Source organism: Homalodisca vitripennis, unplaced genomic scaffold (assembly GCF_021130785.1).
Source record: "Homalodisca vitripennis isolate AUS2020 unplaced genomic scaffold, UT_GWSS_2.1 ScUCBcl_348;HRSCAF=2147, whole genome shotgun sequence".
NCBI lineage: Eukaryota > Metazoa > Arthropoda > Insecta > Hemiptera > Cicadellidae > Homalodisca > Homalodisca vitripennis.
The window spans coordinates 29731-101819 of NW_025776468.1; the positions used below are offsets into that span (position 1 = coordinate 29731).

Below are 72089 nucleotides of genomic sequence, written 5' to 3' on the forward strand. Positions count from 1 at the left end.
AATAATTAATTGAAGCAAAAAAAAAGGAATAAATTGTTGGTAAAATAAAGGTTTTAATTTTTAAATAATTAAAATAAAATTTATATTAAAAAACATAATTTTAATTTGATTTTTATTTAAAAGTTAAAATTTTTGTATTTAAATTATAGTTTTTTAAAAAAAAATAAATTTTAAAAAAAATTTTTTTTTTTTTAAAATATTAAAATTTAGTTAATAACATTTGCCATTTCATATTTTTATTGAAAAAAAAAAAATTTTTGGTTAAAGGGAAAAAACCTTTAAAAAAAATATTTTTGTTATTTTGTTAAAAAAATTTTTTTGTTTTTTCATTGAAGCGAAAGGGAAATTTTAATTCCGTAAAAATGGAAAGAAATTAAAAGGTTTTGGGGTTTTCAATAAAAATTATTTAACCAAAAATTCCCATGCTGCTTGTGGGAAAATTATTCCCTTTGGAAAGAATTTTTTATTTAAAAAATCTTGTTGAAAAGGGTAATTATTTTTTCAAAAGAATAAAATTATTTTTAATTATTTTTAAAAAATTAATGTCCCTTTAATTTAAAGGAAAGCAAGATTATTTTTAAAAAAAAAATAACAGAGTTTAAATTTACGTGGGAATTTTGTCTTTAAACCAAAAAATTTAAAATAAAAATTTTTTTGTAATGAATTTTTTATGAAGAAGGTTTTTACTGCTGAAACGGATAAATAATATTTTAACAAAAATAAAATTTTAAAAAAATAGTAAAAGGTGGGAAATAAGTTTTCAAAATGAAATTTTTATAAAAATTATAATTTTTTTGCTTAAAGGCAAGAAGTAACTTATAATTTTTAAAATGTTATTACTCAAATAAAACTTTTTTGTCCCAAAAAGTGTTTAAAAGATTAAAAATTTTAAACTTTACCTTTTCATTTGAAATTCAAAATGAAAATCTACCTTTCTACCACCTAAAAAATGGATAGTTTTAAAATTTTAAAAATTTGGGTGTTTTTTATAAAAATAATAAACCATTCTTTAAACTTCCCTACACTACCCCCAAGGGGTTTTTTTTTTAAAAAAATAAAAATAACTGAAGTAAAATTAGAAAAAAGGGCACTTTTAATTCTTTCTTAAAAATAAAAACCTGACAGAGTAATTATTTTCACCCCTTCCTATCGGGAACAAAGCCGTCTAAAATTAAAAAAGATAGGGATATTCCAAGATTTTTTCCCCTTTTTAAAAAAAATACCTTTTGTTTTAATGGTGGACATTTTAAACTGGGTTTTTGGGGACGTTTAAACTATCAATTTCCCTCTAAAAATATCAAAAATTTATTATTAGTCCTAAGTTTTAAAACCCTATTAAAAAATACAGAAACCAAAAATTTTTTTTAATCTGAAGACTGGGTAAATCAAAAATTTATTAATTAAAACAAAAATAAGGAAAAAAAACAGGTAAAAGAATCTAAAATATGTTTTTTTAAATTCTTAACCAAAAATGGGAATTGTTGAGTTAAAAAATTAACGGTTTGTTTAAGGCGGGGATTAAAGAAAAACAGAACGATAAAAGAGCTTTAAATGGATTTTAAACCACAGGGTTTCAAAAAATTTATGTTGTTTGGACCCATTTTAAAACATAAACCCCTTGGGCCGGATTTAAAAATTTTATACTTAGGTTAACTTGGTAAAATAATATTGGATTAAAAATAAATCAATTGCAGGAGTTCCCATACATTATTCGGGAAAAGCCTTTAAGAAATATTTTTCTTTTTTATCTTTTGTATATCATTGAAAAATGGGCTTTTATTAATAATTTTTTGTTTTAAACGTTAGATGGGAAGTTTCGAATTTTACAAAGGAAAATTCCTGTGCATTATGGGGTAAAAAAAATAGGCCGAAGAAAAAAAATTGAAAATTTACCCCAAAAGTTTTTTTTTAGTACTTAAATATTCAACAAATTTTGTTAAAAGAAAAAGGTTTAGGCGGGTTTTTTTTTTAAATTTTAAATAAAGTCCTTTTTTCCCAAAAAAAGAAACGTTAAAAGGTATTCTACAAAATTTTCCCCAATATTAAAACCAAAATACCAATTTCAAATTTAAAAAAATTGCTAATTAAATTAAAAAGGCTTTATGCCTTAAAATAAAAGAAAAACAATATGGGACCTCCATCCCTGTAGAAAACTCTCCCCATTTTCTTTAGAATTAATTCGAAGAAAATAACCATATTCTAGGGAAATTTGAAACCCATTCATTGAAAAAATAAAAAATGTTTTTCTTTTTAAGTAAATTGTTAATTTAAAAAACAATATTTAAATTTTAAAGTAAAAAAAATAATAGGTTATAAATTTTTCTACGTTTTTTTTTTTTAACCTAGATTCAAACCTTACAACAAAGCTTATAGAATTTTAATCCCAGAAGGGGGGTTGTAAAATTTTAAAGGGAATATTAAAACATTTTAAAAAATTTTATAGTCTGTTCTCTGTTTTTTGCTTTTGGGGTTTTTTAAATTTTTCAAAGTTATTAATTTATTGCCTTTTTGTTCGTAAAATAAAAAAATCGTGATTTGGGAAAATCATAAAAAGGTTCATTTTTAAAAAAATTCGAAAAAGAAATTTTTTGATAAAAAAAGGGGCAATTTTATCGGGGAACGGGTTTTTTAATTAAAAATTATTTTTATTCTAACAGTAAAATTTATTTTTAACAAGTAATTTTAAAAAAATTTTTCTTTTTTAAATAAAAAATTTTAGGTAATCATTATGCAAATTTTTTTAATCTTATTTGAAGGTTTATTATAAAAAAAAGTTTTTTAAAACAAACACAGAAAGTGGGAGGGGAAAACCTAAAAGGGGTAAGAGTGGGAATTAAGAAAAAATTATTCTTTTTTTTTTATTTCAGAAAGTTTGATTTTGTAATATTTTGAATGTCCCTAAAAGCATGTAAACAAAAGAAAAAGTAATAATAATACCACAAAATATTTTTATAAAAAATTTAACGAAAAAATTTTTTATTTTGAGTTTTTTTGGTTTACAAAAAAAATTTAAAAATTGCCCCTTTGTTAGAAAGCTATAAATTTTTTTTAGCATAAAAATGATACTTTCACAAAATTATAAATCAAAAAAAAGGAAAATTTTAAAATTTGTACCCTTTTAATTAATGAAAAATGGAAATGGCAAATTGATTTTTATTAAATAAATACTTAAAAACATACAGTTTTTTTTTGATAAAATATGTACAGAAATATAAAAAAAAAATTCTTTACAAATTTTTTATTAGTTTTTGTTTCAGGTTTCCCCTTCAGTTTTTTTAAAAAATTTTTAAAGCAATATTTATAGCAGATGTAATTCTAGTTTGAAATAATTGTTATTAAAAAATACTTAACAAAAAAATAAAAAAAAAAAAGCTTCAATAAAAGGATTTTTGTAAAAAAAAATGTTTAGATTTTAACAAATAAACTTTTTAAGAACCACGGGGTTTTTTTAAAAAAAAAAAAAAAATAATAAAATTTTTGCTTTTTGAATAAATTAAAAACGGGAAAAAAATTTCCATAAAAAATTCAAAAAAAAAATGTGAAAAAATTAAAAAAAAAGATCATTTTCATTAAAGAACTATAAAAATTTAAAAAAAGGCAATGAAAAAAACTGGACCAGTTCTTTATTGGGAAATTCAAAATAAAAAACTTTTTAATTAATTGCCAAAAATATTCCTAACAATTTGAATCTTTATGATTTTTTTTGATGTTTTAAAATTTCTAGCAAGAACTTTAAAATCTCAATATAACACTTGCAAATCTGGTACAACGTCTGGAATGGAGAAATTTTTTGGGGTTTTTAAAACCCTTTTAACCTTTCATAAAAAATCTTTTTCCTGTAAAAAGACTAGCATTAGTTAATAAAAAATTTTTATTGGAAAATAAATCGCATTTAAAATTTTAAAAACCTTTCGCAGTTCGCGTTTAACAAACGTCGGGGCTCAATTAAATTTTAAAAAAGCAGAATTGGTCGTTTTTTAAACCCCTTTTTTTAACCAAAATATTTTTAGATTTTCCCGATTTTGGTGACCTATCCCAAAAAAAAATAAGAACAATTTCAAAATGTTTTAAAATCTTTCTTTTACGTTTAAAAAAGTGATTTTTAAAAAGAGGTAAATGCAAAAGGGAATTAATTTCATACGCTATAATGGAGGAAAAATTTATACAACTGATTTACAAAAAGCACCAAAATCTAAACTCTCGAAGAGATTGATATTAAAACAACTTAAAATTTGTTTCCTTTAAATAACACAAAAAAATGGAAAAAACGAGGTAAAGGCTTTGCTTTAAAAAATGTTTTTTTTTTTTAATTCTGGAAACCAGAAAGTTAACAATTTTATGGAAAAAAAGTTGAGTTTAAAAATTAAAAGTGGTTTTCCTTGAGCAGGGATGATGGGAAGTAAACAGAAGAATTGAAGTTTAAAAAATTTATTTTTAAAAGTTTTAGGCAAAAATTTACCTTGGTTGGTTTTTTTCTTTCAGAGAAATCATTTTGTCCTTTTTCGCAAAAAATTTAAATTTAAGTTAAAATGGTTTTTGGATTAAAATTAAAAATCTCTTTTTTAAATGTAAAATTTGAGGTTTCCCCTGTTTACTACTAAATCCCTTAAAAAATTTGGTTAAAACAACTGTGTTTCCCAATAAATATTTCTTACTCTCTCTATCTTTGAAAAGTGACCCAAATTTTAAAAAACCCTTTTTGGGAAAAATGTTTTGGAAAGGTTTCTTCGTGCCCCGTTTTATTTGGTTTGGGGATCAACGTTCGAATAAAAAAAGGGAAGGTACCCCAAGTTTTCCAAGGAAAAATTTGTTTGGGGGCCAAACTTTTCAAAAAATTAAAATTTCTTTTCAAAAAGAAAGGGAAACCTTTGTAATAGATTCCCGAATTTGGGAAAACGAGGGGTTTTTACTGGGGGGGGGAAATTTTGGTTTTTTAAACTTGTTTTTGTTCGTAGTTTTTTTTAGTGAAAAGTTTTTTTTAAATATTTACCTTTTAAAATTTCTTTTTTTCCCCAAAAAGATTGTTTAAAAAAATAATTATCAATAAAATAAACATATATTTTATTCTCCAAATTTTTTCTAAAAAAAACTTAATTTTATTACAAAGAGGGAAACCCTGTTTTTTAAATAAATAGTCATTATAAGGGGCTCCCAGTTTCAGCTGAATTTGGAAAAAAAAAAATTATTTTTAAAGGCTGGCCGAAAAAAAATAAAAAATTCCACCTAAATTCTAAAGGTGAAAATTTTAAAAAAAAGAAAAAACTCTTTTGGTCTTAAAATTTACTTTTAAAAGTGTTATTTAAATGCTTTAAAATAAATTTATAAAGAAAAAAAAAAATTAAAGAATTTGATAAATTTGGCTTAAAACGTTCACCCTCCCCCCCCCCCCCCCGCAAGCCGAACGTGATAAAGCCTGGCCGGGAGGGGGGGTCGCCAAAATAGATTAATTGGGAATAAAAATCAAAACCTAAAAATTTTATTTTCTTCGGTTTGTGGTGGTTGTTGTTTTAAAGATTTATGGTTTTTTAAAATTTATTTCCTTGTTTTTCTGGGTTAAAAAATTTTTGTTAATTGGAATACCTATAGAGGATGCTAATTAAAATTAACCTTTAAGAAATTTACTGGTACAAAACACGGTTTGATTCAGATTTTGGGTTTATCAATTTTGGGGGCCGGGGGGCCGGGAAAAAACGGTTTTTTTTTTATTGGAAAGTCCCCTTCAACAAAAAAGTTAATTTATGGGGGGGAATGAAATAACGAAGTTTAAAAAAGAAAAATTAAATAATTTTAGATTCCTCCTGTTTAATCCACGTTAGCCCAGTACTTTTTGTGGCAAATGATTTTGAACCCGTGATGAGAGGTTTTTGCCGCCATTTTTTTGGGGAAATTAAATGAAAAATTCGAAAGGGAGGTTTTGATAAAAAAAAAGTTTTTTTAATTTAGGAAAAAAAATTGAGTGCCGGGTGTTCAAAAAAAAAAACCTCCCTGAGATAGTATTCGAAAATTAAAATTAGGGCTGACAAAAATAAAAAAATGAATGCAAACAAAATGAAAAGGTTAAAAAACTAAATAAAACATGAAAAAATAAAAATTATAAGTTCAAAGAAACATAATTAGTTTTGTTCATACAGCTGGACAGCAGAAAAAAAATCGTTATCCCAAACGAAAAGTTTTTTTAAAAACAAATACCGCAACAAAAAACACTCTTTTTTTTAAATTCCATGCAATAAAAAAAGATAATTTCTTTTTTTTAAAATAAAATCTTTAATTAAATAAACAAAAAACTGGGTTTTAACTATATGGTTATTCATCTTTTAAAACGACTATAATGATAAAAATATTTTTAGAATGATATGGGGAATAGATAAACAGGGGAAAACAGGTGCTTTTCAGTCCCCCCGAAAAAATTTTAATAAAAGTTATCCCAAAAGACAAAAACTGAAAATTTAAAAAATTAGCTTAAAAATTTAATTCCCCTTTAAATCTGTTTTTTTGTCATTTTAACCCCAATAATATATTTTTTTGTTCAGGAGGGTGAGCAGAATTTCGTTGGCCAATCGTGATTTGGCCCCCCGGGGTTTTAAATTTAGGACGTTTTTGAAAAAAATTGCTTACTTTTAAACAAAATTTTCTAAAGTAATTTATAAGTTTCTAAAAGGGGTAAAATGATATAAAGTTTTTCAAAAAGTTTATAAAAATAATTTCTTTTTATAGTTAAATAAAATTTATTTTTTAGGGGTATTTTCCTAACCAATGTAAGCCCCCTAAAAAGCACTGTAACCCCAAAAAAATAGATAATTTTAAAAACTTATCAAAAATTTCCCATAATATTATTTTTTTTTTAAATTTGCAAAGTTTTTTTCCCCCTCCTCTATCAATAAAAATTCAAAAAGGTCACTACCCTGTGATAAGAAATAGCCCTTTATAAAATTTTTCCTTGTTTTTCTAAATTGGTTTTTTTCACCACCCCCCAACAAAAGTTTTTTGAACTTTTATAGGTTATCAGTTATTTTCTGTTTTAATTTTTAATTTTATTTAATTTTTTAAATTTGTCCACAAATATGGTAAAATATTTTTTGCCCCCTTTGTATTCTGTCAATATTTTTTTTATTTATTTTACATTTAACGGACTTCTCCCTTTTCGTTTGAAAAAAATTAAAAGAATCAGGGGGCCTGGCCTATCCTGGTTTGGTATAAGCAAAAAATTTAACAAAAAAACAAAAAAAAAAAAAATAAAAATTTTTCTTTTTTTAAAACCTTACAAATGAGTTTTTTAGTCTTCAATTGATAATAAAAAATTTATAGTAGAAATATTTCCTTCTCCTTTTCTTTTGCTTTTAAAATTTTTTAAATTTTTTATAGCAATATTTTTAAAAGGAGGGTTAGGGGTTCTTCCCCATGGGCATGTCCCTCTAGAATTTGATATTTTACTGATAGGTACTATCTCGAGGGATGTTTTTCTTTCCTTGACATCAGCGCGGAAGGTGCTGCCGAAGCCCGCGCTGATGGCCGGAGGCACTCGTCTCAACTCGATAACAACTAATTAATTTGTAGCTCGAAATTTAAGAAAAACATTGTTCATTTGGATCAAAATTCTGCTCATTTCAGTATTATTTTTCATTTACGTTTGCAAAGATGGCGCCGCATCCGATGACGTCATCACGAGGTTGAATCATGGTCACAAAAGGTCACGTGATGCCCGATGTGGATGTAGAACATGGAAATATTGCTCCGCGCTTGAAAAGTTGTTCCATTTTTGATGTTCTAGAACTTCGTTATTTCTCATTTCCACCCCGTCAAACCTTATATTGTTTTGTTCTGTAGGACTATTCCAATAAGTTAATAACGCGAAACCCGTATTTTGCCGCTCCGGCCGTTAATGTGACAATTACCACGTTTTCTCTAATTGTTTTCAAAAGCTTATTTCTCATCTGAATGTGCCTACAAATATAAGGGGTTATCCATGGTTTTAATCGGACAATCGGCCTATATTTGACTACTTTCTTACTACACGCTATTATACTACTTAGCTTATCATAAAATATATTGAAAGGCATTGTTGCATCTAACGCAACTAACAATTCCTGCCATTGTGCATTGTCAAGTAGACTAAGCAATGTATCGTAATCAGGGGGCGCAACATTGCGCATATCGGGTGATGATGTCTTATCACCACGCAAACAAACCACTGTCATACTATGATCTGTTATATAATTATCAATTATTTACGTTTCAATTTAAATTTTATTTCTATTTTTTAATCTCTACAAAATATGGTTCATGCATGTTTTCGCCATGTTCGTTATTCTAATCGGTGTATTTATAACATATTCCAATACATGTTCCCCCCGTAAAATTTTATATTCATCAATTACATTCCGTTCTTCGAGTAGACTTATATTCAGATATTATATCAAAATTAGATTTATATAGTATATGCAGTATATTTTCTAGGCTACAGCGTAGAAAACACATTTGAGTTTCATGGCGTTCTTTTTACCATGTCCATGGTTTCAACTTAGAAGCAATAATCTTTTCTTTCCCCTTTTAATGACATATATTCCTCTCCGGAACGTACCTTTATACCAACAAAGAAAACTTGATTTAGATTGATTAATATTTATATGACGTAATTCCTTTTTATTTAAACGATTTGATATGATCTTAGCAGTTATTGTAATCGTACTATTAATGATAAAAATAATTTCTATTTTAATGTTTTTATCTTAAAAATTAATTAATTAGTTCCAAAATAATAATTTTACCAAAAACTATAGCCTACATTGTCATGTTTTCTAGCAAGTCACGCCATTTAGTACTTAAAAACAGTTTATAAATAAGACGAGTATGTAAGGACAAGGTTAACCGTTACATTGCATCGCAATAGTTTTACAAATTAAAATGGAATTTGTTACAAATTAGAAGATTGAGTTAACAACTTTCTCCCAACGTATAATACAGTTACAGTATCAAATATTATTGTTGTATATTAAATGAATCTACATACAATGTTGTTTTACGTACATGGCAGCCTGCTTTGAATATACATTTATGTCTATTACACATCTCAGTCAAAATATTTTCGAGTAATAGCTTTAAATAATCACATATTTATGCGCAATTCAAACATGATATATTGTGATCGCTGTAAACTTAGAGAAAATAACTGAAATTAAATACTACATTAAATATTCTTTTCGCCATAAAAATAATAATTCTGAATTAACCTTTTTATTCAGTAGATTAAATATCATTTATTGTGTGAATGGTTAAGTAAAATGTGAAAGGTGTTTCGGTTACGCATTAACTATTGTACGTACTTACAATTTTAGTTATTTCTTTAGCTTGTTTCCCAACTAGTAGAGTTGTATAGAGAATTTGTGTTATAAAAGCCAATTTGTTGGTGACGTAATTTATATTATTATCATTTGAAAACTATGACGAAACTTAACGTTTCATAATATTAATTATCAAGATTTGTCATTACAAAAACACAATGGCTTTCCGATCCAGAGGAGTTTTCCATAAAGGACAGAAAGCGTAGACCCGCTTCACTTTAATCTGATCCAATACAAACTTCTTACCAACTACCAACTTTTCTCTAATGGAAGCATTTACCAACTTTCGGGTCTATCTAAATCAGACTCATAATCAACCACAAGTTTAACTTCAGTTCTTTGAGGAAGTCGCCAAACTTTAATCAGAATATAATATTCGTATCTGTGCACTACTAGACTGCTTATTTTCATCACGATAACAAGCTTTTACCATTAGATCGATCTCCTGGATAATGTTGGAAGATTATGCAAGGGTTATGGTAGGATATGGAGAAAAAAAAGAATGGAGTCTTATTTTAAGTTGAATTCTATAAATGTTATAAATAAACTCCCATGAATTCATTCTTACAATAATATGCGAAGTTATGTAGATTTTACGAATAATGAAAAGAATGTTGTTTAGGCAAACATTTTGTAACTAAAATCTTGCATGGAGTAATATGAATTAATTAAAACAAATATCCTACAATTAGTAACATTTGTAGTTAAAATGACACACTTGTTGAACGTAAAATACCCAACATACCTGAGCTGCCTCGCCGTAGGCCAGTATGTTACCATCTGACTAATGTTAACCTCTATAACATTAAAGCATTAAAATAACCCTAAAAATGATTTTGTATTAAAATTTATTGAATGGGGATAGTGCTTATAAATTCCTTCACATTATAATAAATGCATGACAGTTGTAAATGCTCTTAGTTAAGAATTGTGGTAATGGGTTTTGATTTATCATATTGTTGATGTGTTATTGTATACTTATCTAAACTCTGTATGGTTCCTCACTTTGAAACAGAAACTCTGTATGGTTCCTCACTTTGAAACAGTTAAAGTATTAATGCATGACAGTTGTAAATGATCTTAGTTCAGAATTGTGGTAATGGGTTTCGATCTATCATATTGTTGATGTGTTATTGTATACTTATCTAAACTCTGTATGGTTCCTCACTTTGAAACAGTTGAAGTATTAATGCATGACAGTTGTAAATGCTCTTAGTTAAGAATTGTGGTAATGGGTTTCGATCTATCATATTGTTGATGTGTTATTGTATACTTATTTAAACTCTGTATGGTTCCTCACTTTGAAACAGTTGAAGTATTAATGCATGACAGTTGTAAATGCTCTTAGTTAAGAATTGTGGTAATGGGTTTCGATCTATCATATTGTTAATGTGTTATTGTATACTTATCTAAAATCTGTATGGTTCCTAACTTTGAAACAGTTGAAGTAGGTATTAGAAAATTAGGAAATATACAGGCCTAAGGGTACAAATGTTATAATCTTGCGATTCCTGTTACGTCGGCCAGCGTACGAGTAGGTTATGGCGATAGCATCATACAACTATTGTTTATTCAAAATTGTACAACGACGAAATATTCAAGCTAATAATTTAGACATGCTTCTTAGTTCTTATTATCCTATGAATTTAATGAATCACTGTATAAATAAGTGAAAGTGAACGTTTTTGCAAAATTATTGGACTTGTGTAAATTAAATTCATGATCAGTTTATGTATTTATTTTAAATCATTTTCACACTTTCTGTTCCAACCACTTTCCTGTTGTAACTCCATATTATTATCACACGCTATCGAATAAATATGTAAGAGCAATATAAATGACACGGAGTATTTTCAGTTAGTCCATTTTCAATAGAATTTATAGTGCACTCATGAATTAGAAACATCACAGATTGCTCTTATTCAGATTAGAATCATGGACGATGGATGTCCTTGGTTCTTCAATTATAATTAATACCTTTATTATTTAACATGAAAAACAGTTTTATAAACTTTACCATGGTAAAATTGTGGATCACAGTTTGTCTCATAAATAAAAAAATTGTGTGGCAACAGTATTAAAATAATCGTAGAAGTAAGTAAAACACATTTAAATCAACTGATTTCCACTTGATCATTTATCACTTAACAAGTATTTATTACGGTGTGTGCAGTTAGATCTGAAAGAGTACTTCCTTTATTATCTCATTTAGAAAACGATTTCATAAACTGTACTATGATGAAGTTGAGGCTCACAGATTGTTTTATGAATAATGTAAATAGTGTATCAATAAAATTAAAATTCTTAATAAAATGCCATTAACAAAATACGATAAATATAATATCATGTTGTTTATCCCTCTCATTATCTTTATTTACAACATTTCTACTTAAAAATAACCAAATCTCCACTGTGAAGTTTTAATTTAAAAAGTTCGATTTTATCTATAAATCTAAATTTACAAGGAATATAGGACTATTAGAATTTATAACAACTAGTAAGCGACAATATTTAAAATTGTATTGATTTGAGATATGTGTAACTCAAGTGAAGAAAATTAAAAATATCCTTAATGATTTATAAAAAGACTTAAAACGTTGAATTATTCTTGCGTTTTTTTCTTTATTAATATTTTACAGTAATCATACTTATCAGTTTGTTAAAAGAATTGAATAACTGGTTTTACAAGTAATATTTAAATAAAAAATCATAAATTTGTTACAACATTTAGTTTATAATGTATTATAAATATTAATAGTAATTAAGATGTTTAGTATTTAAGTTTAAATACCGCGTGTTAGTTTAAATACTAATAATTTATTTTATTCTTTAAGAGAATCCCTCCATACTGTTAAATATGGAACCATACTTATGATTCTTGCAAAAAATATTTAATTTTAGATGCTGAAAAAATTGACCACACATATTTTTTACGTTTATTTCATTATATTTTAAATTTAACTTTTTAATGTTATCAGTATGATGATGTTTGAACAGTACTAACAGTACAGCTATGTTTAAATGTCTCTTGTGCGTTCATTTTGTAACAAGAAAGTAATTTTCGTATCAATAACCGTTAAGCCGGCGGCGACAGGATGGAGGTGATAATTCACACAAGAGTGTCAACAACTGTGATAAATCCCTTCCCTTGTGCAAAGAAACCTTCACTCAATATCCTTGTGCTGACTTTAGAGTTGAGTGTTTTTATTCGTTATTAAAAAGTAGGGATATTTAAAGAGAGGTCGTGGTATTCAATGTAATATTTCATTGCGTATACTCATAGACGTTCTCAAGAACCCGCATCCTTTACGAATATCAGAATATTATAACTGATAATTTTATAAAGAAATGTTTTTATACATGTACTTTTTTGGCAGGTAACAGATAAACTCGTTTGCGATATTTAAATTATAATGTCTATTTTATCTCCGACATTTATAAAAAAAAGTAGGAATACACTAATCCATCTTCAACTAATTAAGTCCGAACTAATTTTGTTAATTTAAATTAGGTCCATTAACTTCAAATGCCATGAGAGAAAACATAGGACAATCAATGATTGGTGTGAAATTTAGGCCATTTCACCCAAGAGATGATGAATGAAGAATCAGTATAAGTAATATTTTAGAGTAGCAGGGTTACTGTGTCGTCTTGGTAGTTACAAATACTCGTACTGTTGAGGCCCGAGCTGTTTAAAATATTCATGTATCATTACAGCAGGTGAACTATTATAACTTATCATTAGTGTTAATCTAGACTAAGTAATAACTTTATGTTGATTATGGATCCTTTTTTGTAAAGACATTTAAATGCATGTTTAGATTTGTATTCTGTTTCAGTTATTTCAAATACCTTTGTTTTACCATCGAGATTGTTTTGTTTAGTTATTTTTTTTATAACAGAACATCTGACCGCTTCTTATTTTAATTTAATTTTTAATAAGGAGCCTCGAATCAGGCCCAAGATCTTTTCCAACATGTAAAAAAGTAACGTACACGAATGATTAATGTAAATACTGTACTTTAAATTTTCTTGTTTTGGATATTATTATTATTATAAGGTAAGCTGGATTGTGTGTAGCTGGCACTGGGTATCATAATTGAGACTTGTCACAAGATCCGTCCTGTAATAATAGCACTCAGAGGGCAGACCTGTTAACATTATTCATGTATCATTACAACAGCTCGTGTTACATCCAAACAGATCCGTCTTGTCATATTAGCACTGTTGGGACCGACCTGTTGCACTATTCAGTGTTACATCCACACAGATCCGTCTTGTCATATGAGCACTGTTGGGACCGACCTGTTGCACTATTCATGTATCATTACAACAGGGGAGCTGGCGTGTGCTGTGTATCGTGTTACATCCACACAGATCCGTCTTGTCATAGTAGCACTGTTGGGACCGACCTGTTGCACTATTCATGTATCATTACAACAGGGGAGCTGGCGTGTGCTGTGTATTATAATCGAGTCGTGTTACATCCACACAGATCCGTCTTGTCATAGTAGCACTGTTGGGACCGACCTGTTGCACTATTCATGTATCATTACAACAGGGGAGAAGGCGTGTGCTGTGTATTATAATCGAGTCGTGTTACATCCACACAGATCCGTCTTGTCATAGTAGCACTGTTGGGACCAATATATTTATCGTATTTATGTACCATTACAGTAGGTGAGCTGCTCAACTATATGGTATTATATATAAACACCTAAATAATTCCAGCAATAATTAAAAGAGATTTGTCAGGAGGAGTTTTTAGCCATCTCTGTATACAAGGATACATTTATATTTCAGAACCAATTTCGTCTTAGAGTTTACAGACAAAAGCTTATGACTGTAAAGAAGCTTATCCTTCTACTCTCAATCCTCACTTAAGGAAAGTGAAGCTTTCGGTCTTACCGCGTGCTTCTTTGAGTGATCGTTCCCCTATATGACAGGTTTTTGCCAAAACACCAAGGACATAGGATTTTATATCATGCAGTATTTCCTGCAGGTAATCAATCATATATCATTCTTAAGACGTGGTAATGAATTAATCAGACATGGTTTAAATGTACAACTTCAAAGTTTTAGAAAATTAAAACTAGTTTATATAGGTTGAGAGGCTGCCAAGCATAAATTGAACCCTGCTAAACACTACATGTTGCTGGTCACAACTTGAAATTATATAGTAACCCCAACTCTAGAGTTTAACGTTCCTTGCGTGCTCTTAAAATATAGATTGACTTTATACTTATCAAAAGCGAAAAATAATCATCTGCTCAATGGAATAGGTTGAATTTTGTTAATATGATGAATAATATGATGAATGGATACTATGTAGTCACGTGTATAAATGTTGGAAAAAACACGCAATAAAATTTGGATTATTGTGTGTGTACGTATTCTTTCTCAGAAGGGATTGTAATTATGCGAGATTAAGTTAAACATTTTAAACATATGGCGACAAAAAAGTTTTTCATGAAGTTATACAATACGTCTGAGTGTGTTTTAGTCCATCTGCATGATAAATTTCGAATTAATTAAATTAGATGGTTAAAATTTGACGTGAAACTTGTAACGAAATTTAAAGTTGCTGCTAGCCCGAAGTGCTTGCGGTCTAATACTTACTGTATGCAGTTTTACCCCACTGAGCTGTTTATATTATTCTGTATAAAACAATTTTCTGTTAAACTCGGTTAACAATTCTATGTTTTAAAGCACATATACGTGCTTATAACTTATATAGTCATAAGTATACACTAATTTACTTAAATACTCGATACTGCATATCATATTTACTGACATTTCCCTATGTACTGTTTCAGCAAGGTAGTTAAATTTTTAATTTCTACTAAAATCTAGATAAATGTTTCAATATTTGTCTATCTATGTGTGGTGTTAAATAGAACGAAAATATAATATATAAAAACTGTCTTGTGAACACTCAATATTCCAATTTTGAATCATTATTAGGTTAGCCGATTGACAGGCCTGAGCGATAATTTACATAAGAATATTAGCAACGATGATAAATCTTTTTGTTATAACACAAAATCCCACTAATACTTTTATGCATCAATAATTTTCTAATTCCTAATACAATTTTTAGGTATAATATTATTTTTAAAGCAATAATAATTTTAAAAAACCTTACTCAGTTCTTTGATGTTTTATGTATTTATTTCGGAGAATAAATTAAATTTCAGAGCATCACATGAATCAATAATAACTGTGAAGAATTTTGTGAATTTATTTAACCGTTCAATATTTGCTTTGGTTCCCAAATGCATATAACAGGTCATACTATTTCCTAATAAGTTATATATAAAAAAAATTTCATTTCACTGATTGAAATGAAAAAACAAAGATTATAAGGCTTCTATATATTTCGTGGAATTTGATACCCACATCTTCAGGAAACATAATGTAAATATGAAGAAAACAAGAAACACAACAAATAATATATATATATATATATATATATATATATATATATATATATATATATATATATATATTAATACGAAGACCAATGTAAATGAAATTGGTAAATATATAAAATTATTGGGGATGATAAAATAATCTGAATCAGTAATCCAATGATATTTCTATTCGCCCTTATCATTTACTCAACCAATAATCAAATTCGCTCTTTAAGTGGATGGAACCGTTCAGCTAAACAGCGAGCAATTAGCTTGATTGTACGGCGGTCTATCAGGCATTTGAGGTGTCAAACTGCTCTATAGTTATATATTTAATTATTTTACAGAAGTATTTGATTATATAATGATTGATTACTTTCTCATGAAAAAATTCTCTATTGAGAAAAATAGGTTCTGTTACTGTACAAAGCATGTTAGCTCTTGACTTCAGAATTATAGATAGTTCGTAGTCATCTACCCAGCACTTTCGCATGTATTAGTTAATCTTTTAAATGGTTCGAAACAACGAACAAGGATTTCTAAGGGTATTATTTTAAAGTTTGCCTACATAAAACAAGTAATGTAAAACTAACATGAAAATATTCCGGTTCTCACCGCCTCGAAACATTGCTTATACAACTATTAACTTCTTGAAATATTTCGGTCTCCAAGAATTGTGCAAGCAACATTTCAATACGATGTGAACCGAAAGGCTTTGTTGTTAGTTTTGACACCGGCCGTGTGAGCCTAGGAACTAAGAATGTTGAAAGTTTTTATACGGAAGAGTCCATTGCCAATCACCAGGGCTCTCCGATCGTAGACAAGTGCGAAAAGCGTAGTTCCATTTCAAACTGTAAATAGAAGCAAATTTCTAACTCTATTATTAGGAATGCTAAACTGTCAAAATGTTTTGACTTTTAATGAAACGCTATTCCGTTTCTGATTACCGAAGTGACAACCATAAACATAATTATAGTTTGTAGTACAATACATTAGTATCACGTACTGGCACATTACATTCTAATGTTCAGCTCTATAATAAAACTAATGCGATAAAATTGAAAGGCTTATTTTGTTGTTAAAAATAGTTTAAAAAATGTGCCATAATGGAGTTAACATCTCTTTTTTGAGGGTCAAACACCATCGTAGAACTCTGTACTTGGGCAATCACGCCAGCTACATCTATAAACTACATGCATAATTCTGTATTATTGGTTGTAGTTATAATTATGCACATTAAAATTTACTTGCAAAACATTCTTCTCTATAGCAAATAATTATCAGCAGCATTCAAGAAATCAATTTTGTGACGTTTGTTCTAAAAGGTATCGAATTTATAAAAAAAGATGCAGTTTCGAGTGTGTGATGTAAATGTCTTATATTAGGAACTACTTTCAATTTAAATAACCAAATTAAGGATCACGTGTATGCCACACTTTTTGTAAGGACTATGCAAACTAGTTATCTTGATGTTATAACATGTTTGCTTAGAGCCCATTTCGTATTTCTGTAAGTTGATAGTTGAAATAATCTGTAGGTAAGTTTGTTTTTGAAATATAATGCGGATAGACAAACAGACAGTAAGAAAGGAAACTTTTCAGCTCCACTACAATAGCTCTATATATATATATATATATATATATATATATATATATATATATATATATATATATATATTTAGTAAAAGTGTGGTTAATACAACATACCGAGGTGTCCTGTATAGATAGATACCAGGAAGACAATGTGGGTTAATTTAGAAGTCAAACTCCAAATTGATTAACTTACTGTAAATGTTTAATGATAAGAAGTTTCTGAAGTAAACTTGGCAATCTCAACTCTACTTCAATGGCCCAAGTTTGATTAGAGATAAGGCGCAAGAAACTACATCCATTAAGGTACAGCTAGAATTGATTCAATAATTAATACATTACTACTTGCTACGAATGTGTACATAACATCAGCACGTGGATGAGGTTTTCTCTCCAAATCGAAGCCTGAAACAAAATATCGCTGTTTAGTTTCTTGCGTTTTATATTTAATAAAACAGCTCCAGTTGCAATATTGAGGTAAAGTTCAAATTGCATAATCTTAAGCAAGTAACGTAGCAATAAATTTAACTTTAATCGAATGGATTAAATTTAAAACTATTGGGCAATTGTGTTTTTGATAAAATTGTCTTTCCAATAAGAATAAACCCTTCTTCAATGAAAAGTAACGCCATGTTTCATAAAACCCAAGTCAGTCGGCCATCGTTATTCACAAGGCAGAGCGCCCTTGGGAGCAGATAAATACACTACCACTCTCAACTCGCCGCACCCCTCTGCGTCACCATCCCTCAACAATTACCTTTCAATCAATGTATATTTATGTTCTGTTTGTATCAAGTTGCAAAAATTAAATGTGACTAAGAAATTTAGTATTCTTCAAAATAACTCACGACATTTGGTCTCTTACCGTTAAAACAAAACAGTTAAATAGATATTAAGTAGGTTGGTTTACACAATAAAAAAATTAATTGAATTAAGTTAAACTATTTTATGAAGCGTTTATTTAACTTCATAAGTCTGAGTGTCCTTCTATTGTAGCCATTATTTAACCTTTTACTTGTTATACTTGTTTAATGGTGTTTGATCTGTAGTACTTTATTTTTTTTAACCCAATTCTATTCTGGAATTATCTACAGCTCGCAACACTTTTTCCCAGGTGATTAAATGCATAACATCCTGAAATCGCTGCATCATATAATTTCAAGTGTGGCAATATAAGTATAAAACGCTATTGCAAAATTTAAATAATTTGAAATTTGGTCTGTTCTCGTTACAAACGCTGTTTACGTAGTCATAGGCTATATCCCTGTTTGAAAAAATAAAAATAATTTGTAATAAAAAATAAAACTGATACGCGTAATTATGTTTTACGGGTGATAGTTTTAAACTATAAAATAACGAATAAAATTTCTAATACAAACAATGTTTGTTTTTAAAGTCCTTTGTTTGATATAACATGTATTGTACATTGCTGCTTATGAATTTTAAGTCTTATGTATTTTTCACGTTTGAGCATTTTTAAACTTTGAAAAGGCAATGAAAAGTGCGCCTACCACATTTCCTCTTAAAGAGTAACTTGATAATAAGCTTGGGAAATAATTGGTGCTGTTCCATAATCATGGAACCAATCGGTTAGGCTAATACAGTACTTAATTTTAAAGGCCTGTAAAGGCCTTAATTTTTTTGTTCACTAAAATGTTAAATTTAAAGAGACATGTAAGTTGATGTATCACACAATCAATATTTACATCAGACGAGTCCCCACAAAAACACTCCTACCCCCTAAATTAGACCTTTTTGGAACATTTTGCAATGTTCAAAATAATTTCATTACTCCGAACATTGAGGTCAAATGAAGGGGAAAAGATAACTAAATACCAAACGAGTGGTCTGACTCACCTTGTATATTATAAACTAAAATAAATGTGGTTTTATTGTTTGTGTTTTGACAAAAAATAAAGATATTACAATAGTTTTCATGGTAGGACTTACCGAACATTTCTGTATAACTTTATAAAATGACATTACCCAATGTACCCATTTTATTGAAATCACTGTGAGTTTATAGTTTTAGGTACTTTTCGCTCCAATTAGCTGGATGTATGGAGACCTATAATATTCTTTGTATTTTAATCAATTCATGTAAACGTGTATATAACTGTTAAATATAAATTACATCCAGTTAATTTTCACATTTTACTCATTTAAACGTTATGTTTAGGTATAATAATAGTAAAACTATTATCAAAATGTTTTAACGAACATAGAATAATCATTACTCGGAATTAATTACTGCAATAAAGGAGTCAGTTACACACTGTGTCTGTAAAATGTCACAGCTAGCTTGTTGTCAGTACGTCATAACTGCCGGTTGTTATCAATATCATATACGATATTGGATTACAGCTGATCACAACGTGTTAGTACATAAACCATTGTAATCTCTACATTGTAATCTGGTCTGGCTGGGTATGTTAATGTGTGTTAATGTTACTACGCCAGGGAGTGTAATTATTCCTATATCCGTTACACGGCCGGTATTACATAGGCGGCAATCTTAGTACTATACTGTCTTACTTTATATAATTTTTTTTAAATTTCGCTATAACTTTGTAAAAGTTCATAGGTATTTTACGGTTTACTTTTTCATGATTCTTTCTTACCCTCTTTAGTTTGACTCATCAGTGATGTTTATTTTTTCTTTTGGTTTTATAATTTGGTTCCAAATAGCTTCAAATTTCTAAGATCGGCAACTGAGAACTTTTTCCCCTTATTTTAAAAGATATTTGCTCCAGCGTTAAATGATTACAGAATTAAACGATTCTTACTAAAAGTTACTTAATTAATTATTTTGTTTTCCACGATAGTCAATTATTAAAGTTAATTAATAAAGTTAACTATTAAATCTAATTCATACAACTTACTATAATTCATTCATATGTTTTTCGCCAATAACTTTAATTATATATGCAATTTTTTAAATTGAAGAAAATATTGCGTACAGTCCATATGTTTGTTAAATTCTGTTTGTAACTTTTCACAAGAACATCATAATTCCTGTGATTTTCACGGAGTTTTGATAATCTTGAGTCGAATTCTCAGACTTGAGCGTTACTAGACCAAGCAGTGTAACATCCATTCCCGGGATATGAAGTCAGTAAAACATGTGTATTTGGTTACAACTTACCGCAGTTGAGTAGTACATAAACCGATTGTACTACCAAATCCAATATACCATTATACTACAAAGTCCGGCTTATAATACGACTCCTATTATTGGTGAGTTTATATTCTTTCCTTGCGAGTAGAATGCTGAAATTAGACATGTGTATTAGATACCATAAAACTGCTATTTTCGATTTTTTACAGTACAAACAAATTCTGTATGACATCCAATAATCTTCTTATAACTCTACAGGTTAGGCAATAATTTAGCATACAGAGGTGACTGACACTGTGCACTGGTCACATTAAATGGTTGAAGGTTTTTCGAAAGCGTGATTAAAATTGCTGTAGAGATTAAACAGGAATTTAATATAGTAGTAAATGTTATCAAAACAATAATTTTCTGATATAGTTTATATTTTGGACGAGGCCTTTTATCACCAGGGAGACTTCACGAATGTGACTTTTTATATTTACAGTTAATACTTAAATACCGTATGGTGTAAATATGTTAATAAACATTTTTGGAAATATTTCAGCCAGTATGAAAAATTTGATATGACCACAGTTTAGTTTTTGAATAAATTGAGTTCAGTAAAGTAAAAGTGCAACTTGAAACAACACAAGACAATATTAATGTACTCTTTTGATAATACGATGTCTCGTTGTTTAATTCAAGTGGCTGGGACGAGATGGTCCCACAAAAGAGTTGTCTGTTTCACATTATTGTAAAAAAGAACAGAACAATCAAAACCTCAGCACCATTTACTATCCACACGCCATCATCAGAACAGCGCTTCCGATCCCTTGGGCATTTAATTACCATCATTCCCTTCAAAAAACCGCTCTTCAAACAAAGTAGCCCAATATGGGGTTTATAATGTTTAAAATCTTTGATAGGTGTGATGTGTTGTGAGATTTCATTAGTTCATAAGTCTTAGTTTTATGTCACCCAATATAATATCTGACCAAAATTATTTTCTTATTTATATTCATAAACAATTACAAACACAATTTCATGTCTCTGTCTTTCATGGCTTTTGTTGGGCGTTGACAATTTATTCACTCAGTCAGGACATATCCTTATATAAGGATATGACCGCACACTTAGTGCATATTTGAGTGTGCATGCGTGTGTGTGTGTGTATCTGTATATATGAAAGTGATTCTTAATACATATATAATTACATTTTGCTTTTCTTTCCATATAGTAATGTGATGTGTAATAACCATGAAGAGCACCTCAAAATAAAGCACTGTTGATTTAGGCATCGTTGAATGTTTTCAGCTGCATTTTTCCTGTTTCTAGACTCTATTGAGGACTGCCATAAAGTGTTATGTTGTACATTTAGAGGACCCTCACAATACTTTTAAATTCCTATTACACAACGTATTTGGCCATTAGCAGCTGAACGTTATAATAGTCTAAAAATGACACCCAGTTAGATATCCTTTTTATAAACATAATTTTTGACAATCTGCGGTGAAGAAACATTTTTCATCTTTACATCAGATCCACCTTCATTCTAAAGACTTTGGAAAAATTTACTTTCCAAACCAAATAAATCCTTTCTCCAGTTTATTTGATAAAAAAAAATTTTAAACTTTTACTATTCATTTAATTACATTTTATTTATATATTGAAAAGAGCTTAAAAACGTCGTATGTCTACTCTTGAAACAACCTGGGAAAAACAAATCTCTTACAACGTAAAATGTATGAAAAGTCGATTAGTTAATTTAGGTCGTTTGTATATGCAAACAAAAATAATTTATTCAACGCTCAGAAAACCATGTTGATTCTAGTGAATTATAAAAATAATAAATGATTAACCCATATTGCTGTAAATCTAATCGAAATCTATAATGCAATTAATGCTTCATCTCTATACTATTTGTTTGGTTTAAATGGTCAATGCCCACTAATTCTGCAGCTTGGATCCCATAGTCATTTATTTTTCCTTTAAAATTCAATTACATATCCCTCCATTACTAAATTGAACCGCTAAGGGCTAGGAAATCCATTTTACTTTTTTAATTACACTAAAATAGTTTAACTTCATTAATAATAATAATACTATTTTACATCGTGTGTACATTTATATATTCTATGTTTTAAATCTATTATATGTCACATTTTTCGACATTGCGCAAAGTAAACAATCTTTGATATTTTGATACAAAATAACACACACGACACATACAAGCACGAACTCTTTGAAAAACGGAAAATTTGTTAAAAAAAGAAAAAAATAATAATGGAAGGTAAATTGTTATTACCTTTATTATTACATTTCAAATATACCTGTATGTTATTATTAAAAAGATTATTTTTTGTATGTAAATCCACTAATAATAAATTGATTAGAAATTAATTAGCTTTAAAGCTCTTAACAACATCATTAAGAAAACAAAACATAGTTACGGTGTTGTTGACATTACACACGATAGTCACGTGACTGGCTTATATTCGCCCATCACTTTTAATCACGGGTCTGGACTAGCTGTCAATCAATGAACGTTTACGCGCTTCGAGATTATCCAAAATCCAAATTGGCTCTCGTCTTCCCGGCTAAAACTCTCGAGTCTTCTCTTTGTACTCTTTTTAGTGCGCTTCAACCTCAGTGTTGTTTCAGTTCTACAGCTTTTTCAACCACTATTAGTTGGCTGAAACGTTATATGAAATTGAATAAAATCATACGAGATTTTACCATGTGACATATGGAAACATGTGACATAACTACCCCAACACATTCAAAATAATATTTTGGTAACTCGATATGTACAAATGTATAATATAAACACTGCAATGAAACCCAACGTAATGAACAAAAGTATGAATGTATCATGAGTAAGATATCTCGAGAAAGCACGTCAAAGATTGCGTTTCTAGCCTATTAGCCTATTATCACACAGTAGGCTGTCACAATTTCCTGTAACTATCTAGAGGATGTAAAACTTTCTTTTGTTCATCAATGTCCGTCTGTCCATATGTATGCAAGACATCCTTGACAATAAAAATAGTTATACACTTAAAATATTATTGCATGCAACCTCAACGACTACAACCTCTCTTACGACCCGTACTGCACCCCATTATAGCTACCAACACAGCCGATTTATCCTACATCCTACAGGTATGGATAAATATTGTTTATGGGAAGAACTTCAACTTCAATTTTGATATCCTTCTCATTTATGTGTTAAGTGACAGAGACTCTCAATTAATACTCTTGAGGGACTGCTGTCTCTTTTTTGATTGAGGTTAATCATGGCGTATACAAGAAGAATATAGTTAATAAATAAATAAAATAAAGTTTGTTTTCAGTACAAAAGTATTATTATAATGTTCAACATAACTATTGTATAATGTCAGGTACATGAAAAAAAAAGAAATATTTATATTATTATTATTATAACAAAACAATTATATATAGTTAACTAAACTAACATGATTTGTTTTGTTGCTACAAAAATTATATAAATATTTATAACTTTTATAATCATGTATTTATTTTAAATAAGCAATAGAACATAAAACAATACTAGATAAGCAAATTTACTATAATATTTACAAAAACTTACTCTGAGCTAAGATTACTTGTTGGATATTAAAGAAAAGTTTTGTTTTTCTAATAAAAATCAAATATAAATGGTTCATTAATTTCTAATGCACATTTAGTAATAAAGTATATGTTATTATAGATTATAATAAATGGAGAGTTAGATATTCATTATGTAATGTTTATTAATGAGCATTAGTGTCTAATATCAGATGAGTTATGCATAGATGCATATACTTTCAATCCTTGAATTTAAGTATTTGTATCTAAATTCCTTGTTTTATAAAAATGAGTTATCTGTTAACTTATTCGAATTTGTTGAATGTTATTCCAAATAGTTTTTCTTAATTTATATTAGTCATGGTAACTATTTCTAATTTCATTATTAAAACGAACTTATGTCTCCGTTGTTTTCTGCTAACTATCTATACCTGTCATGTGTATGTAACAATGTTGTAAAGCAAATTTTTTAAGAGAATCAAAAAAGATTGTAAAATGATAAAAATAACGGCAGGTATAAAGGACTGCATGCGCTATCAAGGATAAAGTGTTGCTCTAGACGTAATATCCTGCCACATGCTTGTGTAAAATAAAACGTGGTCCTTGGTCAATTGGGATCTTAAACAAAACAGTGTCACTTTCAGCTAAACGAATTATCTCTGCGGCTAAAACTCCCCAAACAACAATTTAACCATCTAAAGGGATCTTTAGCGTCTTTAAACATTCTTAACTGATAGACGCGCACCTCAAGTTATTCCTAATTGCTATAAATGAATTTTTATTCAATTAATTAAATTTAAAATAAGACAGCAAGGGTCCTACAATTTGTATCCTACAATATTATCCTGTTTAATTCTTTTCAGTCTATTGCATTTTTAGAGTAGCCTGCAGTTTCATAGGGTTTAATTTTAATACAGAAATTAAGAATTGTTACTAAAATTACACACTAATAAAGTTTGCACTCTTCGAGTAAGAGTTTTAAGCAAGCAATACACTGTCCCCACAAAGGTGTGTTAGATAAATATAATAATTAGCAAAGAAATGAATGTACAGGTTAAATGTTAACATTATTTAACATTTTATATCAAATAATCTATTGTAAAATAAGTAAAGATTGTATGAATAATGAAAATGGATGTTTTAATTAACGATTAGAATAACAAACCAGCAAGATATCTTTTATTATGAATTCAATGAAGGATGTGAAATTAAAAGGAAATGTCAAATTATTCTTTAATTGTACACACGTTATGTAAGTAGTCAAATAGTCATTCTCATAAGAGTCTGTTCCGAAGTTAAGTTAGTTTAATCTCTAAATCGCTGTTCTACTTTACCGAAACAATCTGGTATAAAGAGTGGTTGGGTTTGTGTAATCAGTTCGCTAATCACAAGTTGCCAACAGGAGATTCACGCCCGAGTGGCACGAATATTTTAATCACTTATAAAAGCGCTATTACCTATAAATCCTATCTTGCCTGATGAAAAATTTAAGTTCAAATCTGGCCTAAATAGTACATAAAAATAATTAGTGAACGTTCTGTGAATATTTTAATTTAAGAAAGTCTGTATTTGAGATGTTAATAAACTCATATCGTATACGTCAAATTTCTAAACACAAATTTCCACTTAGTTCTTTAAATGAAATATCTTCTTCCACTTAAGACGTAATCCTTTATATATATGCATATAACTTAATTTAACAAATTTTATATGAGTGAATGTGAATGACTATAAAATCAATAGCACAGTAAATATGAGAACATTGTTTAAATATTGAGCCACATAATAACTGATCCTCAAATTGAAAATTATTGGAATAAAACTATAGTTCTAAGCTTACTGAAGCCTGTCAGAGCAGCGAAATCACCAATTGCTTAATATTATTCTCATGTGTCATGGGATGGGTGCAGTTCGTTTGTAACTGGATAAACTTAGTAATATCTTACGAAACATTAGTAACTTAGTCAGTCCCATCCGAGATTCTTATTAATAACGATAAGTTGAAGATTGCTGATCTTATCACAGTGCCAAAGATGTCAGTGATAAATTTGTAGCAGTGTTTGTGTTGACGTTTTTCATAACTCTAAGGTAGACGACTATAATTAAGTTTTGGTCTCATTAAGTTTTATTCCGTATCCGTGTGCGCAGGTTGTAAGTGCTTCAATGTAAGTGTTCTTTAAAGTTACATATAATGCTTTCATATATGAGTTATATATGTGCACATTTAGAGGCTTTAAATAAATAAAAGCGAATCAAATATTAGAGTGATGCCTAAGTGGCTGAGGGTCAGTGAAGGATCTGGATACATTTTCTGTCTGATCATCTGCCTGTCCACAGGAATTTTCGAGAATGAATCCATGTAACTTCAGCAAAGCGTGTTATGCGGCAAATGGTCTGGCGTATTCCTTCATTATCATATGAAATAGTTATTAACTGTTGAGCAAAATTTTACTATTTGTTACCAACACATGATGTAATGTAGTTTGAGGCTCATGGTTTATTAATAAGATTGAGATTTGTTTTTCATAGCACAGATCGTACAATCGGCTTTTTCTTATAAGATGGAAATAAGTACTCTTTCTTATTTATATTTTTAAGTCTTATAACAAGTATTAAAATAATTACACGGTCTAGTCCCTCTTTCCGTAACCTCCTTTTCACACATTATAAGTTGTGTTTTTACATTTAGAAAGAATAATAAACAGCTCAATTAATATTTTTGGAATCTTTTCTTATCTTATTTAATTAATATTTTTCTAGGTATGTGTTTTAAAGAATATACTTTATACATTATGGTTTCTTGAATTTTATTATTTTCAACATAATTACCACTTTGATCATCAACTTTGTCATTAATTCAGTGAAAATACTACGAGTACTTCAGTACTGCTATGAACATTTATCAAACAATTAAAGGATAGTAATAACTGGCATATTTTCCATAATAATTACAGAATGAAGCCTACAGTAGAATCTGGTCGTGGTTAGTCATTACCGAGAAACAGGTTATCGATTATCCACTAATGGCCCACAAGAGGTCTGCGGCCCTACACGTCCTTTGTCATAATTATATTCGGACAGTATCAGTTAAGCAATGGTTTTAAACACTGTCTATCTACTGCAATAATTTTAGATGTAAATGGGCTAGTAATGTTACTTTTTTCTGAAACAATACATACATATAGTGACAAAACAAGTATGCACTTTTATATAATTAACAACCAGTGCTGATAATAGATGATTTACTGGGAAAGATGGACTTCAATTCATTTACAAAATATCTATAACAGGTAGACCAATCAATCTTTACTGTAAATGTTTCTGATAAATGAATGAGTCGGATAACACTGAACTGGTTACATCCCTAAGATAATAAAATTTATCACAACAAACTAAATATAGCCTTCTAATTCAAGACCGTAAAAAATTAATTAACAATTAATTAAAATCAATTAAACAAATTAATCTAAAATGAAATTTAGGGTAACATGAATAAAATGTTATATTTACATATAAGTTGATGTATTATTTTAGAATAGTATATTTGACATGAATATACATATTATTTTCTAAGTACTATATGTTACCAAAATGTAACGCTTAAACAATAAAATGCTATAGTAATTCATCGAAGAATAAGTAAAATTATGTTTCAGGGAGTTGGACCACTATCGCCACAGTTTTGCTACAGTTCAATACTGTGTAACGGTGAATAATATTTACTAAATATCCTTGTGTTGCAGATAGAACACGGATTATAAATAAATATCTAATGAAAATGAGTAAAAACCACGATAATAAAAACCCAACAATGGAACAATATGATAGGACATGAAGTTGACTATATATTCGTGAGAAACAAGTAACATTACGTGTTGTACAGTTTAAAACAGTCGGCCACTATTTGTCAACAATTCCGAGCTCCCCCAGGGACACGCCACCTGCGCCCCTGCCCTCCTACACTACACTCACGAACCACCCACGCCCTGCACGTTTATCTTCTATTTGAAATATTTGTAAACCTCCATATTATAACTACGACTATTTTAGGTTATATAGTATTTATTTATAAAACGGCTTTATGTATTATTTGTTACAAAAACAAAAAGCGACTATGATTGTTTTGTAAAATGTTATAAAGTTTATGAAATCACAGCTACACAAAGTGGTTGCCCAATATTTTTGTTTATATTACTATCGGTGGTTATTAAAAGAGTTGTAACGAGCAACAATAATTCAATAGCATAGTTTATACATTGTTAACCCTTTTAGGTTCATGTTGACAGTACGAGGCGTGTACCAGTGTCCGTGATCTTGGCCAGTGATAATGGTGGCAAAGTATAACACGGGGAAGAACTGCGTGCATTTCTGCAAACATAGACTTGGCACTGCCACAACTTACCTTCCCTCCCGGTGGTGATTACCACAGATCAATGTTTTTACATCTGACTTTACAATTTCGGCCTGCTCGGGTTGCACTCAGAGCCTTACTGGAGCATGCGCTCCTACTGGAGACAGGTTGAACACGCAAAAGCACCAAACAATGGAGTTTTGAAAGAAATCAAATAATGTTGAATTATTGGAGGATCAATTGAGGAAAATCCGAATACGTTGCGAAGGCACACCAAAAACATAATTCTCTTCATCTATAACAGAGCGGATTGATAGAAAGGAATCATGTGAGTATGGTCTGATAAACCTCATTTTCGGTCCCGTCTCTGCGTCTCTTTGCATGCCTCAAGTCGCAGCTAAAAAACATAAAGGGAACACAAACATCCATAGTCACTATTTCTTCTACATTTCTCTTTAGTAGTGTGTGGTATTTGTTTTTTTAAACAACTTGTAATTTTTAAAGCAGCTCCCCATTCGAAAACATAAATAACTTATTTAACCAAAGCCGACACAATCCAGAAGAAATATAATATTAACTAAAGTGAAGCTGCACCTTTCCAAATGCAGAAGGATATTGTTCGGCTCCTACCTTTGACAGAGATGCGTCTTATAAAACCATGATCTCCCAAAACAATTATCCATAGATGTTAATCCCCAAATGGTTTCACCAGAACCCGTACACACAAAATACCCTACAGCTGAATGACTCCACATATACTGTGATCGTTCCTCTATATCGGATTCAGGAAGAACGGAAGCAGGTTATGTTCCATAGTTGTCGGCATGTAGGCACCTCCACTAAAAATTATGACGGAGAGATTGCGGAGTATATGAAGCAGCCAAAATGCTACAAAGTAAGCTATTGCCATTCCTAAAATAGTTATCTTCTTAATCGATTTCCAGGCAGCAATATACGCTTTAATCCCAAACAAAGAAACGACTGAACTAGAACCATATTCTGTAGCACAACGATGTCGAAGCCACTGTTGACATATCTTCCTGCAATGGGTTCTTCGACGGCAATAAAAGGTCAGATGAGGCATGCTAAACGTTTACCATAAACATGCAGCATCAGACCAAACCATCCATTCCACTTCTTAGCATCCATACATGCAAAAAGTGGCCGCTTGTAACTCTATGATTTACCAACTTCTCAAAGTACCACTGAATGTAACCAATTATAACAAAAAATTAAATGTCATAAAACATATTACCAAAACTAATGGTTATAACAACACTATAGTAGGCAAAATTGTAAAGAGAAAGAAGAAAATACTACTCGCTAATGATACGGAACATGAAAAACAGGACAAGATGTACACATGTGTTGAATACACCCGACAACACAACATTGCCCTAAAAAGACCTAAAAACCCATGGCTAATCTTCAAGACAACAAGCCAAACCAAGAGCATTTTGAGCTGTAAACCTCAGAACTTAGACAGAAACGTTCAAACCGGCTTTTATAAACTAACTTGTTTTGATTGTCATATTCTGCACATCGGACCGACAGACAGATCGTTTATCCCTATGTAAAGACTGCCAAAAATGTAATAACTCAAGCACACTTCATCGTTCGCTCAACATTTGGTGGATGAATTGAATGGAAATTGGATGATTTAAATTAATGTTTGCGACAGGCACACAGGCAGCAAATTAAACACGCTTAAAGAATAGGAATTTATAAACATTTTAAAGGAACTCAAATTCAACAAGAAATAAAAAAATCTCTGAAAGAAAAGTACACAATTGAACTGCATGCCGATCGCGCACTGGCTGAATTCTTGGGGAGTTAGCCCTCAGCGCTAATGGAGTAATAAGATCTGCATTTCATGACTATCCTGAGCAGTTTTCACCTTATTAACGTGAAATAAGATATAACGTTTTCCGAAAGAGATATAAAAAGGCCTCTATATTAATCCGCTAGCGGGTTTGTGTGTGTACACGAGTGTATTAATGCAAGTATTTTATCTGGAAGAATGCCAACAAACGCCGTGATCCAAATTGTTGGCAAGCTCCACAGCTATCTCCTCAATACAAACTAACCCAGAACAGCTTACGGTAAAAAAAAAAAAAAAAAAAACAGTAAATAATGCAATTTTATATCCTTATTAATGAATGACAAATATTGATAAACATTCTATTAAACCGAGTGATTTAAGTTTTGACAAATAAGTTCGGTTTGCAGTTTATTTATATTTATTTGCGTAGATGCATAATGCAATATAATTTAATGTGTTACAAATAGGAATGTAAAACATTGCAATCTTGATGTTGAAATATGAATTAAGGCATTTTGAGTGTTGTTAAATAAATTATAATATTTATTATCCATTCGCTCTTGTAAAGTGGTAAATAATAATTAGATTGTATAGGGAATTATAAATTTATTAAATTTTACACAAGCAATAAAGTTTTATTTTATTCTATTCCAATATTACTGTTTTAGGGAGAAGAACTAAGGGGCAACAGTGAACGACAGGGTAAGTATTTCATTAACTTCAAATGCTTCAACAATCAACTACATTCTTAGACTAAATATTGTAATTTGCAAAGAAAGTATATAAGATAGTTAAGATGTTAATTTTTTCTGCAGGCAAGATAGAATTAAAAATATCACCTTTGCGAATCTTAAAATTTCAGAAAATATCACTCTTTCCCATCGTACCAGCAAGGAAAAACTGGCAAATAATCATAACCAAATACATAACTAGACTAACCTACAACTACCAACTTACAATACATAGTCTTACTAAAAATAACTCTAAGCAGGTACAACATCATAAAGAGCTCTTCCAATTAGAAAACAAAAGATTATTTGCACATTTTATATGACGTGAAAACCAAAAAAGGTAAAGAATAATTTCTTTCTATAATATAATTTAACACATTCGCTGCTTTTAACTATATGAAAGGATATACTCTAATACTGTAAATGTTATATTGCTTGTTTTAGTATTTTTCATGTTAAAAGATAACAATACTTTATTAGATTTAGATGCTTGTTGAGATTTGAGTTGAGAGAAATATTGAAGGTAATAACAAAGAATGTTGACGTGGTAGTATTTTGAGGCATTAAAAATATTAAATGACGTATTCAATCTCATTGATATAAATTAAAATTCTATATAACTGAGAACGATGATGCAGGGATGCCAGACAGAGAGCAGCGAGTATGACACCGGTGTGATGTATTGTACACGTTCCTGGAATACCGCCGCCGCTCGGGAATGCAGATTTAATCTTATCTCTTGCCGCAAAATATCGTGCTCACCACCACCTTTAAAAGTGAATGAGATTGTAACGTTTGTGCAAATTTTACATAGATTTTTGTTTTGTGAAAATATCTATGTTATTTTAAACTTAGTATTTAAATTGAACTCCAAGAAACCATCAATGATTATGTGATATTATTTATAAGTGCAATCTATTCCAATTCACTGAAAAAAATAATTAGCAATAATTATAACGTTTTAACTGTTTCTGATGACGTTCTTCACCATAGATTTAAAACTGGTAAATTATTCGAATACTGAGTACGTTAAAGTTTTTCCTATCGTTAGCACTTTTAGATGAGATAATAATCGATGTCTTAGCCTTATATAGCATACATATTTAAAGTTATGAAGAACTGCTATTATTGTGAAATTGAACATTGGGTAGGGAACCTTTTATTTTAACAGTTTGATAGTTGTATGCGTGATTTGGAGATTTGGCCATATTTCTGGAGGAGGATGTCGATGCTGTACAAATAATATATACATAATTGTTCATAAATATTCTGTTTGATAACGTCTTGTAAACTTTCGAGACTTTCAACTATCATTTCCTTTATTTTGCTATCAACTATCTTTCTCAAAGCACCATATGACTTTGGTGCTATTCTTAAACCCAAACCCATGCATAACTATGAAAAAGTATAGTTTAAATACACAAATCCAGAATGTCCTTAACGATGAATGAAAACAATATTCTAAAAAATAAAGATTTTTTAATCCTGAAGAACTATTTAATGAAGTGAGTTCGTGCCCGGAGGATGGACTAAAGTGAGACTTCGGCTATGGAAGTTTTACTTTGATGATGATGAAAAAGTTGATTGTAGATTTAGAACACATGATACAACATTTTACATAACTCGTTTCTGTTCATTCTCTTCAGGCAACCAGGATTGCCCGACATCTGAAAACAGTCTTTATAATATTAGGACTCCATTTGAACTTATTATCCAAATGCAGTTTAAAGAAGTTTGCTGATGTCAAAGATAAGCAAGGGGGTAATATTCTATCAGTTCAATGGAAATATTAAATATATTAGTAAGGTTTAGGCGTGGTGTGCCCCAAAAATCTTAAAAGACAGATATTATAAATATTGCTGTTTTTCATTGTATTGAGGAAACCTATATTTCCATGGAAAACAGTGTCTATTTTCCTATAAACTCATACATATACCTCTCTCAGTGTACGAAAATCCAAAATGTATTAGACTAAATTTAAACGTCAGAATAATAAGAGGTACTGTTACTGTCCTGTCAGTTTTATAAGAAGAGACAGAAAATGAGTAATTGATGTCGTCTCACCGTGATGGCGCTGCCAGTCGGAGATAAGCAGTTAAGCCGTCGTTACATTAAACAAAGATGATGGATAAGCCAAAGAGATACAGCTTGTCACTCAAAATTTAAAAATACAATTTCATTAGTTCATGTTTTATAATCTCCGGCTTGAGGTTCACAGTTTTAAGACTATGAGATTCCTCTCTTAGTCTCAGTATGCAAGAGAAAATTCTTGTTAAACTCAAACTGTATTTTAAAACCCATTACTAACTAAATACAGATAATTTCCAAATTAATTATTTTTAAGGATGCAAGGAAGGTCCGAGAGTTAATCTCAGATGTTAACCTAGTATAAATAAATTAAGGAGTAGACTGTATAAGAAGAAAAGGTAACAGGAAGGAGATACCCTTGAACACTATTTCAAGGTTCTTAACCTAAACGATTACAGTTGATGTCCTCGCCTTAAAACGTCCTGTTAATGTTAATCGCAATCTGAAACTAATACACCGTTATCGTTAGTCAATTGTTAAAGAGAGCTCAGCTTTCTACAGTCTGGTAATTATTAAGCACCCGATAGGCCCTTCTTGAAATCGTGCTGTTGTCTGTCAGCCCCTATGTGCGATAACTCATGATAAGAAGGCACTAGTTACTTGAAATTTGATACATAGGTTCCTATTGGTCCTAGTTTAACAATCAGTACTGTTATAGTGTTTTACAAAACAGTAGTAAATTAATGTCATATTCCATAACAGTAAATAAGAAAAATGAATATATAACAAAACGTTCAATTACTACATTAAAGATTCGAAATCTAATTTTTGTTCATATAAAAAATTGAACAGTGGTTTTTGAGTAAGTGCTGTATCCAACATCCAAGCTTATCAAGAGCCATTCAAAATAAATCATGTAAATAATATTTTTACAAAGTTAACATACAATGCGCTTTTGTTATCTTGTTTGAAGGTGTAATGGATAAAAGAATGTTTTTGTCAACACGAAAACACCAGGGACGAGCTCAGGGAAAACAAATAAATTCAGTTTGTCGTAATGAGCTGAAAGTCTCCGGACTGATAAATTATTCATTCGCTCATTATACAGTCACCACGTTTTCGATTCAGTGAATATTTGAATTTCCGTACAAGGTGCTTTATGTCATAGTAAGAAATGGACTAGATAATAAACCACACCCAATTCTATAGTTTACAGGCTGTAAAAGTTTATAGCTCAACATTTATTGGTGATGGGTGAGTTTCTAAGTTTACGAAAATTGTAAATAGGAATAACAATAAAGTAATCTACTAACTGTATGAGAGAGCGATAGCAATGTTTATAGAAAATGAAAAATTGATACATTAATGTATAAAATAACCAATAAAAAAGAAAATTTATGTATATACCTATATATTGATTGTCAAACTTTCATGATTTGTAAATTAGTGAACATCGGAAACGAACAATTACAAATCTGGATTTAATTAACAAAATTAACAAACATGAGTTCTATTACAATTGTGTTTCTATAAAATAACAAATAAATGGGTCCTGTGAATAGTTAAAGTAACGTCTATTCATTTTAATAATAGTAATCTTTATTGTAGTATATTTCACATCAGTGCTTTTCGTTATAAATATGGTAATTTGTATTTAAATGTTCCTAGTAAAGTAGTGTATCGGATACGTTCTATAATAAAGAGTAATTTCATTTATAGAATAATTTGAGTTTGTACAGTTCGACCGGTGGTTAAATTTTATAGAGAAATGAAATATGAGGATAAATGAAATCGAGTAGAAAATAAAAAAAATAAATGTTTCATAAAAAGCTGGTAGTAAACTGCTTCTAAATAATGGGATTTTTAAATAAGTCTGGAAACAGAGAAAGCTTTTGAATTTTTAAGGAAAAATATTGAGGATTAAGAATGCAAATTCTGGTTCGCCTTGACGCAGGGGATGATGGAAGAAGTAAACAGAAGCAGATTGAAGAGCTGTTGAAAGAGTGGATGCATTATTCAACAAGTTTGCAGAGCAAACAATTTACCTGTGTGTTGGGAATCTTTATCCTTCAGAGACATCTCTCTCCCTGGTCCGTGGTTCGTGGTTATACGCAGAATTTCTACCCAAAGTTTACACATGTGAAATGGAATATGGTATTAAATATATATTAATCTCTTCTTTACACGTATCTCTTGCTGTTTTCGATGTTCACTACCTAAATCCTCATACATTATACTGCAGGTATTTAATACTATACTCTATCTAGCTCTTAATTATATGACCTTATATATTGAAGCAAGAAGATAATGCTATTGACCGTTAGTTAGTTAATTGCTATATACCAGTTAATTAGTTATTATTATATACAGATTTATTAAACGACCATGGTAAGAAATCTGTATGAATAGCGTGTATTACATATAAAAGTCCAGAAAAAATATTTATTTCAACTCTGACGATAAAACAACAGTTCAAAAATAAAAGTGTGGAAGGGAATATTGGGAAGTTTTCAACAAATGGAAAAGTTTTCGTGCAATTTGGTTTGAGTCCTAAACTTCTTTATCGGATAAATATTTAAATTGTATTGCAAAGAGAAAGAAACCTTTTGTAATATGATCCAACAGATTTGATCAAAAGGAGTTTTACTAGAGTAGCTAAATGTGGTTTATTTTCATACAATATGATTTAGTTAAACAAGTCAGTTCTTTATAGTAATATTGTTTTATACATTTGAATATTTTTCTTTTTGACTCCAACTTTCTGTTTCACGGCATTCTATTGACCATGTTCATGGTTTCAACATAGAAGACAATCGCTCTAGCTACAAAACCTTTTCCTTCTCCTTTTTATCACATATTCCTCACAGGAACGTATCGGTATACAAACGAAGACAAATTTAACTATTAATGATACAAATAATTTATTTTACTAATAATTTATGTTAAATATTAAGTAATTCATTCCAATAATCATTTTACAAAAAAAACAATACATTGTCATTTTTCCCACTAAGTCACGCCATTTAAGTGTTAATAAACAACTTAAGTAAGACAAGTATAAAAGGAAGAAAAGTTAACAGTTACATTGAACCGCAACAGTTGTGCAATTTAAAATAGAAATTGTTACAAGTTAGAAGTTTTATTTAACAGATTTCTGCCAAAGTAAAGTTACAGTATCAAACAACTTGTCTCAGATTCTTAAACTTGGTTTTTACTTACATGGAAGCCTGCTTTGAATAAAATAGACACATTTGTGTCTATTACACATAACCCAGTCAACATGTTTTCGAGGCGTACCTTTAGACAATTACATTTTAATGCGCAACGGAAACGTGATATCTTGAGATTGCTGAAATCTGTGATGAACTGTAATTCTACATCAAATATTCATTTCGCCAAAAGAAAAAGTATCTATTTATGCGGTAGATTAACATAATTAATGTTGTGAATTAATTTATTGATAGATAAAATGTAAAAGATGTTTCGGAAACACAACTGTTGTACATACTTATAATTTAGTTATTTCTATTAAACTGCTTCCAAACCAAGCGAGTTCTATACAGAGATTGTGGTAATCAAAGCCAATTTGTTGGGAACGTCATTGACATACTCTTGAATTGAGAATCTAAACTAAACGGTTTTTATTATTTATCAAGATTTGTCATTGATAGAACACAATGGCTTGCCGATCCAGAGGAGTCGTCCATAAAGGACAGAAAGCGTAGACCCGCTCCACTTCAATCTGATCCAATACAAACTTCTTACCAACTTCCAACTTTTCTATAATGGAACCATTTTCCAACTCTTGGCTATATCTAAACCAGACTTATAACCAATCTCAAGTTTAACTTTAGTTCTTTGAGGAAGTCGCCAAAGTTTTATCAGGATTTAATATTCGTATCTGTGCACTAATAGACTGCTTTTTTCATCATTGTATAGTGAGTACGCTATAAGAAGGAACAAAAAGCCTTGATTACGGGGGTTGTCGGCTATGTAGCAAAATAACGAATAGCATCTCGTATGGTTTGAGTTGAAGGGATTGGTATTAATTCTGTAAATTATATGTTTTCTCAGAAACTCCCATGATCTCATTCTTACAATTACATGCGAAGTCATGCGGGTTTTACGAATGATCAATAGAATGTTGGTTTATCAAAAATGTTGGTAATTAACATGGGTTATGTGAATGAATAATAACAAATAGGCTACAATTAGTAACAACAGTAGTTAAAACGCCTTACACCCGTGGAACGTAAACACCCAAATGAATGTGGTAGTGACCCAACATTCCTGGATCGCGCCGCCGTAGGCCAGTATGTTACCATCTGACTCATGTTAACCTTTATAACATTAAAGCATTAAAATAACTTTGAGAAATTATTTTGGTTTTCATTTTATTTAATGGGGATGGTGCACATAAATTCGTGCATAGAATAACAAATGCATGGCAGTAGATGTAAACTCTGTACGATTCCCCACTTTTAAATCTTACAGGTATTAGAAAATCAGAAAATATATGAGGGTAAACATTTTGTAAAACTTCTGTAACAATCTGGCAATTCCTGTTGCGTTCGTCGGCGTAGGTTAACGTGAGAGCTTCAATCTCATACAACTATTGTCTATTAACATTTTTTACAAGGACGAAATAATTTAGGAAAATGATTTAGGCTTAAATTATTCGTTATTAATTAGCGTATGAGTCAGTGAATAAATGTATGGATAAATAAAAGTGAAAAATTTTAGAAAAATGTTGGACTTTTTGTGCAAATTAGTTCCATGCTCAGTTTAACACTTTATTTGCTTGAAGTTTTTTGCACAATTTCTGTTCCAATTATTTTCTTCTCGTAGCTCCATATTATGAAATACCATGGAATAACTTTTTAAGAATAATCTAAATGACACTATGACTTAAAATGCAGTATTTTTCACAAGCCCATTTAATATAGAATTAAGGCGCACCCATGAATTAAGTATATTGATCACAAATAACTTATTTTCATTCTTATTTCGTAAAAAAATTAATGCATTAAAATTAAACATTTTTAAAGTGTATATCAACTTCACATTATATATAATAACAAGTTTCTTTTAGGGAGGACCAAAATATCCCTCTTTTGACTGATAATAGTTCGGTCTTATGATATTTTCAGTAAAAAACTTGTGATTTCAAATGGTGAACCAGAAATATAACAGAAAATGCGGGAAGGTTACATGAAACATCATTAGAACTCTTTAACCGATGTTCCTTATATGCATGATAAAGCATTGCTTGTCACATAAATCTACAGTCATGGTAATGTTACACGACTGTCAATCTGGTTTTGACTACCAGCCAATATGTAGTGTTGTATGAATAATAAAGCTGTATGAACATAATTTTAAGAAACTAAAGCGAATTATAAGTATATAACTAACAATACATATTCAGTGTCGATTTTCTTCCATTTTATTATTCAGAATTACCAAATATCTGTGCTGAGAACAAGGAAAACACATTTTAAAGACTGTAAAGTATTTTAGAACATTTTGAATAATGTCAACACCAATTCATGGAATTACCGTTTGTAATAAAGAGTAAAACCACCAAAGAAGCTTAACTGAGCTTATATTTTCTGGCATAGAAACAAAACTAAACATTTAAAACTCTTCCTGGATAGGTTCAGAGTATTCGCGTGGGCTTCTTGAGTTCAAGTTTCATCCTTCATTGTTGAACTAAGTCAACTCTGTTGCTTGTTTCTTAACAGGTTAATGAAAACCTACTGAACAATGATTACGAAGTAGTAGGTCAGTACTAAAGCTAACTAGGAACAAGTACCCCTCACAGCCACAATGGTCTAATCCTCCAAACGTATAAGATTTATTGTACATAACAACTGAGGTTTATTTCAAAATATAATGATAAACTAGAATTAATAATGGTAAACTAATAAGCACGATGACGCTCAACCTTGTAACCTCCAGAAAAGAGTTATAGCTCTTATCTTTATTTAATTAATATTTATTCATGTTTTACGTATATTCTGTTGCTTATAGCTACAACTCAATTTTCTTGTCCTGTTTATTTCAGTATTTTAGTGCGAATGCCAGATGCAAACATAATTGGAGAGATAGTATGAAACACGCAGATGCATAGGAAACACAATTCAAAACCTAAAAATTGTAAAACCGAGCCTAATTACAACAATCTTTGTGCATATGAGGCTGTACGGAACGGTTTTAGATGAGTACTTCAGTGCTCAAAACAAAACCGATTAAAAGTTACATTTCAGAATTAAAGTTAATAATTTATGAATAAATTAGAAGCTTCTTCCATAGTAACTCCTTGAAAGTTAAATATAACTTTCGTTAAGATTCAAAAACTTGGCGTCTTACATTTTTAAAGCATAAGAATAAGGTATGAAGTTTGGTACAGTTTCACAGGAAACTTTATCTGTCATACCTACAAACCATATTAATCCTATTTATTCACTTGTAATAAAATCCGTATGTCAGTCGGAATAGGAATAGGATTACATACAACTTTACAATAGTTTTCGCAACACCACATTGCAGAGCTGGAGATCTATTGGATAATTTACTTGATGTTTAAGAAATTAACATAAAGTTATTGAATTTAAATGGATTTCGTCACGCATTTGTTATAACACTGACAAAGGTTGATGAAAATTTACAATTTTACTAGGGTTATCCAAAGTGTAAGAATTTCACGTATCGTAAATGTGACTCATTTACAAAATCCCGTCAACATTGGATTACAATTGATAGTATGAAGACACTATTAAACAATTTTACTAGGGTTAACCGAAGTGTAAGACTTTCACGTATCGTAAATGTGACTCATTTACAAAATCCCGTCAACATTGGATTACATTTGATAGTATGAAGACACTATTAAACAATTTTACTAGGGTCAACCAAAGTGTAAGAATTTTACGTATCGTAAATGTGACTCATTTACAAAATCCCGTCAACATTGGTTTACAATTGATAGTATGAAGACACTATTAAACAATTTTACTAGGGTTAACCAAAGTGTAAGAATTTTACGTATCGTAAATGTGACTCATTTACAAAATCCCGTCAACATTGGATTACAATTGAAAGTATGAAGACACTATTAAACAATTTTACTAGGGTTAACCAAAGTGTAAGAATTTCACGTATCGTAAATGTGACTCATTTACAAAATTCCGTCAACATTGGATTACAATTGAAAGTATGAAGACACTATTAAACAATTTTACTAGGGTTAACCAAAGTGTAAGAATTTTACGATCGTAAATGTGACTCATTTACAAAATCCCGTCAACATTGGATTACAATTGAAAGTATGAAGACACTATTAAACAATTTTACTAGGGTTAACCAAAGTGTAAGAATTTCACGTATCGTAAATGTGACTCATTTACAAAATCCCGTCAACATTGGATGACAATTGAAAGTATGAAGACACTATTAAACAATTTTACTAGGGTTAACCAAAGTGTCAGAATTTTACGTATCGTAAATGTGACTCATTTACAAAATCCCGTCAACATTGGATTACAATTGAAAGTATGAAGACACTATTAAACAATTTTACTAGGGTTAACCGAAGTGTAAGAATTTCACGTATCGTAAATATGACTCATTTACAAAATTCCGTCAACATTGGATTACAATTGAAAGTATGAAGACACTATTAAACAATTTTACTAGGGTTAACCAAAGTGTAAGAATTTTACGTATCGTAAATGTGACTCATTTACAAAATCCCGTCAACATTGGATTACAATTGAAAGTATGAAGACACTATTAAACAATTTTACTAGGGTTAACCTAAGTGTAAGAATTTTACGTATCGTAAATGTGACTCATTTACAAAATCCCGTCAACATTGGATTACAATTGAACGTATGAAGACACTATTAAACATTTTTACTAGGGTTAACCAAAGTGTAAGAATTTTACGTATCGTAAATGTGACTCATTTACAAAATCCCGTCAACATTGGATTACAATTGAAAGTATGAAGACACTATTAAACAATTTTACTAGGGTTAACCAAAGTGTAAGAATTTTACGTATCGTAAATGTGACTCATTTACAAAATCCCGTCAACATTGGATTACAATTGAAAGTATGAAGACACTATTAAACAATTTTACTAGGGTTAACCAAAGTGTAAGAATTTCACGTATCGTAAATGTGACTCATTTACAAAATCCCGTCAACATTGGATTACAATTGAAAGTATGATGACACTACTAAACAATTTTACTAGGGTTAACCAAAGTGTAAGAATTTTACGTATCGTAAATGTGACTCATTTACAAAATCCCGTCAACATTGGATTACAATTGAACGTATGAAGACACTATTAAACAATTTTACTAGGGTTAACCAAAGTGTAAGAATTTTACGTATCGTAAATGTGACTCATTTACAAAATCCCGTTAACATTGGATTACAATTGAAAGTATGAAGACACTATTAAACAATTTTACTAGGGTTAACCAAAGTGTAAGAATTTCACGTATCGTAAATGTGACTCATTTACAAAATCCCGTCAACATTGGATTACAATTGAAAGTATGAAGACACTATTAAACAATTTTACTAGGGTTAACCAAAGTGTAAGAATTTCACGTATCGTAAATGTGACTCATTTACAAAATCCCGTCAACATTGGATTACAATTGAACGTATGAAGACACTATTAAACAATTTTACTAGGGTTAACCAAAGTGTAAGAATTTTACGTATCGTAAATGTGACTCATTTACAAAATCCCGTCAACATTGGATTACAATTGAAAGTATAAGGACACTATTAAACAATTTTACTAGGGTTAACCAAAGTGTAAGAATTTCACGTATCGTAAATGTGACTCATTTACAAAATCCCGTCAACATTGGATGACAATTGATAGTATGAAGACACTATTAAACAATTTATGCAGGAATATCCTTGGTTCTCGAGTTATAAATATTTTACTTATTATTTAATATGGTAAACAATTTAATGAACTGTACTATGATAAAATTGTGGCTAACAGGTTGTCTCATAAATAATACAAATTGTGTGGCAACAGGATTGAAATCAAACTTGGTTTGGATGTGTGGCAATTAGTCGGAGATGTAAATAAAAAAACATTCAGATTAACTCATTGCTACTTGATTTTAAAGTTGGTTAGTAGTTTCATTTATTACTCATCTAGTATTTATTAAGGTATGTGCAGTTAGATTTGAAAACTTATACCGAAATTCAATAATAAAATATGTTAAATATATCATACTTTTTTACTTAAGATGACTTACAAACATTGTAGCACCAACAGAAATAAAATACATTTTTCAGTTGTAATTACTTTAGCTTGCAGCACTGTACGTTTATCCCTGTTAACTTATGTTATACACAAGTAATAATAAGTTTATAATTTACCTATGTAGATTTTATTAGGTATTTAATTAAATGGTGATCGATTCCTTTCTCTGAGAACGTTTCTTTATGGACAAACAAAACTAGGTTCTGTTATTGGAGAATATACATTAGCTCTTGACTGCAAAATCATAAACCGCATCTTTAAAAATGTAAAAATATTGAACTTTTTTAACATTCTGAAATAAAAACTAGGATTTCCAAGGATATTATTTATAATTTTGACTACATCGAACAAGTAAATCTAGTACACTGAACCATAAGTCTTAGTGACTTTCATTCTATTAAGGTCAAATATTCCACTTTTTGAACAGTTAGAGGCTTTGGTAATTCTAAGCAATACAGTCGACTCTCGATAATTCGAAATTGGCGGGACATGCAAATAAATTCGAATTAGTGAGAGTTTTGAATTACCGAGAGTTTCGATTTTTTGAGAGGAAAAGAAAACTATTCGAATTACCAAGAGTTTTTTTATTAAACACACAATGTCATACGGCAAACTAACAAAACTTAAAGAACATTAATTTCTAATGATTAATTGAAAAAATCTGTTATCTTTGATTGCTTTTTCTTGTTGATTCGTGCCTCATCGACGACCTTGTTTAACACAAATAGTGCGTCGAACACTTCCGGCCCAACTTCTGTCTGCAAAGAAAAGAAAGAAAACAACTGTCACAGCGTATTTCGTAACAAATGCCGAAAATTACGTAATTTGTTGGTTGTATTATAACTTATGACATACAGTATTTACATTGAAGTTTTAAACTAAACAAACAGCTGATTTTAAGGATGTGCTGGCTTCCTTCAGTGTGACAGGCGGGAACTCCTGGTCTTCCTCATCGTTATCAACATCAGGTTGTTCTTCATCTTTAGCGGCCAAGATGTCAGCATCAGTAAGGGTTCCCCATACTACAACTTCGTCATCAACTTGCACAAAATCTTCAAATGGAACATCTCCTATTACAGGGTGAGATTCCCAAGGTGTTGGCTGCACAACTTGAAGTTCTTCATCGGGTGTGTTAACACAGAATCCAGACTTACGAAAACAGTTAAATATTGTCGTTTGACTCACACTTTTCCACGCTTTTTCAATAATCAACATGGCTGTGAGAATAGAGATGTTTGGAGTTGCATTACTGTCAATTCCATCCAGTACAATCTTGACTATTTCATGTCTGTAAAATGCTTTGAAGTTTTGAATTATGCCTTGGTCTAGAGGCTGCAACTTGGATGTTGTATTTGGTGGAAAAAAGTGAAGTTTCACATTCGAGAGATTTGGAGGGTTGTTATGAACTGAACAGTTATCAAAGAATAAGAGGATTTCACGATTTTGTTTTTTCATGTCGCTGTTCAATGAATTTAACCACTCGTTAAACAACTCCGTTGTCATCCACGCCTTTTTGTTCGAGCGGTAGGTTACGGGAAATGACTGGATACCTTTAAAACACCTAGGTTTTGCTGCTTTCCCGATGAGGAGGGGCTTCAATTTTTCGGAACCATCCATGTTAACAGTCACCAGAAGAGTTAACCTTTCCTTACTATGTTTCCCTCCGTGGCATTTCTCGTCTTTAAATGTAATTGTCTTGTCCGGCATGCATTTAAAGAATAAGCCGGTCTCGTCGGTGTTAAAAATGTTGTGTGGTTCATAACTTTCTGTTAATCTGGACAACTCTGCACGCCAATCGGAACACACACTGTCGCTAACGCTAGCGCTTTCCCCACAAACCTTTTTAAAAAATATACCATTACGTTTTTTGAAATTAGTCAACCAGCCTCCGCTTGCTGCAAAGCTGGGGATGCCAAGCTCTTTAGCATATGCCTTTGCCTTTTCTTTTAAAAGCGAACCTCCAACAGGAACATTTTTATCTCTACACTGTCTAAGCCATGTGACTAAACACTCTTCTAATCTAGGATATTCACCTTTTGTCGTTCTTTTTCTTCCTGCTACGGAACTCACTTCAACTATTTTTTGTTTATTTTTTATAATGGTAGACAAGGTACTCGCAGGGATTTGAAATGTTTTTGCAACTTCCGACTTCGCTTTACCACTTTCTACCGCCGCGATCACTTCTTTCTTTTCCGAAAGAGATAGACATTTATATTTTTGCTTAGTAGCCATCACGACAAACACTTCTTACACACAACAAACACGACTTCCACACAACAACACGGCGCAAACATAACCAACACTGCAAAGAGTATGCTCTGGGACACAGGATGCAAAGTTTCTTTTTATGACAGGAATAAGTTGAAATGCGTGTTTCCCACCGGCCGACTCTCAATTCGAATTACAAAGAGTTCTGTCGAGTGAACATCGAATTACTGCGTGTTCTGTATCGGCCTAACCTCAATTCGTTTACGTCATTTCGAATTATAGAGGGTTCCGCCGACAAGACTTCGAATTACTGCGTGTTCAAAATTAGTCTGTCCTCTGCGGTAAGTTCGAAATACCGAGTGTATCAAAATGCATTGAAAAATTTCTAAATAGCGAGAGTTTTTCAAGGGACCGGCCTATTTGTTCGAATTACCAAGAGTTTTGAATTATCGAATGTTTGAATTATTGAGAGTCGGCTGTATATGGGTCAACCTCGATTTTTCTCATATTACAATATAATGTTCCAATAGTCAATTAGAAAAGGAAATGACTAGAATTTCTTGCTGGAAAGCAGTTATAGGGAGCAGGCAACCGCCAGCTGGTCATGTGTTTAAAATTGTTTTACATACATTACACCTACATCATATTGTAATATGTAATAACAATTTATCAGTAATTTTTAATAAAAAAAAAGAATCACGCACGATGCCTGCCCGCTGCGCAGCGCTTCGCGCTGCTTGCTCTTTTAGAAAAAAAATTAACTCGAGTAGTTCCAAATTTGAAGCCCAGATCACGTCAGTGCCCCTGATCACTAATAGGTAATTCTAAGCAATATATGACCGTCTGGCGGTTGCCTGCTCCCTATAACTGCCTTCCGGCAAGAAATTCTAGTCATTTCCTTTTCTAATTGACTATTGGAACATTATATAGTAATATGAGAAAAATCGAGGTTGACCCATATATTGCTTAGAATTACCGAGGCTTTTTATGATATCCAGAAGTAAATGATTAGAAGACAACGATAAATTATAATTTAATATACTAGACTATAATCTACATTCTTCCTCTAAACTTTTGAAACTTAAATATTCCATCTAAAAGATAGTTTATAAGGTTTTTGACAGCGGATCACAAACATAATAATGTAATACACTATTGGAATTATTAAGGCAGATAAGTAGTATATGATTCAGTATTCAAACAATCCTAAGACTATTTAATTACTTCAAGGAAATACTGTAGTCAGTGGCCAAATGTTGAGTAAACCTGCGGCAGTTCTGTAGTGGTCTGAGCGAGATTTGTGGCCGCAACTCCTCAATTACAGTAATAAACAGAGATTGCAACCAATTAGAGTAAAAATCTTGGAACAACCAATATTCGAATGATGGTGAACTCATCTTGAGTAAACTTCCGGCAGGTCCGTCGAGGACTGAGCGAGAGTTGTGGCCGCAACTTCCTCAGGTACAAAATTAGACAGAGCAATCCTGTAGTCAGTGTGATTGTGTACGTCAGTCTATCTTTGACCCTTACCTTGCGGAAGAGTTGATTTGATTATCGGTAATTTAGCATTATAATAATAATCTTGAAATAAGTTTTAACGATTTCAAAAATTATTCAGTTATACGTTATTCCATTTTTGGTTAAAATCTTTAACTTATTATTATGCCTTATATCTTAATTTTACGATAAATGATATATTTTACCTTAGAATAATGTACTGTCACATTAAATTCTAATGTTCACTCAGCTCTATAATAAAACCCCATGCGACAAATTAAAATAATTATTTTGTTCTACATATACTTAAAAAATGTGCCACGCTAGGGTTTACATCCCCTGTATGAGGGTGAAAACCACGGTGGCATAGGACATGGTCAGTTAAACCAGCAATTCGGAAAGTTGCATGTGGTAGTTTACATTCGAATTCTCATTGTCATAAATTGTACAATATAATAATTACAAAATAAAATCTATAAATTACATGCATAATTCGGTGTTATTGATTAATACTATAAGTAAGTACATTACAAGATACAGGAAAACAATCTTCCTATACAGAATTTATTTATAATTTCTCTTTCGCAGACAAATTATTTCCACATAAGCATAAATCACTTTTGAGCTGTTAGGTCGAAATATACAGATTTGAGTTGGAAAAAACGGTTTCAAGTTTGTTATGTAAAGTTTTATATCAAAGCATATTTCCATGTTAAAGAGCAAATTAATTTTTATCAATGATTAACAGTGTTGCGTGCTACCCTTTTCGTGATGACTATGCAAACTAGTTATGTTGATAAAGTTTTAGAACTTTTACGTAGAACGCATTTAGTATTTGAATTAAATATCAATAAATGGTAATTAGTAATCTTAGAATACTATGCTGTTAGTTTACCGTCTCTGTATGTTATATTAAAACGAAATTAATATTTTTCCAGTATTTTAACCCTTTAATGCATGATTTTTTTTATTTTAAATAAAAAAAATATTTTCATGTACAAACAACCTTAACGTATCAACGGAAAAATGTTAAAAAAATTGTTTTTATAATTTTTTTGATTTTTATTTGATTTTTTATGTGTGTTGCTCCTGAGCTACACCATGCGTAAACGGCTCACAGGATCTAATACAATAATTGGTGGCAGATAAGTAAAAGGCAATTGTTTGATTTTAAAAATTCAGATTTATTACATTCTTGTCATATATAAAACATGTTTAAAGATCAAGAGAATAAAACAAACAATGTTGCAAATATTCTAGTTATGAAAAGTTTTAAAACAATTTTTTTTAGCGTGAAAACAAAGATTGATGTCACACAGTACATTTCACAAAGGAGAATCCTTTGCATCCCTCTGCCTTACATCTATTTTTTCTTCTCATCCCAAATAGGCCAGTGGTTAGTTTTGTCTCTTATTACATCCTTTGGAGGTCGGGAAATAGCAGTAAGCGTTCTTTTCTTCAAACAAAGATGGTGGAATCATTGGAAGGTCTTCCTCGCTTAGGGGTGTTCACAGATCCTATTTTACAGAGTGTCACCCCCAAATCAGTTCTGAACTCTTTTTGAGTCATTCCCTTAGTCTCGGAAAGAGTCGAATGCAATATCCATGCATTTACTACAGCCATATCCACCATATGGTAGAACATTCGGAAATACCACTTTCTACTCCTAAGTCGAATATGGTGTCGTCCTATGTGAGAGTCCATGAGGTCCACTCCTCCCATGTGCTTATTGTATACCTTGACAATTTGTGGGCATGGAACATCAATGTACTTTTTGGCTTTTCGATCGTATCGCTTGATACTTTCCATTGGGACTACACCACACAGAGTTGATCCTAACATCACTGAATCATTGTCCCTCCATGAAACCATGGACAATTTGGTGTCGTTGACATTAGTAGTGAACTCCACTGAAGTTCCTCTTGACTCTTTTCTTCCTTCTTTTTTATCAGTAAATGGAATATTGGGGATCCTATCCCTCCTAAAAGTTCCCAAAGCAAAAATACCTTGAGTTCTCAAGTAAGAAAACAGGAGAAGGCTAGAATAAAAATTATCACAATATATTGTGTAATTCACATTTCTGGGAACCTTTCTGCAGAGCCTCACCACTATATTTCCCGTCTCTCCCAAATCTGGCTCACTGGCAAGTCTAGACTGAGTTTGGCCTGAATAAATCTCAAATTGGTGGGAGAAACCTTTGTCATCGCAAAGAACATACAGCTTATATCCCCACTTATGTGGTTTGCGAGGGTTGTACTGCCTCATGTTGTGGTGCGTTTTTGTGGCACATATCTGCTCATCCACAGACAAAGAAGGTCTCATTGGGGACTGAAGAGAACTTCTCATTTAGATGTTCAACTATGGGTCTTATTTTGAAAAGTCGGTCTCGATCGGGGTCATCAAGGGGCTTCATGTTTGTGTTGTCATTGAAATGCAAAATGGACCTCATTGACTCAAAAGCATTTACACTCATGCTATTTTTGACAACATCATTCCCGATAAGTGAAACTCCACATGTCCCTTACGCTAGTGTAGTTCACAACTGAGGACATTATAAACTATCCCTAAAAATCTTTCCAGCTCTGTGGTGGTTAAACTTTTAGTTTTTTGTGGATCTTTCTGCGAAGAGTAAAGTGAACTTTCAAAACAAATTTTGTCAAGAATAGAGTCATCAAGAAATATTTAAAATATTGATAAGGAGTCTCTAAGTCTGAAACTCTCTCCGGCATAACTAAGTTTTCAATTTTGAAAACTTTTTCATCACTGTCTAGTTCTAAATTCTCATTTTTCCATACCGGTTTTAATTTTTTGCTCAAGTGGTTTCTTTAGCGTTTTTTTCTGTAGTAAATTTTCTTTATTGTTTGTTTTTGTAATTTTTTTTTCTCGAACCTTATACTTATTTGAAGTTGAAATGTCCACAGTTGTGCCTGTCTGCACTATTTCAATTGAAGCCTCTTCTTCCTGGGGTAATATTACGCTAGTCTCACCTATTGATCTTTGTTGCTGAAGTTCATCATTACGGTCATCGAGAATCTCATCCAACCGAGCGAAGATCTGGTCATCTGTAATATTGTCTTCATCGATAACCTCATCACACTCATCATCACTGCCGTAGGGAACGTCGAGAAGGTGAACAATTTCATCATTTCTCAGCGAGGTCGATGGTTGTGGTCGATCTGGATCCTCATTCATAGTTCCTAAAATAATACCGCTAACATTAGGTTTTTGTAAGGGTTTTTATATTAATTTATAAGGTATGATTATCCTTACAAAGAAATATGATTACCTTTTATCTTTATCGTTTTGTCTGTATTAGTGTATCCTAATTTTAGCTTGCATATTAGGCTATTACAGTTTTTTGTAAAATAACGTGACTTAAGGAAATCTTCTTGGATGTATTAATATTTCCCTTGATAATAGTTGGTTGTTTAATTTATTAAATAAATACCAGTTTAGAGTTTAATTAATTTTTGTACATAACAAATGTTTAACGACTCTTTTATTATATATTTATGTATAACACCGTACATTACTGAACCCATGTAGGCGAGTCGTAATACAAAGTGATAATTATATAAAACCAAGGTACATACATAATAAAAGTGATAGAATCTTACTAACTTATATCTCTCTTTTGGATAAAAGCAATTTTTACTCAAATGCAAACATTGGAAAAAGGCACATTATGTACTTATAATGAAGATTTATGACGTGCTTAAGACTTTATTAATTTAGTTTAAGATTAGGAATGCAAAATTATAATCTGGTAACTATACCTACTGCGGTATTTTGAATTATATATGAATCACAGAAGATTTCCAATCATGGTACAGTACAAATAGCCAACAGCTACAAAGGCGGTTATCGAATCTATAATTTGGTTTCATCAAATTGAATACATCTATGATTTAATGTAACAATAGTTCTGCTTGAAGCTCAGTAGCGCTGATATAACAAGAGTGTACTGTCAAACATATAAACCACTTGTCACCAGTAACTTCTCACACATTTCCCCGCGCTAGATCAACTTTTTCATATACATCTTTTTATTATTGCATTTTAATCATATCTAAGATGATAATTTAAATGCACCCCCATTAAAAGAGAAGCTGAAAAACCCTTAGGCGTCTTAAGTTCTACACCCAGTGTAGAATTGAGACCTAAAATCTATGAGCAAATAAGTTTTAATGGATTTCCTGAAAACAGACATGAAATTTATTCATAACTATTGACCTTAATATTATTGAATACATTTTTAAACCATAAAGTAATATATTATATAATACAAGTAGAATGGATCGTTAACGTGAATAAATTAAAGTAGTTTAACCTGTTGGAAGGTTGAAAAGTTGCAATATCCCTGAAGTAAAATGCTGGCCGCAATACCGTCCGTTATTACGAGCCTCAGCTTTATTTATAGTTCAGTTGCCGGATGTGGTAATAATGTACCAACTCATAGTTCTTACATGAACAATGTTCTTCTGTTGTGCAACGGTCAATACAAACCACCACGATTCATATGGCGTTATTTGCTGAATCGTCTTAGAAACTTATAATTGTGGAATGTCAATATTGATTATAATCGGAATAAGAGCACACAACACCACTTGTCACGTAACAGGCGCCATCATAAAAGTCAGTGTTGTACATATAAAAAGAAGCATGCAAACTTTAAGTCTGTAGTTCAGTTTATTTTCGAGAAATCGTGTAGCCAGACAGACAGGGTCATACGGGCCAACAGAAATGAAAAGTTTTCATCCTCTATAATGATAGGCTTCGCTAACGCTCAGCCAACAAATGGATTTCAAGTAAAGTAAGGTGCCACTGAAAAATTACAGACGTAACGGCTTACAGTAACTTCCTAATGTATAGCATCACTCATGTTCAACCAGCCATGGAGCAGCTAAGATATGCTAGCGCAACATGTTCCTGCTGGATAAGACCATTCTTATGATTCGGAAAGATGATTTCCAAGTCACGTCCAGGTTCTCAAACACAAGCATAGCACGTACCACTGTTAAAATTAGAGATCTACCATCGGTTGAAATCGTGTATAGTGTAGCTAGTCAAAGAGAGAAATATAATTGAATTGAGGAGTAATTGTTGAGGGACGGTGAGTTGCGAGTGGTGAATGTAGTTATCAGCTCCCCAACGCAATCAGCCTTGTGAACAACAATGGCCGAAATACATCAGGGTTTATGACAGTTGATGTTAACTGTTAAATGCTATGTTCTATGATTTAACTCAGGCCTTCCTGTAGAATATTGCAACCATGATGACTAAAGAAAGTTAATACACCATACTGAGGTGTCTTATAAATACCAATAAGATAATTTGGGTTAAACTGTTGTCATATATTATGTAACTCACATCTTTCTGTACAGTATTACTACAATGGTTGCTAAAGGTGGTAAGTACAACATTCCTAAATGTCCAACCAATAGGTACCAGTATAATACCGTATGTTAAGCTGTTGTCATATACAGTACTATATAGCTCGCATCTGCCTGTATAATATTACTACAATGGTTACTAAAGGTGGTAAGTACAACATTCCTAAATGTCCAACCAATAGGTACCAGTATAATACCGTGTGTTAAGCTGTTGTCATATACAGTACTATATATAGTACTTTATATTATACAGTACTATATATATATATATATAAACTTCCACATTATCTTATATATATATATATATATATATATATATATATATATATATACCATTAAGATAATGTGGAAGTTCAAACTCCTTAAATTACTTTTAACTTTTTATTGTTACAAGTTTCTGAAGTAGAACTTGGCAATCTGAACTCTACCTCAATGATTTATTAGAGACAAGACCAAAAAATCACATCCATTAGGGTTCAGTTACACTTGATTATATAATTTTACTACATTACTAATTGCAACGAATATATGTACAATATCAATATGCCCGTTGATGTGATATTCCTACCAAATCGCAGTCTCAAACAAAATATGGCTGTAATTTCTTGTGTCTTGTCTCTAATCAAACTTGGACCATTGAGGTAGAGTTTGGATTGTGTAATCTTTAAACAAGTAACGTTATTGTAGTAAAATAAACACACAGCCTATATTAAATCCAGTGGATTAACTTTAAAATTATTGCAAAACTTTGTGTTTTTTACTAGAATTGGTATTCTAATAAGAAGAACTCCTCCTTCAATAAAAAGTAAGGCCTTATGAAACATATAACTCTTAATCAGTCAGCCATTGTGTTCACAAGGCTGATCGCTCTTGGCAGGTGATAAATATATCCACCACTCGCACCCCGCACCCCGCTGCGTCACCACCCCTCAACAATTACTCCTCAATTAAATTATATTTTGTGTTTTGTTTGTATCATCAGTTGAATGGAACCATGAGATTCAGTAATCTGAACTCGTGGCTGATTTACACCTTCTAAGTTGAACCCTTTCTGGGTGCAGCAAAAGCCGATGTGACACTAAATCTGGACAATATTATGGATGTCTAGGAGCGGCACATCAATAACCGCAAATGTCGATATTCTGTAGCGCAAGGGGATTTCGATAGGTCTAGTCACTGCGAGAGATGACTATTGGAGTTGGTAGGGTTCGTTCTCTAAGGGGTAAGGTTTTGCCAGGCTACACATAAGTGTGTGCCACCACATGCCTGCTTTGACTGGAGAGGCTGGTTCAGAGCTGGCTTTCCCTTATTCCGAGTGGACATGAATTGAGATTAGTGCCCTAAATTTTCCTCATGATTCTCGATAAGGAAGATTCAGGCCCCTACCGCCAACCTTACCCATTCAGAATATCCTGTCACTCCGGAAGTAACGCAAAGATCTTTATAGGACTGTGTGACATTTTCTACGTTACTTGTCCTAAGAAACCAAAAGACTTACAAACGAACGTAAGAAACTTGCTTTGTTGGATTCGTTGGTTTAATCCAAAGCTTAACCGTTTCAGTTTAACCTGCAATATTATTATCATAAGAAGCCAAACGGTTTATTTTTACTGTGATGCGTTGACTTGTATTACTGATGAAAATTGGGATCGGCGGATCATGGTCTCATTGTACGTTTATGAGGTGAACGTCAAATTTGGAATAAATTAATCTGAAGGATTGAAATTCGTTATGAAGTTACACCTCTAATATTGTTATGTCATAAATAAAATTTGTAAACATAGGTACATTGGAATGCCAGAATGTTGTTCGCTTTGAGGCGAAGCCACCCACGCTGCTGACCCGATATCTGGCGTGGGTTTATTATTATATTTATCATACAATTTTCCTTGTACTCGCCTCCTTCTTCTTTTCCTGGCAAGGCATTATTAACGCTATATAAATTTTGCTGTCACTATAAGGTACATAATATAAATGCACCGTAATTCTGATATTCCCATTTTCATGAAATTAGAGTCTGTTGATAGTTCTAGGTTGCTTCCTCTCCATTTAACTGGATATACCTATTGCATTCTATGAATTTTAATTAATTCATATAAATATGTATATAATTGACAGATATCAATGTATTTTCAGAACTTTTTAAAGTTTATTTATATAATGTGTATGTTACTTTTAAGTATAGGAATAGTAAAACTATTTCACAGTTTTGATCAAGTTACTCACATCTATGAGTTTAAATGTACGTAGGATAATCACAACACGAAATTAATTACTGCAAGGGTGTCAATAGCACACAGTGTTTATAACATTTCACAGCCAGCTTGTTATTAGTACGTCATAACTGCCGGTTGTTGTCAATATCATATACGATATTGGATTACAGCTGATCACAATGTGTTAGTACATAAACCATTGTAATCTGTACATTGTAATCTGGTCTGGCTGGGTAGGTGTGTTAATGTTAATACGCCAGGGATATTCATGACTCGCCTGTATGGAGCAATGTACATGACTGCACGAGAAGGTATCCGTGACTGGGTTAGTGTGTTACGTTAATAACCTTGTGTTAAGAACGGTTTGGAAAGTACAAAATGACGATATATGCCTTATTAACCTGTATAAAAATACATGTTGTATCCTTTAATATTACCAGGATTAGAGCTTAACAGACTTTTTATTGAAATTTCTTATTTAGTGTACATATTTTTTCGATTTTACAACATTGTTCCCTCATTATTGTAGGACTATTCATAAATATGATGTAAAATTGAATAAATTACAATGATGTAACCGTTTTGGTAATTATTAATTGGTATCAAGGCAGCTGTGTTTTTTTTTAATTATAGTTATTTTAGAAATTATAATTCAATAATATAGCTTAGCTTATGAATTATATTTGAACTATAGCGCGTAAATTCAATTTATAGTTATTTACACTGTGCTTGTAATATATTAAAAAGTTTTCTTACAGACATAATATTGTAAGAACAGGGTTTCAAAAATTGTTTGGTAATAGCAGCTGTTGTAAATGTGTGAATTTTATTGAAAATTAACTAATAAATTTTATATCTATAGCACTCTCACAATTTTGTATAACTTGGGCTGAATGTAAAACCATTATAACTTGATACTTTAAACTAGAAATGTACATAACGCTTTTAATTTACATAATTGTAACATTAACATCTGTAACATAATGTAAAATGTGAATGTTGAGTTTAGCTCTATTTCACTACTGTCACATACTTAACTCCTGGAATCTGGAGTCATTATCGTCTGATGAGATTCAAAATTGTTGGCGACGAAGAATCTCAAAATGAACTTTTTCGATAGTTTTGACAACAGATCCACCTAGAGTACAAAATGTAAAGGTTGGACAGCGTAAAGTTTGCTACATCTGTTACACGGCTAGTTTTCAGTCTACGAAAATCTTAGTTGTGTACTGTCTTTATTTCTCTATAACTTTGTTATAGTTTACCACTATTTTTCTTTTTACATTTTCATGTTTCTTCCATACCTTCTTTAGATTGACCCATCAGGCATGCTTTCTCTTTAGTTTGGTTTTAAAATTTGGTTGCAACTATCTGAGACCTTTTTCCCTTAGTTTGAAAAGATTTTTGCTCCAGCCTTAGATGGGTAAACAATGTTACTAAACATTATTAGATTCATTCTTTTTTTCGCGATAGTCAGTAAAAAGTGATATGCACTTTTTATTTTTTATATTGAAGCAAATAATTCCGTATGATCCAGATATTTTCAAACTCTGTTTCTAACTTATTGACAAAATGGTTAACATAAATGCTATTGAGATTTTCACAGAACTTGTACCCCAGTAATCTTCAGCCGAATTCTCAGACTGAAGCAAAATAATAAACATTCCCGAGATACGAAGTCAGTAAAACGTGTATATTAGGTTACAGCTTATCGCAGTTAGGTAGTGCATGAACTGATTATATACCAAACCCATTACACAACAAAGTCCGACTTACAAAATGGCTCCTATTCCTCTGTGAGTTTATATCCCTCCCTTCGAAGTAGAATTATGAAATTAGGCATATGTATTAGAAAGCTACAGAGTGATATTTTATAATTTTTTGACAGTACAACAAATTTGGCGCATTTTTAATCCTTGTGTTATATCTTAACAGGTTAGGCCAAAATTTAGCGTACAGAGATAACTGACACTGTGTATTGGTCTTAGAAAATGATTCAAGAATATTTTGAAAGCTTCCTTAACAATGCTGCAGAGATAAAGCAAGAATTTAATAATCACAACGTATGAAATATTATTTAGTTGTTGAGTTCAGTAAAGTAAAAGTTCAACTTCAAACGAAACAAAACAATAATAATGTACTCTTGTGATAACAGGATGTTAGGCACTCGTTGTTTAATTCAAGTAGCTGGGACGAGATGGTCCCACAAAAGAGTTGTCTGTTTCACTTGATTGCAAAAAAGAACAGAACAATTAAAACCCCAGCACCCTTCACTCTCCTCGTCCCCCATTACAAGAGAACAACGCTTCCGATCCCTTGGGCCTTTAATTACCAAAATTTCCTCTAACAAAACCACGCTTCAAACAAAGCAGCCCATAAAGCGTTTGACATTTTTTAAGTTTTTTTATAGATTATGTGTTGTGAGATATTAATTATTTTTTTAAATCATTAATTATAAGTCTTCAACTTAGAATAAATTTTATTATTCAACCACAAGCCAATTTCTTATTTATGTTAATACAAGATAAACCTATGTACCACAAATACATTTATATATGTATTTCTTGTGTGCATATGTATATATATCACTGAACTTCTCCTAAACGGCAGGCCCGATTCTAATGAAACTCGATGTGTGTCATCAGGAACTTTCAAGAACGTTTAAGCAGTTAAAAATTAAATTTAGAAGATAAAAGCTTTCGAAGCGCCTGCTCATTATAAACTGAAATTATAAGACAGTTCAATATATTAAATAGCCTAATTATATTTGAAGGCGCTAAGTTATGATGCCTTTAAAATAAATTCCTGGTTGAACTTAAGCTCAAGTGTTACAACAATTTATAATACAGTACGTGTACGTATAGCATGCGTCTTTTTATATTTTTTTGTTTCGCAGGACACCTCGTACCATAAATTTAAAATCTTTTATAATTTAATTTAAGAATACGAAGTAATTTTCATTATTTATTAAACGTTACTTAAACTTTTCTTTGCTTGTAAAATTAACTTGATTATTTTCATACCTTACATATTAGAACTGTTGCACCATATGATTTTAGTTTTGTTACAATAATTCAATAGTGTACGTACAAATCCTAATCCTAATAGTATTATAAATGTAAAAATGCCTTTGTTTATTTGTTTTGCTATCACGCATGAACTATTCAACTGATTGCGCGTTAAATGTGACATGGACATTCTTACGGTTCCTGGGACAGGCCTATTCGTATTAAAATAAATCCCTCTGGGCTACGCCCCACTGGTATTTAAAGTAGGGACAAAATCTCACCTTGGTCTCTAAAGTTGTGAAATAGTAATTGAAAGATCATTTGTAATGCAATCAACTGTTCTGTGTAATCTTTGTTTTCTTTAACTAATTTACTAATTCCAGCTTTAAATGTTCTAAAATATTAAGGGCATGTCTCAGTTTATAAAAATCAAATTGTTAATGTACTTTTAGCTATATATTTGTGATCAAATATTAAATATTAAATCTAAAAGACAATGTTACTATCTAACCAAGTAAATTAGAATGGACATAAATATAAATTTGTACATGTTTTCTTGATTGTGACAAGAAGATATACTCAACATTGGGGCCGCAAAGGAGCGGGTAACTGCTATCAGCGCAGATTTAAGGAACAATGTTGTCTAACCTTTTTCTTTACATTTAAAGACTGTTATTAAACATACGAGTAATTAGTTGTCTGTTGACAAAAATAGGGTTCTCAAAGCTGTATATATAATTACAGCTTTGTATAAATATTTCTTGATCAGAAAAGAGGCACAATCAGCAATGGAACAAAGAAAATAAAACTTAAATCGAAGTAAATTTACAATGACTATAAATATACATTTTTTAACAAATTTTCTTGATTCTACTGATTTTTATTCAGAAGAGATTTAAACTCCTATTAATAATTTGATTACATTTTATTTGTCATAAAATTGTCTAAATTTACTCAATCTAAATAGGCCATCACAATAAAGTATTCCCTAGTGCACGAACTTCCTAAATCGCATTGATGGACATGTTATACTACATAACTCATTCTTGTCTATGGCAAAATAATGTATCTTGAAAAATTCAAAATCAACAGATGAAATCTATCTCGATACACCTTACGGACAGTTAGGCTACGCGTGCTACTATGGCACAGTTTTAAATGTTATAATTTTTCCAATTTATTTTGGAAAATTGATTTATTCTGGGATTTTCTATGTGACATAATCATTATCCGTAAGACCAATGTAAAAATGTTCACTAACGATCAGCAAAATCCATGAAGTAACATCGCACCATCATAGATATCGATTTATAGAAATGATGCTTCTTGCAAAATTTAAAATCTATACGTTAGTTCGTTTTTGAGATATCGTGCGGACAAACTCAAAATAAATGAAGTCTTTAGATCCGCGGGTGACATTCCTTTACGATCAGGCAACAAAGTCATCAGTCATGTTTTAGCTGACGACTACATCGATTATAAAGACTATTATTACTGTTATAGGGGATGCATGTTAAAGCCAAATAGACATTTACTACGTAGGGGATGTTCCTTTACTTACTTTAGATTGAAACAAATGCCCGGTACATGTTAAATGGCATATGATTGTATGTTCACAGATTTGTTTATTTTGTGATTTTCTCGTTTCCATCAAGGGACTCAATAAAAGTGTAAAAGATCTTCAGTGCTATGATTCACTGTTGACGGGTTTCTCTCAGTGCATCGTTCATATCTCAGTTTCCATTCATAATGTTCAAATTGAAGTAATGTACTAATTGAAGTAAATAGAGTGCCGATATTTTAGATTTATGTATGGATGCAGATGTATTATTATCATGCTATTAATTTTTAAGTCAAAGCTAAAAAATGTATATATACCGGAATAGTCTCGAATCTCTGATAGCCTCTAGTCTAGAGACTAATAATAAAATATACAATCCCCGTCCAAATAGCAATATCATCATTTCAAAAACATAAAACCACTTTCAATGACAGTCAGTTAGTCTGAAATGGTTCTAGCTCTGCAGGATTTGATGATGATTGAATGTAGTCTGCGTGTTTGTGAGGTAGTTACAAAGAAGCTGTTGCAGGGTTGCCACTGGAGTTGAGGAATTGTTTTCCCAATAATGTTAGTTTGTGGCAATTGTTTTGAAGGTTTTTAAATATTTTTTATCATTAACTGTAATTTGATTTCTAAGTACCTCTGTATATAAAAGAGAGTTATATATTTACTATTTCAAATCTAATGTAAGTATTTAGGTGATAAAACTATGAGACTGTTATGTGGTTTTGGTAGCGTAAAAAAGTAATTCTTTCTCTCATTCTTTTTGTTCCGGATTAGTTATCTACCATTTAATATCCATCCATGCTAATATTTAATTAGAATATATCTTTGCTCTACAATTACACCGGTATTTATGTTTGAAGCACTTTTTAAACAAAATAACTGCTACTCCAGTCAGTTATTATAACAGATTGTGCAGTGTTTCTCAATTTCTCAGTGCTCTCAATTTGAGTGATTCGCAATGACTTATGCTCAGCTGAATACCATGAATGAATATGCACCGTGGATATATGCACAGAATGGATACTTGGATTACTATGTCGTACCCGTATGTTAAAATGTCATATTATTTTAGTCACTTTATTTAAAAATTTATTTATTTAGCGATTTGTCCTTTGCTATTATGATTACCCATAAGATCAATGAAAAGATATCGGATAGTGCTCATCCTCTATCTGAAGTTTAAAATAGAAACGCGCAAGGCAAAGTGTCAAAGCGAAAGCCAATTTAGGACGAGTTCCAACCATAAAAACGAGGACAGTGCGCCGGGTAGTCCTCAAAGCATTACCCCGGTATCCTTTACAGAAATTAACCTAATCGTAAATATTATATATTTTAATGGTGGGGTTGTTTGTACGACGGTTATGCAGAAAGTATTATGTGCGGTAGTGTTCAAATTATCTATTGAAACTGAAATGATATATACTTCAAGTGTACCTACTTAGATTTTATTATGAATTATTGTCGGGCATCATTATTATAGGTGATATTGTAAACTCTGGACTCCGAAAGCTATAAAAAGTTTATGGTTCCTTCCGACTGGTCTAAAATTTAATCGAGTTTTACTGAAAAGTTCAAGTGGTGGTTTTACCTAATTGAATAGAATTAGCCATCGTTGATAAGATCGATTATTAATGTGCAGTCGAAACAATTAAGGGAAAGCTAAACCCTTTGATATATGGTATAAAAAGATGTTTCGGATGAATAGAAATTAAACATGTGATAATTTGTATTACTCTTGAAAATATCTAATGTTATAAATTTATAATTAGAATCGTATTTTAAAGTGAACTGAATTAATTATTAAGAAATATTTATAATACTTTCTTAAACAAAGTTATAAAAGTGCCAAAAATTTTAATTTATCTAAGTGCAGTAAAATTATATAAAATTCATTAAAATTAAAGTAGTAATGAAACTGTATTTTGGAATGTGTTTGATAGTAAATAGTAAATTTACTATATCGATATTTATCTAGTATACAGTACACGACCTTTTATACACATTTTAACTTCACCACTTAAACTTCTAAAATGTAATTAATGTTTTTTAAACCCGTCTTTTAGCATTACTATGATTTAAAATTATTACATTCATAGTCGCCTTCTTAAACTCATTATAGAATAAAAAATCAAATTAAATTAAAATTATATATATATATATATATATATATATATATAATAATATTTTTATATAATGTTTATATAAATAGAAAACACAATAATAAAATTGAAAATGTTGCTACTACTTAAAATTTGTCACAATTTTCATGCCATTGGACCTGGATTAGAAATGCACCATAACTGATTATAATATACACATATAATAAATAATTAACCTGCAATTCAAATTCCCAACTACAATCTAAAGATGATCTATTACTGTAATAATTAATCATTCTAGATTTGTTCTTACAGTTTATTATGGTATTAACTTTATTGATATGAGTTACAACTTTATGATAGCTGCAGAATTTTATTTTCTTGAGTAAATTTAACATACCTTGACAGGATTAAACACATAAAACATATATCTTATAGTTTAATTGTTTAAAATTATGTCTACATATGTATGAGTAGAAATTTGTACCACACTTGTACAACACAGTGCCAAATACGTACCACAGTCTCCAGAGTTGACGGTATTTGCATTGTTTCACAGTTGGGAACCTTTAATAACCAAACTGTTTGTTCATCAGTGTAGCTGGTTGATTAATGGATCCAGCGGGTCGATTGTTTGCTGTCCACAAACTAAAGCATTAATTAATTAGTTGTCACCGTCAGCTAATTAACTCTTGCACTTGATGAACTCTTTTATTTCTTTCTAGTAGTTTAGTCGTAGTCGTTTTGCATACAATATATATATATATATATATATATATATTATATATATATATATAAAACGTACACATATTCAGAAAATTTTAAAATTTCTCAACACAAGTTACGCATTCTGCTTGTAGACTGTCCTGGTTACTGTGATATAAATAAACTATAATATAAAACAAGTTAACTCCCTGGACAGGTACGGTTTATTATTCACTCTGGGCTTTGTAAACACGACGCTCGGCGCCCTGTTGCAAAACCTGTCCTATTGCAATATTCATGCTGGGCCGCCACTAAGGACCTAACTACGTGCATTCTGGAGTCACCGATATTTAGATTTGCAAACCTTTTATGCAGTGTATATTTTTAAGTGTGTTTAGTTGACTCACGTAATAATTTCAGTAGACAAATAGGGCATTTCAGTACAAAAGTGTAGTTTTCATTTCAAACAAGCCGTTGAAATGTACGATCCCATAATGTTCTTATAAATATATGTTATTAAAAATAGATGTATGCATGTATATTTAATATAATATTTTACTTACTGGGTGTTGGTTATAAAAAACAAAACAATATGTTCTATATTTAAAAGGGATGTTGAAAGTCAATAATCCAAATAATAAGATAGTGAAACAAGTATTGTGTCCACGTATAAAACCTAAGTATGAAGTTCTTTTATTTTATTCTCCTGACGTCAATATTTTTATTTTACGGAAATTAATCTGTATTGATACTGTAGTTTTAAAGTTTGTTTTTGACGATGGAAGGGTTGTGAAAGAATTCAGTATTTTGTAATACAGCACTTTAATAATTTATTTTCCCGAAGAAATCAGATTGCAGATTTCTAAACCGGGTGCTACTGATTGTTTGTGTCATTCAAGATAATTTTTTTCCAACGTCTAAGTGAAGAATGCAAGCTTCAGCAGAAGTTGAGAGGCTGGACTAGTATTATAATCTACGTATACAAAATGTGTGTGAAAAACCTCTATCTACATAGTACAAGAACCGATAATAGTTTGTAAGCGTATATTGCGACAGAGAAGATGAGCCCCAGGCCCAAAACCCCTTTCTGCACAGCAATCCTAAACGTCTGTGGATCAGTGGAGAGGTTTATTCGTAAATAAACTGAATATATGGAAAATAATTCATATTTAAGTATATTATACGTGTTTGGAAAGCAATATATATATATATGCATAAATGCATGCATAAAAAGCTTTTTATTTACTTATACTCCCTGCGAACAGTAATTCATGGCTCTCGACCACCTTTGTTACAGAAAATAACATATGTGTCTATGGTAATTTTTCATTCTAATAAACGGCCCACGTACAATAAAAGTTTTTATATAAGATATTTGTATCTAAAGATATACTGATAAAAATACCAAGAAGAATTACACTATTATTATAAAATCTTATCATTATACTCGTATGTATCAATTTATGTATTTACTGATTACTAACATTACAAATACAATGTAATAGAATTTTATTTCAAATACGTTACTTGTAAATACAAATTTTCGCATATACTTATTAATTCCAAATAAGTGTACGAACGAACTAACACATACTATCTATGGAATAAATATTTTACTTCCAAAAATAATTTTAAGTACTAAATTAGTTGCATTCATTAACTTATTACGATTTGAAACATTTAGCTGGTAAAATAGGACAATGAAAACTCCAAACATATACTACTTCCATACAGTAACTTACATCAACTATGTATTTAATATTCTCTGAATCTATCCTGAGTGACTTAGCTGTTCTTTAACTATTATCCTAGTAGTTCATTTGCCACATTTTCAGATCTTGTTTTATCTGCAATGATTTTAAGCATCATGATAAAATGTTTCAGGCCTGAGTTAAATGATTAGTATTAAACTGTTATTTATCATATATTTTTACGTAATTTGTCTCTTACTATGTTTGATTTCACTCATGCTGCCGATATTTTAGGATTAAGTTTCTTAGGTCAGTTGACAGATATGTTTAATTTAGTAGCATTTAAGATTCCTAAGTCGCTAAAAAGATCCAAGCGTTTGTTCATATCTCAACAATGTAGGATAGTAACCAAGTGTGAAGTTTCTAAGCAACATATGTTCAATGTATGTAGTGATGGCTGTGTTATTATATTAGTGTTATTGGCTGAGCGTTAGCGAAGCATATTACACATGAGGCTGACAAAATTCTACCTGTATATTTGTCTGTTCATGCAATATCTTGAGAATGAATTGTGACTTATAGACCTACCATTTTTCATGAACCTTTAATTGTATAATTATATATAACATCGAATTCGATGATAATGCATATCCTCCAATTTAGCTAAGTATCAACAAACCTACCTTTCCTCAGAATATCTAGAGACCTAATCGATATAGACAATATTTTGTATATACTTATACTACTAAGAGGTCTAATACAACTGTTTTCCGTATTTGTGCCCTACTTTCAATTTTACGCAGAATATATTGAAAACTATTTGAGCTTTGAACTTAGAATTTTGCATGCCTTTTATTTTAGACGTAGGCAATATTGGGTTTGATGGTGGTGCATGTACTTGAATGAGATTTGGCTGAGCAGTAGCGTAGGCTATGTAACTCAAGGGTAGATGTCGAGAATGAGCTGAGCAATACAATTAAAAATCTTCATGCAACTTCAACGAAGCTTGTAATGAGTTACGTGGTATGTTGTAATTCTACCTTGTCATTATGTAGAAAGTATAATTACAAACGCTCATATGCAATTCTAGACCCATATTCAACTCATTTTATAGCCAAAAATATGATCCTATACGCTGCTTTGATTAACTCTTGTTGGAACTTATAAACTGGAAAAATAAACACGTTTTTAAACAATTTAAATATAACTAACTTAGTTATGTTTTTTAAATCGGTATTAACATTCTCTAACAGTATTCACTAATAATAATCGCATAATGACTACCGCTTTTAAAAATACGTCTACTTTGTAGATTATCCTACACTAATTCGAAGCACAAAGCCAGCAACTTATCCCTCAATACTTATGAGTCACTCAGTCTCTTGTTGACATAATGCACTGAGCCGTAATTCCGGTTTGGGTCCTTATCACTCAAGTGAAGATAACATGCCTAAATTCTTATGTGTCAATAGACTCATTGACACATTCCCTCAAATGCCTGATAGCGGAATCCTGTCTCCTGTCAGTTTGGGGATCAGACTGGACACTCAGGCTGGATAAAGACATTTCTTGGACTATAGAAACAACCGGTGGGGGCGATAGAAATTTCTATTAAACGAGACCGATGCCCGCGGCAAGACCTGAGAAAGGTAAGTATGTTTTCCTATTTATATTTATGAAGTACCATCCCAAAGGACCACCTGGAAAGAAGAGCTGTCTTAAGAGGGCACACTAGCTAGCTGCAAGCTTTTGAGGTTCCGCTCTTCACAGGGTGAAAATTTTCAAACCCTAAAACACGAATAGGAAATGACTCAAATCCATAAATGTTTCGCTTTAGAAACCTAGATTTTACTGTCGCAGAGCTACGTAATTGTTATAGTAAAATTATCAGTTGATACTGATAGATTATGAAAACTTTTAACAGTGCAGCCAAATGGATCCTGTAGTATGCGTAGTATTTACATCCTTGTTACACCCCTGATTTACCACTTTAAAATCAGGGATATTGAGAGGTTAGAGTTTCTTGTCAAAAAATATATACAAAATATAAATGTATGACAATTAATTAGCCTTCCTGTAACATATGATCTTATATTGACAATTGAGTGGAAGTGAGACATTAAAATCTAAGTTTATAAAGTGAATGAATTTCGCAAATTCAACAAATTCGCTTTATATACACACTCCACTAGGATAAAAAAAAATATTACAGGAATACCTTTTACAAAAAAGATTTAGTCAGTTTATTTATATTTCTTGTGAAATAGATATGTATCAAAATAATTAACTGATAAAAATACAAAATTGTAAAGTTAGCATAAATCACATATTTTAGTTTAACATTAGTATATACAATGAACCGTTGCACATAAAATAATAGTTATATCAGTATCAGTCTCAGAGGTAAGGAGACTGAAAGCCCTAATTTTCAACTACATAGTCATTGTTTATCTCGTTAGCTGATGCTAATTTATCTTTTGCTCATGTATCAAACTAAAATATATGACTTATGAAATTGTATGGATTGATATTTGTACCTACGCATTTCCTCATCCCAACAAGCACGGCTGATGATAGTTATCCTTCTTAAGGGAATTTTTTCCGCCGATTTCACAAAAAACTAAGTTGTGTTCTCAGATACACAGCAAATTGGCTCTCGTCTTCCGGGCTAAATGACTCTCGTGTCTGTCTTTGTACCCTCTGTAGTGCGCTCCAACCTTAGTGCTGTTTCAGTTCTACAGTTGTCTCCACCACTATTAGTTGGCTGAGTGCTATATGAAAAATCATATGAGACATCAATACATGTAGCATTACTACCCCAACACAAACAACATTATGTTTTGATGACATGATATGTACATTTTCTAAGTTTAAATACTGCTATGAAACTAAACTTAATGAAAAAAAGTAGGAATATATTATTTGCCATAATATTTCTAGATAGCATTCATCTTTGGACGTTAAAGTTTGCATTTTTACATAGACAAGAATGGTTACATGACAGTTTTCTCCAACCATGGATTTTGGCTGAGTGTCATTGAATCCTATCATCACTCAGTAATTCACTCAGTTAGAGGTTGAGTGGAAGAGGGGACTTCTTAGTCCTAACTTAATCCTTATAAATAAAGACATTTTCATTTCATATTTCACTCAGGAGATTATCATAATTTCATTTTGTCTGTCGGGAAGATATGCAAAAATATTTTGTTAATTAATATCTGTCTGTTCATTATTCCGCAGGAAATCTTGAAATTAAAATTACCTATAAACTTCAAATAGATCATAATTTCGTTTTGTATGTCGGGAAGATTTACAAAAATATTTTGTTCATTAATATCTGTCTGTACATTTTCCGCAGGAAATCTTGAAATTAAAATTACCTATACACTTCAAATAGATCATAATTTCGTTTTGTATGTCGGGAAGATTTACAAAAATATTTTGTTCATTAATATCTGTCTGTTCATTATTCCGCAGGAAATCTTGAAATTAAAATTACCTATAAACTTCAAATAGATCATAATTTCGTTTTGTATGTCGGGAAGATTTACAAAAATATTTTGTTCATTAATATCTGTCTGTACATTTTCCGCAGGAAATCTTGAAATTAAAATTACCTATACACTTCAAATAGATCATAATTTCGTTTTGTATGTCGGGAAGATTTACAAAAATATTTTGTTCATTAATATCTGTCTGTTCATTATTCCGCAGGAAATCTTGAAATTAAAATTACCTACAAACTTCAAATAGATCATAATTTCGTTTTGTATGTCGGGAAGATTTACAAAAATATTTTGTTCATTAATATCTGTCTGTACATTTTCCGCAGGAAATCTTGAAATTAAAATTACCTATACACTTCAAATAGATCATAATTTCGTTTTGTATGTCGGGAAGATTTACAAAAATATTTTGTTCATTAATATCTGTCTGTTCATTATTCCGCAGGAAATCTTGAAATTAAAATGACCTATACACTTCAAATATTGCATAAACCCCAATGAAGCCACGTACTCATACTTTGTTTGTTGAGGAGCATAACACATGATGTAGGGGTGGATTGATTACTACCCATTACTACCTGTACAAAAATCTCTATCTCTGTCGTTTATAGCTGTCAAAACAGATTTGACCTCCTCATTATCATATAGCTATATATGAAGACTGTTTATAGACAACCTCAAATACTTTATACCATTTCCATGTATTGTCCACGGAAAGAGGCTCTCAATCTCTATCTCAAGGACTGCTGTCTCTATTTTGATTAAGCTATATCGTGACATATGCACAACAAATATATTACTTTATATATGGTATAATATGTTTTACTAAATTACTGTGAATTAAATCTTTTTACTGATAATAAAATTATTGATAACATCTTCTCTTTGATTACCTATCTTTTTTTCATATACCGAGAATTATTGTAGTTATGTTGATCATTATAGTAATAATATTAAGAAACACATTTTATATTATTAAGTTTAAAGAATACAACATATAATGATACTCGATAACTATTTACTCAAATAGTTATAAAGCTTTGCTCTGAACCAAGATTATTTGATAAAAATAAATTAGGCCTACAATGTTTTCTAATACACAATCAATAGCAGTGGTTAATAATTTGTAATAGAAATGTAGTAATAGAGTGCATATTATTATAAATTATAATAAATGGAAAGTAAAATATTCAGTATGTAATGTTTATTAATGAGCATTAGTGTCTAATATCAGATGGGATACGCGTAAATTAACATTTACCCTGATTTATTTGTTTTGACCAGACGTGCTAATACATTTCATCCTTAAATATAATTATCTATGTATAATTTTCTTGTTTTTTTTATAACGTGTTATTAGTAATCTTATTGGAAAGTGTACATTGTTATTCTTTGTTTTATTTTAGTTAAGGTAATTGTTTTCTAACTTTATTATTGAAAATAATCTTATGGTTCCGTTATTTTCTGCTAACAGCCTATAATGTTGTTAGTATAATGTATCGATGTTGTAAAACGAATTTTAAGAGTAACATAAAAGATGATAAGATAATAAAAATAATATAACGGATATTTAATGTGCTATTAAAGCAGAAAGTGTTGGTGTAGGCCTAATATCCTGCCACATGCTTATGTAAAGTAAAACGTTTTCCTTGATATTTTGGGATCTTCAACGAAACAATGTCACTCTTAAGCTAAACGATTTATCTCTCCGGCTAAAACTCTTCAAACTACAATTTAACCAGCTGAAGTGATCCTTTCCCTCCTTAACTTTCTTAACTCATAGAAGCTTGGTTCACGTTCTTAGTTATTCTTTCTATTTCAAGTTTCTAGTTGCAAAAATGTATTCCTATGAAATTAATTACATTTAAAATAAAAGACATCTGCATCCTCTAATTTATATATTATAAATCTCTGTGCAGTTATTTTCAATATAATTGGATTTTTAGAGTAGCCTACAGTTTTTCAGAGTTTAAGTTTAATACAGAAATTAATAATTGTCTTTAAATTTAAACATTAATAATGTTTGCTCGTGGAGTAAACGTTGTGCACCTGCCCCAAAAAGTGTGTTAGAGAAGCATATTAATTAGCAAAGACACGAATCTGTAGGTTAAATTGGGAAAGATCATTATTTAATATTTTATATTAAATAGTTTATAATAATTAATTATAAGTGAAAATTACAATGAAATGAATAATTAAAATTACTGTTTTATTAAAATTAGAAACAACATATTTTTCATTATTCCACTGAAGGATCTTGAATTAAAAGGAAATGTTCAATTAGAGTTAAACTGTGCACCGTTATTTAAAAAGTCAATAGTAACGTTCATATAATTCACGCCCGAGTGTCAAGAATGTTTTAATCGGTCATTACCTACAAATCCGGTCGTGCCGGACGAGAAACTTAAGATTAGAATTAACTTATTTCTAAATAGTACATAAATCAATTAGTGAACGTTCTGTACATTTTTTAGTTTAGCAATTTTGTATTTGAGATGTTCATAAACCCATATCGCATACGCCAAATTGTTAAACTTAAATTTCTACTGAGTTCACTAAACCTAATAAATAAAAGAGCTTCTCCCTCTTAAAGCATAATGCATTATACAAATCGCAAATGTTAATAGTTTTAATGTGAATAAATGTACCGATGTAAATGTCTATGAAAGAATGTTGTATAGCTAAAAGGATGGTAAATATGAAATAAGAAACGGGCGGAGTGGAAAAATAGTTTCATGTAAGAATATCTGCCATTAATCTATTGCAAACCTTCTCCTGACCAAAACAGTATTACGTTTAAAGGGGTTAAAATGACCAATAACGAAAATCTAGGACATTAAAGTGGAAGTGTTTTTTCTATAGTTTTATTTGAGGCTAAATTAGTACTATAACGTTCTGCCTTCTTTTAAATACCTACAAATACTGTACACTGAGCGAAAGAAAAATGTTGATTAACGAACATGAATTCAAAATATACAGTATTTGTGATTTTAATTTGTTTTAACAAAGGTTTCACTATTTTTATTGAAAACATTTTAGTGCTGATATGACAATTTACAAAACAATAAAAGGATGATAACTAAGCATATTTTCCATATTAAATACAGAACAGTAGAATCTGCTCGTGGTTAGTCATTACCGAGAAATAGGTTATTGATTACCCACTAATGGCCCACAAGAGGGCTGCGGCCCTACACGCCCTTTATAATAATTATATTCGGACAATATCAGTTGTAAAATGGTAATCCTATATATCTGCAGCAATAATTTTAGTTGTAACTGGGATAGTAACGCTGTTCTTTTACTAAACACAAAAGAATGTCTGGAATTTGTATATGAAGACCAATTAATGCTTAGAAATATAATTGGGAAATACGGACATCAATTCTCTATAACAGAAGGACCAAATCAGTCTTTTCTGTCAATGTTTCAGAGACCTTAATATCTCGGATAACATAAAACTGATTACATCTATGATAATACAATTTGTTACTACGAACTAAATGTAGTCAAGATTATTTTGCGTAAGTAGATTAAAATGGAATTTAGGACAAAATTTAAATATACATATATATTTTAGAATATGTTTTTAGATTAGTATGTTTCACATAAACGTAAACAATATTCATAAGTATGTTAAAAAAGTACGGCTTATCAAATAAAATGCTGAAATAATTCATCATAGAATAAGTATAATTAATGTTCAAAAAGCTACACTACTATTGGCAGCATATTTTAATTCAGTTAACACCATCAAATAATGAATATTATTAAATTTACTCCGTATACTTGTGTTGCAGATATAACGTGGATTATAAAGACCATATCAGCGAATCTTGTTAAGGGCCACACGGTGTGGCATACTCCCATCTTATATGAAATAGTTATACAAATCTTTGGCTAAATTTTCTAACCTGTTACCAACACAGGTGTATTGGTAAGTGTACATTGGTTGCGCCATTTCAAATGTCTAGAGGATACTGGGAAAGGTCGTTGACATAATTTATGTGTTTATTATGGACAGATGCTGATAAGCCGAATTAGGTGAGGCAATTGCTATCTAAGACTAAGTTTTTGCTCTACTAGTAGCTGTTTATTTCTTTATTTGTATGCACCATTAGATAGTTCTATATACCTTTAGGTGTATGTAATAGTTTTTGTATGTGTATGGAAATTTATTTCAGTTAAAATGATTGCTCCACGTGTATAAAGGAATAAAAGTACCTCTAAAATAACCACAACTCCCTTAAAAGTTTAGGATATCTCAGGATGTCCTATTATTTTTACAACAAAACAATATTCTCGAAAAACTTTTCAAGGAATAACTCTCTGCGAGATACGTACTATGTTTTTTTTTTTTAACTTTCAAATGCTACCATTTTAAAACGGAACGTGATACTATTTAGTAATGTCCCTTACATTAGCCTAGACACAAATTCCAACTTTAAAATTGTCTGTATTACTAGTGTTTGAGGTGTGATTTATAAACATAACAAACAAATGGCCCATGAACAACTGACACTAAATGAAGAGAGACAGGACATATGTTTACATGAACTTTTAAACTTGTTTTTGTGTCTACTGTTATTTCTGAATTTGTGCCAATATTTCGAAGATCTATGTATATAAAATATTTAGAACAATCAATATTTAGTAATCCAATGCTAACAGTACAATCAAGCGGTCAAGGCGGCGGTTATCGCTTTTATGGTTGACCGCTGAGCAATCCCGTCCATGCATGCAACTTGGGGTGGTTCGGAAGTTTCTTTAAGTCTTTGGTTCCAAGTTTAATTGTTAGAACGGGATAAACCATAACTGCTTCTGATGAAATAAGAAGTTCCTTATAATACTGTTTTACATTCTAAATATTTCATTTAATTTAAATTAACAAGTTACTGTTTTAAAAGTGAATACATTTTTAATACTTCCTAAATATTTTTATTTCAAAAGGGCTTTTGCCAGTTACTTTGAATCAACAGTTATCACTTAACTGATTTTTCCCTAATAGACGAAAGCGAGTTTAATATTAAATTATATTTTAGATGAAATAAAAAATGTCTTTTGTATTAAAACATTGTAAATTCCATCAAGTACACAACGCATATTTGTTTACTCCTTACTTATTTAAACGTTTGTTGAAATGTTTAAATAAGTAATAGTATGCTATTAGTTATTTAAACACATCAAGAGTGATTAATTTTGATTATACATAATCTAATGCTGTAATTTACTTTTAAATTACGATTCTATTGCTTCTTTATTATTGTTAAGATGTATTTTCATTTTGAACTAGCTGTTACCCGCGGCTTCGCACGCAATCTTTAGAACCGAAGTCCTTATATTACTTAGTAAAAATACTTATGATGTAAAATGATGGAGTTCTATGAAAATTTTAAAACGTAAGTAGGCATACATAAAGTAGATATTATTCAAGTTCATGGTGAATATTATCAGAGTTTAATTTAATTAATATATCATGTTTTGCACGTGGAAGAGCATTTCTGGTCAAATTAATTAATTATATTTGAAATGTCACAGCTGAGCCTGCATTATTATTCTGATAAAAAAAAAAAAATAAATACACAGGTCTCGGAAATCTACTTTGGTCAAAAAGCGTCTATTTCTAGCCATTATCACATATTTCAGTTCTAAGATATTTCCAGTACCATATTAGTAGAGTTTGCCTTGTCCTGACGAAGAAAAAATATATACTTACGTAGGACCGAGAAGCTTACTTCGGTTAAAAAGTGCCTACGTTTAAATTCACTTACTATGTCACACTTCAGCTTGCAATATTTCCTTGATCACATTCTAGATACGTTCGATTATGCAGTTCTCGGAAATCTATTTTGGTCAAAATCATCTACTATCGGCTTCTGTAATCTATTTTCAGTTTAAAATATTTCCAGGGACATAGTTGTTTGTTTTGTTGTCC

At 30.8% G+C, this 72089-nt stretch overlaps 2 protein-coding genes across 2 annotated transcripts; both read right to left on the reverse strand.

The window, feature by feature from the left end:
* Positions 1-43137: 43137 nt before the first annotated feature.
* On the reverse strand, positions 43138-44496 carry LOC124370613 (tigger transposable element-derived protein 6-like). The gene has a single exon (XM_046828903.1). It carries the CDS (start codon positions 44494-44496, stop codon positions 43138-43140), a length of 1359 nt encoding a protein of 452 aa, XP_046684859.1.
* A 2931-nt stretch (positions 44497-47427) lies between these two features.
* Positions 47428-49161, reverse strand: LOC124370614 (piggyBac transposable element-derived protein 2-like). The gene is made up of 2 exons (XM_046828904.1): positions 48859-49161; positions 47428-48297 (listed from the first exon to the last, which is right to left on the reverse strand). The coding sequence occupies exons 1-2, from the start codon at positions 49159-49161 to the stop codon at positions 47428-47430; spliced, it is 1173 nt and encodes a 390-aa protein (XP_046684860.1).
* Between the last annotated feature and the right edge of the window lie 22928 nt (positions 49162-72089).

Bases quoted from the DNA above. Each gene is read 5' to 3' on its own strand.
- LOC124370613 (XM_046828903.1), bottom strand. From the start codon at position 44,496: ATGGCTACTAAGCAAAAATATAAATGTCTATCTCTTTCGGAAAAGAAA.
- LOC124370614 (XM_046828904.1), bottom strand. From the start codon at position 49,161: ATGAATGAGGATCCAGATCGACCACAACCATCGACCTCGCTGAGAAAT. The intron at 48,298-48,858 runs GTTCGAGAAAAA...AGTTCTCTTCAG, and splicing joins CAACTTCAAATAAGTATAAG to TCCCCAATGAGACCTTCTTT.